The sequence below is a fragment of the Rattus norvegicus genome, chromosome 5 (genome assembly GCF_036323735.1).
Source record: "Rattus norvegicus strain BN/NHsdMcwi chromosome 5, GRCr8, whole genome shotgun sequence".
Classification (NCBI taxonomy): Eukaryota; Metazoa; Chordata; class Mammalia; order Rodentia; family Muridae; genus Rattus; species Rattus norvegicus.
Window position 1 is genome coordinate 42699584 of NC_086023.1, and position 72089 is coordinate 42771672.

Here is a 72089-nt window from a genome sequence, read left to right on the forward strand (position 1 = left end):
GTTTAGACAGCTGTTATTAAAATGTTCGTGGTGTTCAGAGCAATTTACTTCAAAATGCTAATGGTATTCTATGTTGAGTAGGGGAAAGGGATGCTTCACTATGTACAGAAACACAAAGTATCCAGAAAAGAGCAAAAAAAATATATAAAGCAAAGAAACAGCTAAAATTGTCAAACTATCTGGTGACAAAACACACTACAAAGCAATGCTAATGAGAACAGCTGGTGATTGGAATCGAGCTGTTGACTTCACCATGTGTTACATTACATCCTTTTTTTTACTGAACAAAATTCCTAGAAATTGAATTGTAAAATTTTAAACCACGATTAGTAGTGTACTTTCAAATGTGAAATCAGGGTCCTTTGTACTCTAATTGATGAAGATGTGTTCTTCCCACTCTTTCCTTTCCATCATGTGACCCATGGGCCCTCTGACTACCCACTGCTAATCTACCAAGAGATAGTTTGCCCTGTTGATGTCAAGTTCAAAGCCAAATAGAGCTAGAGTGATAAGTTTGACAAACACTAAGTAGTTGCTCTATCTGTATTAAACAAATATCAAGCTAATTACCTTTAAATAAAAGTTATGAGTTGTGGAAGTTATTGTCTGCAATTTTAGTGTAAAACAAGTCACTTTAAGAAAGTCTCTTGACATTTGATGGTTTATGGAAACTTCCCGCTAATTTTAAGGCACAAAACTTCATTTTAAAATTGATAAAGCATTTGATAGATGGAGGGATAGGAATACTCTATGCTCTTTATCCTAAAAGGACCCTGAATTAATAATGTAGAAACCAAAATTCTCTTGTAAGAATTCCAGAAAACAGTTAAGAAACCGTAGTAGCCCAGGTGAGGAGAAGGCTAGTAGGGACACATTCACATGAATGAGAAGACCCATTTCATTTTATCCTTCCTCAAAACCAGTATAGACAATTTTGTCTCAGGACCTTCAAGACTTGGAGCAATTGCGAAACTATGTCTAATTTGTAACTTTCATCTTGGTATAGAAAGGAAAACTGGATTTGGCATTGTCTTACTTGCTGTGGGCTACACACAGGACTGGTATGTCTCTCAGCTGCCTTGGAGGGTTGATAAGGAGGGATAATGCTTGGGACAGCTTCAGCCCACTGAGACAAAAGGAAGAGAGATAGGTTTCTACTATACAGGGCCTGTATACTGCAGACAGACATTACAAAGAGCAAACAAAGGAAGCTCTTGTTAATCTCTCCATCTGGACAATAATGCGCACACAACTGGAGCAGCTGCAGCCTCCAAAGCTAATTTCAAGGTGACGCAGAGTCTTTGCTTGGGCTGACTGACAGAAATCTTTCCTCTTGAAATTAGTCAGTGAAGATTGGGAGAATAGATTTTTGTTTTTAAATGCATAAATCTCCATTTAAAACAATTGAAGATAGTCAGTTGTTTGGCTTTTTTTTTTTTAAGCCATTCTCTAAAACAGGGCAACGATGAGCAGATGAAATCAGGAAGGCAGTAAATGAGCAAAGTAGTAACTGTATCGACAGACGAGAAAGTATTAAGACTAGAACCAAATTCTGGAACTGGGTACTATAAAGACCTGGATTGAAAACAAAATTGCTATAGGAATAAAATAGCCCAAGTATCACAGGGGAGAAAGATTCAGCTAAGTTGGAAGCAGGCAACTTCTTATGATCAGATCAGACCGGAACTGAAGGAAGTGAGTTCTCTGTACACACGGGCTCAACAATACCTAGCAGCTCACGTGGAGAGATACTTTTCTGAATGTAGTGCAATGAATAAGAAATCACTACTCGTAGAAAAATAAAAATTTACAAATATATGGAAATTACACTCATAAACAATCAGAAACAGTTTGGCTGGACAGCTAGCTCAGCAGTTAAGAGCACAAATTACTTTTATAAACTCATTTTAAAGATAACACTGATTCCAGATGATCTAATGGTCCCTACTTAGTTCTGTGGGCACTAGACATGATATATATCCATATATACAGGCAAAACACTCAGACACATAAAATAAATAAATCTAAAAATAAAACCAGTAAGAACAATGGTAATCTAAATTGTCTTAGAAAATGAAAACACATATGCATATGAAACTTATGAAATGCACCAAAAGCAGTACTAAAAGGATACTATTTTATTTTTGAAATCAGTGTATTTTAATTATATCAATTACATGTACATCAATTTTTATATAATTACATCAATTTTTTGATTTTTTCTGTTCCCTTCCAACTCCTCCAATGTACTTGCCCCTTGCTCTCTCTCAAATTCATATCTTTGACCTCTTTCCCTTTAATTGTTGTTACATAGACACAGACATAGACACATGCACACACACACATACACACACACACACACACACACACACACACACACACACACACACGAGTATGCCTGACATAATAACCATGATCTGATTGGTGCACATTTACTTAAGTATCACACATACTCAGTATTAATACTAAAACAGTATTAGTGAGTCAAGTACAATAAATACCTTTAAAATAAAATACAATACACTTATTTTACAATTTTTTACTTTTAATAATTTAATAATTTTAATAATGCAAAATAAAATACTTTATTATTAATTATTTAATAATAAAGTAAAATAAAATGTTAAAAGTATAACATGACAAAACAAGGAAATAGGAAAACAAAAAGTATTCTTAAAATAACATCCTTAGTCATCAGGAAAATGCAAATCAAAATTCCTTGAGATTCCACCTTATACCAATCACAATGACTAAGAACAAAATCTCAAGTGATAGCACATGCTGGCAAGGATATAGGAAAAGAGAAACACTCCACCATTGATGGTGGGATTGCAAATTGTTACAACCACTGGAAATCAGTTTGGAGATTCCTCAGAAAATTGGAAATAATTCTACATGAAGACCCAGCTATACCACTCCTGGGCACATATCCAAAAAATGCTGCACCAGACCACAAGAACATGTGCTGCACTATGTTCAATGCAGTCTTATTGGTAATAGCCAGAATCTGGAAAAAACCCAGATGTTCCTCAACCAAAGAATGGATATACAAAATGTGGTTCATTTACACAATGGAATACCACTCAGCTGTTAAAAACACGGACATTTTGAATTTTGCAGGCAAATGGATGGAACTAGAAAATATCATGCTGAATGAGGTAATTCAAACCTAAAAGGACATTCATGGTATGTATTCAGTGATAAGTGGATATTGGCCCCAAAATACAGAATACCCATGATACAACCCATAGGTCATAAGAAGTTTAACAAGAAGGAAGGTCCAAGTGTGGATGCTTCAATCACATTTAGAAAGAACAAAATAATCATGGAAGGCAGAGGGAGGGGGAAGAGGGCAGGAGAGGAGAGGAGGAGGAAAAAGAGGGACAGGATCAGGTATTGGGGAGGACAGGAGAGAAGACTAGAGAGGCAGAAGAATGAAGAAAAACATGCCGCTGAGGAAGGTGGGGGGCAGGGGAAACTCTAGAAAGTCCGAGACACCTCGGATGTGAGAGGCTCCCGGAATTTAACGGAGATGACCTTAGCAGAAATGTCCAACAGTGAGAAGATGGAGTCTGAAAAGCCCACCTCCAGTAGATAAACATGGCCCCCAGTGGAGGGATAGGGTCACCAACATATGCTCAAAATTTTTGACACAGAATTGTTCCTGTTTAAAAGAAATACAGGGACAAAAATGGAATTGAGATTGAAGGAAGTGCCATCCAGTGACTGGCTAACTCAGGATTCATCCCATGGGTGGGCCCCAAACCCTGATACTATTACTGCTGCCATGTTATACTTACAGACAGGAGCCTACCATGTCTATCCTCCGAGACGCTTTACCACCAGCTGACTGAGACCAGATGCAGATACTTACAGCCAACAACTGGACTGAGGTTGGGGACCCCTATGGAAGAGTTAGGGGAAGGATTGAATGAGGTGAAGGGGATAGAAAACCCCATAGGAAGAACAACAGTATCAACTAACTAGACCCCCACTGGGAGCTCCAAAAGACTAAGCCATCATCCAAAGAGCATACATAGGCTGATCCTAGGTCCCAGGGATGTATATAGGAGAGGATAGCTTTATGTGGACTCAGTGGGAGAGGACGCACCTAATCTTGTAGAGACTTGATGCTCCAAGGAGGGGAATGCAGAGGAGGACCTGAGTAGGGGAATGAGAGAAGATGGGGGTGTGGGGTACAGAATCAAAAGGGATGGATATGGGGTAAAGAACTCTTGGAAGGGGGACCAGAAAGGGGGCAACATTTGAAATGTAAATAAAACAATTTTTGGAGAGTAGGGAGTGTAAGGTAGGGGTGTGGTGCGCTGATCCTCTTGGAGATGGGGGAGAAGGGATAAAATGAAGAACTGTCAAAGGGTGGACCAAGAGGGGGATAATGACTGAACTGTAAAGAAAGATTAAGGATAAATTTTTAAAAAGCAAATTTCAACAAGTGAAGGAAAATTGAAATTAAAAAGATTAGATAGATAGATAGATAGATAGATAGATAGATAGATAGATAGATAGATAGATAGATAGATAGAATGATGCTTCTTAGCTTAAAACCGTGACTATGGTAAGAAAGTAATGTGTATAGAGACAAACAGTACCTTAAATTTGGATATTTTTCTAAGCACTATACTGTACTATGCTGTCTTTTCAGTACTGAGCTATAGAAACAAGCTATAGGACCCAGTCAGCAATGCCATCAGGAGGGCAAACCAACATTCTACAATATACTGTGATATTAATCTTCCTTCTGGGCCTAATTGGCTCAGTTTATAAGATGCATTTTCAACCTACAGTAATGTTATAGACAACTTTCCCTCATGAGTGGAAGAGCTTCTCTACAAATAAACTCGACAACTTAATCTCCCTTCACTTACATGTAGGCTGGACTTGAAATCTAGGTTCAAAGAGAAAGGGGGAGGAGTTCTTACAGTGGAGATATCTGGTACACAACTGAAGGATCACAATTAAGACATGAGTATACAACATTGGTATCAAACATCTTATCACACTGTGAAATGAAAAAGTCACTTAAACTACAGTAGTATTGTCTACTTTCCTGAGCACACACATGTGCCAAAGAGAAACATTAAACTGAATCAAATGCAAAGAAATTTTATATAATACTTGATATATATATATATATGCTTCGAAATTACTAATGTCATATGCAACACAGAAAAAGTAAGAAATTGTTGGCAAGAAGAGATTACAGAAAGACGTACATTGTAGCACATATCTCTAATCCTAAAACTTGGAAGTCTGAGCCAGGAGGATCTTTAGCTTGAAGCTAACCCAAGAGTTATAGGCGTCTCTCTGCAACTACTGTTTGCTGCTCTCCTCAGAACCAAAGAAGGTGGTTTTTAAAAGATATGCAAGAAGTTTAGAATTCAGAAATTTGATTTCCTACGTGACAGCCAACCTCCATGTTACCACTGGTCAAATGGGTCATCTCTATGGTATCAACGTTTAAGAGAATTTTCCTACACTGAGGAGAGGGAATTTGTAAAGTCATTCTCCAACAGAAAGACAGAGCATCTAGTGAAGGATGGTATGGCCATCCCACAGTCAAGACTCTGACCCATAATTCTTCCTGTCTGAAAGAACTGTAGGGAACTGTCTGAAAGAAATGGAGAAGAGCCTGAGAAAAAGAAGGTCCAACAATAGGCCCAAAGTGGGATTCAGCTCAAGGGGAGACCCCAAGGCCTGACACTATTACTTAGGCTATGGGAATGCTCACAGAAAGGAACCTATCATGACTGTCTTCCAAAAGACCCAACAAGCATCTGAAAGATGCAGATATGTGCACCCCACCTATGAACAGAAGCTGCTACCCTCTGTGGTTAAACTAGGGAAACACTGAAAGAAGCTGAGGAGGAGGAGGACCAGTAGTTTCAATTAACTTGGACCCCCGAGATCTTTCAGATACTGGATTACCAACCAGGCAGCATACACCAGCTAATATGAGGCCCCCAACATATATACAGCAGAGGAATGCCAGGTCTGGATTCAGCCAGAGAAGATGCACCTGACCTCCAGAGACTGGAGGCCCCAGGAAGTTTAGAGGTCTGGTGGGGTGGGTAGGGTGTGTGGAGTGGGGACATATTCGTGGAGACAGGGAATCAGAGATGACGTATGGAGGTGGAATAGTTGGAGGATGGACCAGGAGCGGGATAAAATCTGGAGTATTAAAAAAAAGGAAAAAGAAAGAACAATAATAATAAAGAGGGTTTCTTAGTTGTTTGTTTTTGGTTTGTTTCTATGTCCCTAGTACTGGAGAATCCTTCAAACATTCCCACAAGAAAGAAACAGAATTTACCTCCAACTTCCTAATGAGTAAATTACACCACAGATAGTTAATAATCCAGAGTCAGACCTCAAATGCCTTCCCAATATCTTGCCATGTGTGCTGTTCAGTTAGAATCTGAATTCATAAAATCATCCACAGGATCTCTTCTTGTCACAGTGTGATGCCTTAGCTTAGAAAGTCTGAGTTCCTTTAAATCTTCCTAGTAGATATTCTTCATAGGACATAGGCTCAATGACTTCAAAGAACACCAAAATTGTATATATAAAATGGCATAGTATCTGCATATACCTTCTTCATTAGACTCCTTCACACTCTTTAAATCTTTTGGATAACAGGCTGAATATCACCTCTCTGAAACATCTGAAACCAAAGAGTTTAACACTTCAAATTTTTTCATTTTGGAATATTTGCCCAAGTTGAACAATCCTAATACAAAACTCTACACTTTCTTAGAGCTTTTTTACTTATTATACCTAATACAATGTAAATTCTGTGTAATCAGTTGTGATGTATTGTTCAAATCATTTAACCAGAAAAACAAGCATACATATTTTCAGTATAGATGCACCACCATAACCTTATGTACCCTTTGACCCAGTGCATCTATGGATGCAGAACAGTGGATATGAAGTGGATCAAATGACCATCAAAAAAAGAGATTATCAACAGCTCAACCCAACTGGATCTGTTTTGTCCAGACTCATACAGGAAACCACAATTTCTGTGGGGAAACAGCATGGAAGAGGAGGCAGAAAAAATTATAAGAAACAGAAGTTGTAAAATGCTGTCATCTGGACAAGATATGGCTATTATATTAATGAGTTAAGTCTTGGTGAGGAAAAGAAGTGATAGGATTTATAATTTAGGGTTTAGAATTCAGTTTTTTGTTCTCCACGTTTTAATCAGTTATCCATCTCTGCATTGTGAAAAGATGTCTGACTTAGAGCTTAGCACTCAGTCTTTTATGCTCAACACTTTGACCACTTGTCTACATTGACCATCTCGGCACTAACTGCTACCCACTAGGGGAAAAAGCTCCTCTGATGAAGGCTGAGAGAAGCTCAAGTCTATGGGAAATTTGATAGCATGATCATTCACAAAATAACAATATTAGGTTCTACCCTGTATTCTATGCCCTTCATAGCCATGAGTCTTTGACCAGGATCAGACCTAAAGTAAAGCACTTACTTATCTCTAATAGCCATCCACTATTGCAGTCTGTTCCTGGCAGGTTAGTACTGTAGCATAGAATATTCATCACTGGGGAAGGCCACTTATGCATTTTATCCCCCAACAGCCTGCATGGCACTATTAAAACCTTATGAAGACAGACCAGTTAAATCAAGAACAGATATATCCCCTATCATAACCTGGTTTGCTATTGCAACTTCTAAAACTAGGCATTTGGGTACAGTAAAGGAGCCAGAGAGAATTAAATCAGATCCTCGCCATGAAAGGGAAGAAAATACAAAGCAAAGGAAATTGGAAAGTTTCTCATGCCATAGATATCACAATCATAAACTCACAACAGTTAAAAAAAACAGTATTCTGCATAAGAATAAGCCAGGCAAAACTCTGGCATAGATGTGGGAGGCACTCTGCGGACCCCACTCCTTCCTAGGAGCTGTTATCAATGCTAGGCAAGAAGCATATCTGTTTCAGGGTATCTCATACATGGGCATAACTAATTAAATAAATTGAATTATCAAAAAAAGCTCAAGTTGATAAAGGGATATGTTGTCGGAGGAATATGGGGATAGTTGGAGAAGCAAATGTGAGATATGATCAAATCTCATGACATATATGTACAAAATTCTCAGGAATATGAAATTTTTTCTTTTTATAGTTTCGAGTCTCCTCCCTACATAAAAAATAGTTTCTTTAAAGGATCCTTCTAACATTATTGATTTTTAACATCATCATTAGTTTTAACAAATAAGGTTTTTTCACATTAATAGCTTTTTTTATTCTAACCCAGAATATCTAGATAAACTACCACTTACAAGCATACCACATTCCAATAGAACAGTTCATTTATAAGCACTTATATGAAAATTGATCTGTATTAAAATATTGAACACAAAATTCCTAGTGGCCATACATAGCAGAAGCCCAGAATCACTCCCTACCATACAGCCACCACAAAGCCAACACACTTCCACAAGAATCAGAAAGAGCAACAGAAAACAAGAAACAAAATATCCACCCAACAAAGCCAAAAACAGATATCAGCATCTAGACTAACAATCATCCCCAACCCAGACACCTAGATGGCAGCATTAAAAAAAAATCAATAACAGGCAGAAAAAAAATGTTTCCACTGAAGCCCAGCAACTCTACCATAGCAGACTGGAATATTCCCACATGTCTGATAAACACTATGACTACACAACAGGGAAGAAAATGAATAAAGCAGTTCAATACCTGAAAGTAGAAATAGAATCGATAAAGAAAACCCAAATTGAGAGAATTCTGGAAAAGAAAGATTTTTCAAACTTTAATCGAAAGATTAAGAAGTTAAACAAGAACCTCAGAGGCAAGCCTCACCAACAGAATACAAGAAATAAAAGAAAGAATCTAAGTCAGAGAAGACAAGATATAATAACTTGATATAGAAACATTGGATAAAAAATGGATAAAGGAAATATTAGAATGATCTGTGTCCTGTCCAATCGTCTTCACAGCGGCAGTGCAGAGTCCCACAAACAGATATTATGCAGAAAGAGAGTTTAAATGGGAGGTCTCTACTGGGTCCCTCTACCTGGGAACACAGTGGAAAGATGGTAAGAGTCATTGATAATAGAGGTCACCAAAAGAAGATGTCCCACTGAATGAACTAAGCAGGTTTCACATGGGCTCACAGAGTGAAGCAGCAAATATGAGGCTGGCAAAAGTCTGTACCAGCTCTGCATAAATGTTATGGCTGTTAGCTTTGTATTTTTGTGAACTACTAACAATGAGAGCAGACGATTATCTAGCCACTGCTAAGCCACCCTGCATCAAGGCCACCAAAGAAGGAATATCTAGGCCTGCCACACCAAGAATATTCAGTCAAAGGCTGCCCACAGGAGGCCTGCGGCATGGGGAACATCCAGATTAGGCTCAGCTTCCTAATACCTGTTACAACAAGGATATCCAGGGACAACCAGAGGCCAGTGTAAGAACATAAGCAGCAAGACCCAGGGCAACAGTGTTCCATCAGAGCAAAACTATCCCACTACAGCAAGCCCTGGTTGGACTAAAACAATCAAAGCACAAGAAAATGGCCTTAAATCCAACCTATAAAGATAATAGATACCTTTAAAGAAGAAATTAATACTTCTCTCAAAGAAAGATAGGAAAATCCCATCAAACAGGTTGGGGCCTTTAAAGTGGAAAGTAATAAAGAAATACAGAAAATGCAATAAAACAGGAAATAAATAAAATTGTTCAAGACCTTAGAATGGAAATAGAAGTAATAAAGAAAACACAATCTAGGGGAATCCTGAAGATGGGAAACCTAAGGGAGGGCATAGCAACAAAAGAGATAAGCATCACCAATAGAAGACAAGAGATGAAAGAGAGAATCTCGGGAATAGTAAATATGACAGAAAAATGATACATCAGTCAAAGAAAATGTTCAATCTAAAAAAAATGCCTGAAACAAAACATTCAGGAATTCTGGAACTGTATGAAAAGATCTAACCTAAGAATAATAGAATTAGAAGAAGATGAAGAGTCCCAGGTTCAAGGACCAGGAAATATTTTCAACAAAATCCTGGAAGAAAACTTTCCCAACCTAAAGAAAGAGGTATAAATGTACAAGAAGCTTATAGTACACCAATTAGATTGAACCAGAAAAGAAAGTCCTCTTGCCACATAATAATCAAAAACAAAATCTATTGTGGTGGCTGCAATATGCATGACCCAGGAAGTGACACTATTAAGACATGTGGCTTTATTAGAGTAGGCATGGCCTTGTTGAAGGAAGTATGCCACTGTTGGAATGGGTTTTGAGACTCTCCTCCGAGCTGCCTGGAAGACAGTCTTCTGTTTGTCTTCAGAACAATATGTAGAACTCTCAGCTCCTCCTGTGCCATACATGCCTTGGTGGTGGCCATGCTTCCCACCATGATGATAACGGACTGGACCTCAGAACCTGTAAGCCATCCCCAATTAAAGGTTGTCCTTATAAAAGTTGCCTTGGAGCATGGCACTGCCTCACAGATCAAAGTAGAGTCAGGCAGGCCGGCCATAGAGAGAGTCTTTACCAGGGAAACAGGAAAAAAGAAAGCGCGAGACTCAGCTAATATCAAGATATGAAATCAGACACCTGTCTTTACTTGTTTTATTACCTCAGTGTATTGTTGGTTTTTTGTTTGTTTGTTGACTTGCTTGCTTGCTTTTCCCTCCCAATGGGGAGAAAGTGTGCCTGTTAGTAAGCATATAAAATAAAATCAGTTCAGAGCCATCAGAGAAAAATAAATAAATAAAAGTTGCCTTGGTCATGGTATCTCTTCATAGAAATAGAAACCCTAAGACATCTACAGAACCAAAAAAAAGGATATTAAAAGCTCCAAGGGGAAAAGGCCAAGTTACATAAAAAAGGCAAACCTGTCAGAATTACACCCAACTTCTAAACAAAACTCTACAGAGATTCTAAAAGAGGAAGGTCTTACAGCTTCTAAGAAACCATAGATGCCATCCTAGTCTACTACACCCAACATTAACAGAATATATTAATTAACAAAATATTCCAAGAAAAAATTTAAACAGTATCTAGCCACAAATCAGGTTTATAGAAAATACTTAAGGGAAAAATCAACACAAGGAAATTAACTACACAAAAGAAAACCACATCCATAAAAGAAACACTACTAAAGCTTAAATCATACATCAACACCCACACATTAATAGTAGGAGAGTTTAGCACCCTACTCTCACCAATTAACAGGACATCCAGACAAAATCTAAACAGAGAAACAATGAAACTAATCAAGGTTATGAATCAAGTAGACCTAAGAGATATTTATAAAACAGGAAATAATCAGAATCAAGGCTAAAATCCATCAATTGGAAACAGAAAACAATACAATGAATTTTTCTTTGAAAAAATCAACAGGGTAGACAAATCTTTAGCAAACTAACCAAAAAAAAAAAAAACCTCACACAGTATTCAAATAAACAAAATCAGAAATGAAAATGGAAACATAACAACAAACACTAAGAAAATTCATTAGGTCTTACTTCAAACCCTGAACTCCACAAAATTGGAAAATCTAAACAAAATGGAAGATTTTTAAGATAGATGCCACAAGATCAAGTAAACTATTTAAATAGTCTTATAAACCCTAAAGAAATAGAAGCACTCATTAAAAGTCTCCCAACCAAATAAAGTCCAGGGCCAGATAGTTTTAATGCAGAATTCTGCCAGACTTTTAAAAAAAAGAGCTAATACCAATACTTCTTGAACAATTACACAAAATAGAAATAGAAGAAACATTGGTAAACCATACCTTGAAGCCATAATCACTCTGATACTAAAACCAAACAAAGACCTAACAAAGAAAGAATTTTTCATACCAATTTCCCTTATGAATATTGATGTAAAAATACTCAATAAAATACTCAAAAACCAAATCCAAGAACACATCAAAAACATTATCAACCATGATCAAGTAGGCTTCATTTCAAGGGGGCAGGGATGGTTCAATATACAAAAATCCATCAATATAATTCTACAAGCAAATTGAAAAAAAACATATAATCATCTCATTAGATGCTGAAAAAGCCTTTGACAAGTCAACAACATGTTAAAAGTCTTAGAGAGAATGGGGATTCAGATGCACACCTAAACATAATAAAGGCAATACATAGCAAGCCAATAGCCAACATCAAATTAAATGGAAAGAACCTTAAAGTAATTCCACTAAAATCAGGGATAACACAAGGCTGTCCATTTTTTTCTATATTTCTTTAATATATTATTTGAAGTTTTAGCTACAGCAATAAGACAACTAAAAGAAACTGAGGGGATTAAAATTGGAAAGGAAGAAGGCAAAGTATCCTTATTCACAGATATTATGATAGTATACATAAGTGACCTCAAAATTTCTATGAGAGAACTCTTATTGCTAATAAACATCTTCAGCAAAGTGTCTGGATACAAAAATCAACTCAAAGAAATCAGTCACTACTGCTTATGCCAAGAAGTGTTTGCTGACAGGAGCCAGATATGAGTGTCTCCTGAGAGGCTCTGTTAGACACCTACTGATACAGATCAGTAGGGTTGCAGCTAACCATTGGACTGAACAAGGGGACTCCAGTGGAGGAGTTAGAGAAAAGACTGAAGGAATTGAAGGGGTTTGCAACATCATAGGAAGAACAAAAATATCAACTAGCCCTCCCCATCAGAGCTCCCAAGGACTAAATCACCAACCAATGAGGATGCATGGAGGGACCCATGACTCTAGCCACATATTTAGCAGAGGATGGTATTGTCCAGCATCAATAGGAGTAAAAGCCCTTGGTCCTGTAAAGACTCATTTCCCCAAAGTAGGGCAATGCCAGGGTGTTGAGGTTGGAATGGGTAGGTGGGAGTGAGAGCATCCTCATAGAAACAGGTGGAAAGGAGACAGGGAAAGGGGATAATATTTAAAATGTAAATACATAAAATATCAAAGAAAAATAAATTTTTAAAAAAAGAAATCAATACCCTTCCTTTATACAAACAATAAACAGGCTGAGAAAGAAATTAGAGAAACACCCTTCACAATAGCCCAAATAATATAAAATATCATAGATCATAATATAACTCTAACCAAGCAACTGAAAGACCTGAGTGACAAGAATTTCACGTCTCTGAAGAAAACATTAAGGAATATATCAGAAGATGGAAAGATCTTCCCTTGCACAATGATCGGCCACAGTAAAAATGGTCATCTTACCAAAAGGAATTTAGAGAGTCAATGTAATCCCCATCAAAATTCCAACACAGTTCTTTACAGACTTTGAAAGAGCAATTTTCATCTTCATATGAAAAAAAAAGGATAACTAACACAGTCCTTTATAATAAAAGAACTTTTGGAGGTATCACCATATCTGATTTCATCCTATACTACAGAGCAATAGTAATAAAAACTGTGTGGTATTGGCATAAAAGCAGGCAGGTTGATCAGTGGAATAGAATCTTAAACCCTATGAAAAGACCAAATCTACAAATTTAGGCATAGAAAATATGGGAAAGAAAGCTAGATCAAAGGCACAGAAAAATGTTTTCAACAAAATCATGTAAGAAAAGTTTCCTAACCAAAGAAAGAGGTGCCTACCAATGTATAAAAAGCATACAAAATACCAAATAGACTTGACCAGGAAAGAAAGTTGCCTTAGCACGTGTGATGGTTTTCATATGCTCAGCCCAAGGGGTGGCATTATTAGATGTGGCCCTGTTGGAGCAGATGTGGCCTTGTTGGAGTAGATGTGGCCTTGTTGGAGTTTGGTGTGACTGTGGGTGTGGACTATCAGACCTACCTCCTAGCATCCTGGAAGTCAGTCTTCTCTTAGAGGCCAGCAAATAAAGTTGTAAACCTCTCTGCTCCTCCTGCACCATGCCTGCCTAGATGATGCCATGTTCCCACCTTAATGATACTGGACTGAACCTCTGAACCTGTAAGCCAGCCCCATTTAAATGTTGTCCTTATAGGGATAGCCTTGGTCATGGTGTCTGTTCACAGCAGTAAAATCCTAAGACACACATAACAACCAAAACACTAAAGTGAACAGAACAAAGGAAGAATATTAAAAATCTAGGAAGAAAAGTAACAAGTATCATATAAGGGCAGACCTATTAGAATAATGTCTGATTTCTCAATGGAGACTTAAACCAGAAGGCCTGGACAGATGTTCTACAAACTCTAAGAGACAACAGATGCTAGCAGACTACTATGCCCAGCAAAACTTTCAATGAAAATAAAAGGATAAAAGAAGACATTTCCCTGATAAAACTAAATTTAAGCACTATCTAGCTATAAATATAGCACTACAGAAGGTACGAGAAGGAAAATTTAAAGTAGTTAACTTACAACCAAAGAAATACAGGAACAAGTAATCCAAGAGCAGAAAGTTAAAAGAAGTGGAGAAACCCACCACAAGAACAAAATAACAGGAATCAACAAATTCTGCTCTTCGATAACTTTTAACATCAATGGTATCAATTTGCCAATAAGAACACACAGAATAACAGAATGGATGCAAAATCAGAATATTTCTTTCTGGTGCAAACAAGAAGCATACTTAAACATCAAGATAAACACCAACTCAGAGTTCAAGAACAGAAAGACATTCCAAGAAAATGAGTCTAACAAGCAAACTGCTGTAGCTATCTTAATATCTGATGAAATATACCAATCCAAAACTAATCAGAAGAGACAGTGAACGGCACCATATATTCATCAAAGGGGGGAAAATTATCAAGAGGACATTGCAATTCTTAAAAGCTATGCCCCAAACACAAGGGCACACTAATAGTAAGATATAAATGAGATTTAATATAAATATTAACAGTGAATTAATCTGGCAGCACATTTATTTACCTTATGCTGGTCCCCAATAACCACACAGAGAAACCAAGATATATTTAAAACTGTACCTCAATAGCTGAGCCGTTACATGTTCTACCTCTACCTCCTATGCTAATCTGGCTACCTCCCAGCAATACATTAATACTTGCATATTATATTGATCTGACTTTTGGTCTTCAGGTGCATTTCCATGATTTCTCTGGACCCCTTCTTCATGGCTACAATTCCTCTATCCTCCCAGCTGACCTGATGCTCCTTCTCTCCTTCTTTTGACTGGTGGATGCCCCACCCTATTCTGCCCTGCCATTGGGTGATCATCATCTATTGACAAGGCAGAAAGTAAATGTGAAACAGGAGACTCTTGGTATAAGCATTCCACAATGTAGTATCAAGAAAGGAGATATGAGGGCAGAGAAATCATTTTTTTTTATTAACTTGAGTATTTTTTATATACATTTCGAGTGTTATTCCCTTTCCCGGTTTCCGGGCGAACATCCCCCTCCCCCCTCCCCTTTCTTATGGGTGTTCCCCTCCCCATCCTCCCCCCATTGCTGCCCTCCCCCCAACAATCTAGTTCACTGGGGGTTCAGTCTTAGCAGGACCCAGGGCTTCCCCTTCCACTGGTGCTCTTACTAGGATATTCATTGCTACCTATGAGATCAGAGTCCAGGGTCAGTCCATGTATAGTCTTTAGGTAGTGGCTTAGTCCCTGGAAGCTCTGGTTGCTTGGCATGGTTGTACCTATGGGGTCTCGAACCCCTTCAAGCTCTTCCAGTTCTTCCTCTGATTCCTTCAACGGGGCTCCCATTCTCAGTTCAACGGTTTGCTGCTGGCATTAGCCTCTGTATTTGCTGTATTCTGGCTGTGTCTCTCAGGAGCGATCTACATCCGGCTCCTGTCGGCCTGCACTTCTTTGCTTCATCCATCTTGTCTAATTGGATGGCTGTATATGTATGGGCCACATGTGGGGCAGGTTCTGAATGGGTGTTCCTTCTGTGTCTGTTTTAATCTTTGCCTCTCTATTCCCTGCCAAGGGTATTCTTGTTCCCCTTTTAAAGAAGGAGTGAAGCATTCACATTTTGATCATGCGTCTTGAGTTTCATTTGTTCTAGGCATCTAGGGTAATTCAAGCATTTGGGCTAATAGCCACTTATCAATGAGTGCATACCATGTATGTCTTTCTGTGATTGGGTTACCTCACTCAGGATGATATTTTCCAGTTCCAACCATTTGCCTACGAATTTCATAAAGTCATTGTTTTTGATAGCTGAGTAATATTCCATTGTGTAGATGTACCACATTTTCTGTATCCATTCCTCTGTTGAAGGGCATCTGGGTTCTTTCCAGCTTCTGGCTATTATAAATAAGGCTGTGATGAACATAGTGGAGCACGTGTCTTTTTTATATGTTGGGGCATCTTTTGGGTATATGCCCAAGAGAGGTATAGCTGGATCCTCAGGCAATTCAATGTCCAATTTTCTGAGGAACCTCCAGACTGATTTCCAGAATGGTTTTACCAGTCTGCAATCCCACCAACAATGGAGGAGTGTTCCTCTTTCTCTGCATCCTCACCAGCATTTGCTGTCACCTGAGTTTTTGATCTTAGCCATTCTCACTGGTGTGAGGTGAAATCTCAGGGTTGTTTTGATTTGCATTTCCCTTATGACTAAAGATGTTGAACATTTCTTTAGGTGTTTCTCAGCCATTCGGCATTCCTCAGCTGTGAATTCTTTGTTTAGCTCTGAACCCCATTTTTTAATAGGGTTATTTGTCTCCCTGCGGTCTAACTTCTTGAGTTCTTTGTATATTTTGGATATAAGGCCTCTATCTGTTGTAGGATTGGTAAAGATCTTTTCCCAATCTGTTGGTTGCTGTTTTGTCCTAACCACAGTGTCCTTTGCCTTACAGAAGCTTTGCAGTTTTATGAGATCCCATTTGTTGATTCTTGATCTTAGAGCATAAGCCATTGGTGTTTTGTTCAGGAAATTTTTTCCAGTGCCCATGTGTTCCAGATGCTCAGAGAAATCATTTTAATAACCCAAAAATAATTAACTTTATACAGTGTACAAAAACATCTTGTCTACATCTCCTTCTTTTGTCAATAAAAGTCTCTTTTTCTTCAACTATAACCTGAATATATATATATATATATAATTATTCACCAATATGAAAACTAAAATGTATAATATGCATTTATAATACCTAGTCCATATTATTTAACAATTATGAAAAATTTCTATTTTATATCTATTCTAGTCACAAGACAGGTCATCCAAACAAAAACTAAATGAGGAAGGTAACTAACATCATAAACCAAATGGACCTAACAGATGTTTACAGAGCGTTTCATGAAATACAAGAGCAGCTATTATCTTCTCAGCAGAATCTCTTGAGATGTTCTCTAAAATTTACCACACACTCAAACATAAAGCAAATCTCAGGAGACACAAATAACTGGAAGTAACACCCTGTATCAAACAGAAGCAATAGAAAACTTACAAACTCATGGAAACTGAAGCACTCACTACTGAATGGAAAGTGGGTCAAGACAAAAATTAAGAGCAAAATTTTTAGTTTTCCTAAAATTTAATGAAAATGAAATCACAGCATACCTAAAGTTTTGGGACACAATGAAGAAAGTTCCTAGAGGTAAATTTATAACACTAAGTCTCTACATAAAAAGACTGGAGAGATTTCATACTAGAAACTTAACAGCACACTTGAAAGTTTTAGAATGAAAAGAAGAAATAACATAACAGGAGTAGACTGCAAAAATAATCAAACTCAGGGATAAAATGAATGATGAAATAGAAACAAAACAAAGAATTGAACACAAGAGAATTGTTTTTTGAGCAAGTCACTAAGATTGATAAACCCTTATCCAGATTAACTAAAGGCAGAGAGAAAATCTATATTAACAAATTCAGATATGGAAAGAACAAAACAATAGACACTGGGAAAAGGTTTAGACAGAAGAAACCAAAGGTGAAAAGATCTCCCATGCTCATGGATCAGCAGGATTAACATAGTAAAAATGGCCATTCTACCCAAAGTAATGTACAGATTGAATGCAATCCCCTTCAAAATTAACCATAATTCTTCTAAGATCTTGAAATGACAACTTACAAATGAAAAGTGAGGGGACTAGAAGGGGAAGATCAAAGGGAAAAGGAGGTCAGAGGGAAATGAGGAAGGAAATACAGAAAGGGACAACTAAAACTAAGGGCATTTGAGGAGTAGTATCAAAATTGAATGCAATAAAAGCTTCCTAAATTATTTACATATATGATGTGAATCTAGATGAAATCTCAAAATACTAGAGGAGACAGAGACCCAACTGGACAACTCTCATTACCAAATGAAGCTTTAATACCAGAAAGAGGTTACAGCTAATTAAGTTGTTGGCCAAAGGGTTCCCAAACAACCCAGCCTGTTGGAAAAGTTGTAGGATGCTCTCCACAAACTGATGGCAAGGTCCCATGGCAGAAGACAGCACCAACACAACTCATTGACTATGGAGAACTTGAGATGGTGCCCCTATATATAGCCTTTACCCTTACATTATAGCATTACTTTTGGTATAGCAATGTACTCTACATGCTACCAAATGTGAAAAGTAACACCAACCCTTCGGTGTATAATGATGTCCTGCCTGCAAGATATGCTACTGCAGTGATAGGACAAAGCCTGTGAGAATAACCCACCAGTTTTTCATTTGATTTTAAGCTCACGCTATAAGATGGGACTCATCCCAAACTCTGTTTCGGTGATCAAGAACCTGAGACTAGACACCCTGTCAACCTAAGGATAACCAATTGCTGCTGTTCTACTAAGGGAACTTTACATCCAAACGACTCCTCATGACACTCTGATTTACTCATAGGTCAATGCCTTCTTCGACCATCATTAGAGAGGCTTCCACAAAGAACACATGGGAACAAGTTCAGAGACCCACAGCCAGACAATATGCAGAGAGTGAGTGACTTTTCAACTCTTAGTCCTAAACAGGCTATCGCCAACAAATCCCCCCCTTCCGTAAGAATATGGAAGAGGAGGTAGGAAAAATGTAAGATGAAGGAAACCAAGCAACACATCGTATAATCTAACGGAAACTGAGGTACATGCACAGAGCTAAAAACAGAAGTAGACACAAGATCCTACCTTTAACCCAGAAAACTCGGATTGATAACCACTTACAAATAAAAAATTAATTTTTTTCCAGGGGAGTGTCCCTGGGAAAAGAATTTTCTCTTAAAAATAGGTTGCATGTATAGTCTTGGGGGGAGGATGGGGAGGGGAACAGCCATAAAGAAGGGGAGGGGGATGTTGGCCCAGAAACCAGGAAGGATAATAACACTCGAAATGTAAATAAGAAATATTCAAGTTAATAAAAAAAAATAGGTTGCATGCCCATAGCAGATGGCTAACAGGAAACAAATTCAGTAGTGTCTTTAGACGTCTCTGGAGATTCCTTGTGTCACAATGTCATGTCAGGGCTTTCTTCTTTAACTTTACATTTATTCTACTTGTATACCTTTGTCCTTTCTTACCCTACATTGCTTATATACATTGGATGTGTATATTATATCTTCCGCTTTGTGGTTTTTTGGGATTCCTGAGTTGCAAATGAGTATGTCTCTATCTATACATGTTTCTTGTGGCTTTTCTTAGCCTCATTTCTTTGTCTTGTCCTATTCCAATTAGTTTGGCTTTGATATACCTTATTATATATTATATTATCATTATGCTTTTGGTGCCTGGTTGTTTTCTAATAAGATGGGTGTAGATTCAGACAGGAGGAGAGATGAGAAGGAACTAGAGAGAGTTGAGGAAGAGTGAAACAATGATCAGAATAGATTGTATGCAACAAACATTATTTTTAATAAAAGAAATAAAAATAAAGATCCCTAACACATCATAAAAATTATCTTTCATCCACTTTCCTGTGATTCTTTACTCCTGTGTCCTGATAGAGTTATATATTTGCTAATATTTTCACTATAATTCATCTCACAGAACAAGGATAAATGTGTGTTAGTTTTTTATTAATCATTTTATTCATTTACATATCAAATGACCCCTCTTCCAGATTACCCCTTCACAAACCCCCATCCCACCCCCCCTTTGCCTCTATGAGGGTGCTCTTCCACCCACTCACCCACCCCTGCCTCATTGCTCTAGCATTTCCCTACCCTGGAGCATCCAGCCTCCAGAGGACCAAGGGCCTCCCCTCCCATTGATGTCAGATAAGGCCTTCCTCCACTACATATGTATCTGCAGCCATGGGCCCCTCTGTGTATACTCTTTGGTTGATGGTTTAGTCTCTGGGAGCTCTGTTTGGTCCAGTAAGTTGATATTGATCTTCCTGTGGGGTTTCAATCTGTCATATTGAATGAAATATATAAGTTTTTCATCATCATTATCTTGGGGCTTATTAAGTCAGAAATAGTGGCTATTTAGAGTGTAAAACTGAAAGGAAGTTTTTAATCAAAAACGATATCTGACCTTCACCAGGGAATATCTAAGAAAATGGTCATTTGCAGAATATGTTTTCAGCAGATGGCCTTGTAAGTAGGAAAAAGTGGATGGTAAGGAAATTAACAAGTTGGAGTATAAATATACTTTATAATTCCCCAGATTAAGCTAATAATTGAACAAGTAATTAAACCTGGTCTAGTTCACACCCTATGCAATTAATAAATCTCCTTTAAGATATACCACAATAAATCTTTGCCACAGTGGTGCATGACTTAAACTGTTTTAGCCCAACCTGAGATACACAGTGAGATCTTACTCCATAGCCCCCAAAATTACAGAATATATGCTAACCTGGTGTGAATTCTACTAGATGGATGAGTGTTTATATTTTTCAATGATTTAATCTCTGCCCTGGCCTAAGGACGGCAAGATGGATAACACAATCAAAACCTAAAGCATCGCATATGTGAATGTCCACAGCAGAATGTGTTCTAGTGGAGATAAGGACACAGGGCAGCAGCCACTCCTTGAAAAGCCCACAGAGATAAAGCACAGTAGCAGCCCTTTGAGTCCAGTGAGCATTGTCCAGGCTTCAAAGTACAATGTCTAGATCAAGCAAAACATTTTAGGAAGTAATTTTGAGATATGTCCATCCATGTAGGCTGCACTTGAATCTATGAGTTATCCAGAGGCTTCTTTAAAATCTTCTTAAGGACCAGGAAGATAAAGCAGTCCATAAAGTGCCTTTGTACAAGTATAAATACTGGAATTCAGGTCCTGAAAAGGCAGAGACAGGAAAATATCTGGAGCCTGCTGACCAGCTAATCTCACATCATAAATGAACCCCAGATTCGCTTAAAGACCATGTCTCATAAAAATGAGATTGAGAGCAATTGGGGAAGGTATTTGACCTTGACCCCTGGACTACATATACACATGAACACACACCAAAAAAATGTGCAAACATACATAATCCTGTATAGACTTGATGCCCAAAGGAGGGGAGATGCCTGGGGGACACTCTTTCAGAGGTAAAGGGGAGAGGGATGGGGGAAGAACTCTTCTGTAGAGGGACCGGAAGGAGGCAGTATTTTGGAAGTAAATAAAAGAATTAATTAATTAAAAAGTGAAAACATGTAACACACAAAAGCAAATAAATATAACGAAATAAATCCTCTAATACCTAGTAATATCTATCATTCTTTTAATAAATTGTTGTTCTACTTTAAATTAACCAGTTAACGTGTTTTGTAAGCAATTAAAAATCTGGTGGATAAAACTATTTAACTTTTAAGTTACAAGCTTAATAAAAATGAAACTATCTAAACAAAATAAAATTTTTCTTGGAAAATATTACTAAATAATGTTGAAAACTATCAATATTAGAGTCTAATCCTCCTGCTGCCAGTTCCTCACTTTGCAGGAGGCAGACTTCTCTTTCTAGCTTTATTTTTTTTTCCTGAGCATTGTGTTTCATTGAGTAAATTTCTCCTTGGAATAGGAATCTCAAGTGAAGTCCACTGCCAGGAAGTAAGCAGTGTACTTCCTTCTAACAACCATACGGTAAGAGTAGATCATTGTAACCCTGGCTTCTCCATGACTAGAAAATGAGGACTGACAGACTATTCAAATCCTGAAGGCTGACATATCATTTGAGAAAGAAGCAAATACTTTTTAAGTACTCATGTACTTTGTAGAAATAACTAATTTCAGGTATTTACCTTTGAATAATATAGAAACTAATAATTAAACATTACAGGAAAACACAGAAGAGTTTATTGTGCAAGGGAAAAAGTATCAAATTTCCCTTCTCATTTCTGCTAGTCCAATTCATACTACAAAACATTAGTGTTTATAAAGGCAGCTTTGGCAGACTTTTTCTATTTATAGGGACAGTGAGTTATAAAATTGAATTTGGGGTTCAATGTCCAATGAAGTTATTAGTTCTCAGAATAACTACTACAAACATAGATAAAAGATTTTCATTATGACTGTTTTTAGCTATACTTTACAGTGGCCTACATTTTTTTTTCGGAGCTGGGGACCGGACCCAGGGCCTTGCGCTTGCCTCTACCGCTGAGCTAAATCCCCAACCCCAGCCTACATTTTTTTATAATGACTTTCAATTTTGAAAATGTGCATCCACTGTTACTGTTTTGGCTATTGTTACAGCAGATAGTGGGCTTGAGAGAATATTATTGCAGAATAAAAAGGAAAAAGGAAAACTCTGAATATATAGTAAGTAGTCATTTAGGCACACTTATAAGCATCTCTTTCTTTACAAGCACCTTTTAGGGAAATGATTATAATAATTATTTTACAATTATTCTTAACTACATTATTTGAATAGAATATAAACTTTGTAAAAGAACATGATTGATATTGATCCTTCTGCTAAAAGCTGGTTCTGACTATTCATTTGTGTCCTAGTACAAAAGAAAGTCATATAATCAACTCCTAGCTAACACTTGTGAGGGTAATCTGAAATAACAAACTGGCAAAAAAACAAGCCAACAGATATCAACTCTCCATTTATTTACCTTTATATTTCTTTCCTAATGTGCTTCATAACAAAGGTAGATTCACCAGTGATTCAACATAATTAGAACTTTTCATAGTTTGACTCTTGAAACCCATGCTGAAATTTTCCTCAAGGCTCATGCTGAAATTTTCCACCAGGCTCAACCATGTAGACAGTTCCTTACTCGTGACTAGTCTATAAATTAAATCTGTCTAAAGAAAATGATGTATCTAGATTACAATTCACATCCCTCCTCAGCCTTCTGTCCAAGCAGTTGCTCAGTGATATCTAGATGGGTAGCTAGACTCTTACTTTGATTTCTCCCTCTAAAACTGAAACCCATCAAAACCACATCTCTTTGGCACAAGATGTTAATATATTTCTTAGCTTTTCCTAGGCTCCTTCTCTGAGATAAGATCTGCTTATAATATTGAGTCATTTACATTTAAGATATACATATAATACTGAGTCAAAAGCCAGCCTTTGTCCTTCCTAATGCATAATGAAAAAGAAGATTTATATACAGGGATTTAAGCAAGGGAACAAAGCCAGATGAAACACAGTATTTTATCATTACCATAAAAACATCAATACTAAGCTACATTTCCCTGACTATACATCCATTTATACAATATTCATGCAATGGGTAAGGAGATATCATCTTGTGGGTGACTCATACCAGTTCTGAACCAGAGAGGCTCATATCTCTCTCTCTCTCTCTCTCTCTCTCTCTCTCTCTCTCTCTCTCTCCTCTCTTTCTCTCTCTCTCTCTCTTCTTTGAGGTGAAAACCAAACCACCACAGAAATTTATTTTCCAATATAATTTCCTAAGAAATAATATTTAGTAAAAGAACTAAGCCAGGGGTTGAGGATTTAGCTCAGTGGTAGAGCACTTGCCTAGGAAGCCCAAGGCCCTGGGTTCGGTCCCCAGCTCCGGGAGGTGGGGGTGGGGGGGACTAAGCCAGTATTTAAATCAAGGTCTATAACTCAAGGCGTTATAGTCTGTAAAGTCTTGAAATCACCTTGAGTGATGTGTCTGTATTTGCTTTGTGGAGGGTGGTCAGTTGGCTGCTGACTGGCTAGAGGGCTGGGTTGTGAAGTGGTTGGTTGGTATACTGATGGTTGGTATGCTGATGGTTGGTTAGTTTGGAGGAAATTTTCTGGGAGTGTCACTAATAGTGAGATTTCTCTTCAAATGTGCTAAAAGATTATCTGTGAACGTTACGGGACAATGCAAGTATTATATAATGAAAGGACACAGTTTCTACTTTTTTACTAAGAAACTTGACTTCAGGAGAAGTGGATCATTTGACCTAAATGACATAACTAATCAATGTCCAGTTCCATTTTCGTCTGGTAACTTATTTCTATTAAAAATGTTTTGGCAAATAGAACAGAAGTTGTACGTTCAGTTAATATACTCACATGAAAACTACAGCAAGCAGTAATATCAAAGCAGGACAAGGGTAACCTGCACTCACCCTAATTAGGATCCCTGTTCATCTGGTGGAACAAATAGTGACTATGTTTAAAGCTGGAATTCTTTTCCCCTTTTGGAACTACAAATTGCCTCAACTTTTACTTAATCTGGTAATAGTTTATTTAAGCCATTTCTTTAAAGTGTTGATTTGCTCAAATTAATGTTTAATAATGTCATACATCTTATGAAAATTATGAAAGCCACACAACATCTAAATAAATATTTCCATGCAAGACAGCAAGGTATTGGTACAGAAAATTTTTTTGATTTCTATATGTATTATTAATCCTCAAATTAGTTGCCTTGGATAAACAGTTAAAAAAATTAAACAATGCAGACGTAAAGGAATTGAAATCTAAGCTCTCTTTTAATTGATCTTAAAGTCCATGTTTTTATTCCGTGGGTATCTAACATTGTAGAAGTTGAAAACAAGAAAAGCTGCAGTTCCACCATATTTCATATAAACAATTTTACCAGAGAATTCTTAATATACTATGAAGTCGCCATACTGTATGCATTCTATCTGAAGCTATGCCTCATTGTACCTTACATTATTCTTTCCAAAACTTTATGATACTCATAAGCTATAGAGAGACAGAAAAGACCTCTGTTACTCTGAAACATCAAGAATTTTTCCAGATAAAAGGAAAAAATTAACCCTCAGATTTTTCAGGTTGTTTGAGGAGGGAAAGTGCTAAAAATCACACTGAATTGAAACTTTAAATTATTCACATTAGAGATGCTTTTATATACCAACCTCTCAAAAGGTAAGGTTTTAATAATTAATACGCGTTTGCACATATCAAAAAAGTTCATGGCTGCAGGTGAGTTACCAAAGATAACACATCAAACTCAGAAAACAGAAATCAAATGATGCTCACGCAGTCTCTAAAATCCTTTAGCACTTGGTCCTTTTAATGTGGAAATAGTTCCATTGTAGCTTTTACTTTAAAACTCTTCAAATTACACAGGCAAGTTTATTCATCATTTTATGGTAATCTTCGATAAACCTATTGAATGGTTGAAAGTTATATCAACACAGTTTTTTAATTACAAGGAACCCTACAGTCAAAAAGATTTTATGAAGTATTGTACAGAAAAAATGCATTTTCATGCACGATGTTAAAATGCATTTTAGAATGGAAATGTGATAGTCTCAGTGGTACAACCGTGTTGGACAAGGCATCTATTTCTTAAAGCCTATATGTATAAATTTAAAGATATGAGCCTACCCTAACCTACCATATGATCAAAATTATTAGGAACATTAAGCTAGACAAAATATTTTGCAATCTATTAAGCAATGTTTCTGCCTAGTTACTATACTATTTTGCATATGTGATGGTGGTCAATTAGAATAAATTATTTCCAATAAAAGTACAAATTTATTGCCTTATTCATATGACTTGGTTGGCTGTAAGTGCATCAGGCTCCATACACTGCCACTTATTCAGAATCCTGTAATCTATCAGAGATGGGAAGCACCATCTATCAGAAAATTCATCTACAAGTCGCCACTAAACAGAAAGAAGTCAGAGGTTTTTAATCAGTAAAAGTTTAGAATTTGAGCGAGATGTGCAACTGGGGGAGGAAGTGGGGACAAAGCGAGGAAAGCAGGGGTGTTTGGGTGATTTACATTACACCATAGCTGTGTGTTTGCACAGCAAGGATCTTTTCATTTTTTTTTTAAAACCAACTCTCGGGAAATTATTCACTCTTTAAAAAAATTTGACTATACGATTCAATCTGCTTTCCAACCAGGAATGCTCAATGGTCTGACAGGTTTTTTAGTATAAAAGACATTTACAACTCAACTGCACTGAATCCCTTTCCCCTACTTCCTACAGCACATCCAGCTAATTGCTCTTTAACATGCTAACAGGAGGGTAAGCTGATACATAATAACTCAGGCATGCACCGATCCCATAATGCCCGGAACTCAGAAGCAGCATGAGAAAACATCAGATTTTTGGCATGTAGGCTAGATGTTTAAATCTGCATAGATTCGAGCCAATTAGACTTGTCAGACTCCAATCCAGTTGAGAGTGACCCCTGATGGTGGAAAAGACATGTGGGACAAGCCACAGAAAAGCTTGCAAATGTCAGAAAGGCCAAAAGGTGCCCCACTGGCCTCAAAACTATTAATTAGCAACCAGCAAAAGCACCACCAAAGAATCGCTGCCCCAGCACTCCCCTCCAGAGGTTGCTACCACCAGGCCTCATTATCATCTGGATGGAAACCAACACCCTTTCCTGGGAGCTCTCACAACACTCTTATTGATTAAGTTCCCACAGTGTTAAATCATTCTGTAGCTTTCACTTCAATCTTCCCACCCTGAATAATAAAACCTTCAAAGGATTTACTAGGATAGAAAGGGAAGTGGGGTGGCAAGGAGCAAGAGCATGGCAACATATTGTGTCTGTAGTGCCCACAGCATCGGCATAAATCAGATCCCAGGAAGGCCTTGGAAGACGGCATCCAAAACGAAGTTAATATGAATTTCTGTAGCACTTACTAAGGGGTTTTGTTTTTGCAAGTAAAAAAAAAAAGCAAAAGAAGTAACGTGCCAACTTGTCTCCCACAGCAAATAAAATCAGGATGCTAAGCAATATTTCTACAAGTTCTCAGTGACCTCATTCACAGTGATGATCACAGGCATCTGATGGGCAGATGCCTGTCCCCATGTGCACAGCGAAATCTTTCAACAGCCAGACTCTCGTAAGGAAAACACGCACAAACACTCACTCCAGATACTCACGCATTTTCTTTAACCTGTGAAGGCAAGAAGGCAGTGACACAGCAACAGCAGATCCCCTTGTGTAGTGCACACCATGTAACCCAGAACAACAGAGCTCTCATCTGCAAAGTCTCTCTTGCAGTGCATAAGTGGGCCCACAAGAAATGTCATTAACAGTCAAACAATGTAAAAAAAAGATGATTCCTGCTATCATTTTCTCTGGTATTATGAAGAAAATAACCAGTAACTGGTCTGTTCTACAACACACATGGTTTTTCTCTTGGGTCTGTCTGAAGCTATATGTCTACGTTCTTAAGTCAGTCTCAGTTTCCCAAGCATAAATAATAACATAACTAGGAAGTGGATAGAAAACACCTAGGTTCATTTGTCTCTTCTCGTTGAGCATCCCTTAAAAAGCTATCTAAGCCTCAAAAAATGATATTTGGCTTTGTCCAAAATACCATGTCATAAATAAGAAAAACGGGTATCAGAGTTGAACACAGAGATCAAAGTTGGGCAATCAAGACTGCATATTCTGCATGACTTCCGCATTTTGAGATATCATTGCTTGGGTCCTCTGAAATGGGAACAAGTAAGCAAACAGCTATGATTTTAGACAAGAGAAGGAGGTTCATTTCTTGTTTCATTTTGTCTAATAGAATTCATAATGATTATTTATGGCAATCAGGATTGCAAGGTCTTGGAGCAACAATGATAACATATAGGTTTGGTTCAGACAGCTCTAGTATGTCTGCATAGGAAGGCCACATTTAGGGATCTGACTCACCTTCTCTATTTCCTTTATCATATCACCTATAAAAAGCTGTCTGGACAAGTATTTGTGCTACAAGAAGAAGCAGATCATTTAAATTTAGTGACTATTAAAAATGAGTACCAATAGAGCGTTTAAGACTTAAACAATGAAATATCAAATATAGTACACAATTCTCCAAAGATAAAACTATAACATTGAAATTACATTATTTAAATATTAATCCAGGGGATAAGAGAATGGCCTCTCTGGAAATTAATTAATCTAAAGAGGAATCCAGGTGTAATTTAGAACTATGAAAATCAAAAGGATTTTGGATAATATATGTTCTGGACACCACACCGCCTATAGATATTCTGTGTTTCCTCTGGAACTGTGGTTCCTACACATGACCACATCAAATGTGAAGTACAAAACAGTACTGAATATGACAGAGATGAAAACACTCAGTGTTGTGAATCTGTATAGATGCACTTTATACTTTCAACAGAAACAATTTACATTCCTTGTCAAATAGAGTGGAGAAAATATTTTTGAATAACATGTCTTAATATTATGTTGAATATTAAGTACCTTTAAAAGACACTCTTTCTAGAAACGTGAGCTCATGACAACATGAAACTGGTTAGAATTCAAAGCTAAAGTACAAAAAGATTTGTTGTTACTATATGTCCAAATGCCAAATGTGGGGTTTCAGTCTACATTTTGACAGATGCTTTACTCTTCATGCTTCTGCATTTCAAATGAATTCCACCTTCTTTATATATTAAAAAAAACATAATAAGGTTTTACCTGTAAGCACAGTGGGATTGATTATACAAGAAGCTGCATGCAGAAGCAAAAAATGCCAAAATATATTCCAGGCTTCATCACATACCTCTTGAACTATCAAATATCTTCTAGAACCGGGTCTCATCCACTTGCATAAAGACGGTGCAGATGATTTCCGTCAGGGAAAACAATGTTCCTTCTCCGATCATTCTAGTACCTTGTTAATGTCAACAAGTCACAGTGGGAGCAGTATGAATACGAATCGATGCGGAAAGCACTCATCACACAAATATTTATTAAAAACTAAATAACATTTACCCTGTCTGCTTGCTGTTTAAATTATATGGGCCATAAAATATTTTAAAGAAAGAAAGGAACTCAGGTACTATCCAAACCTCACTGTCGCAAAATTAGTGAACTCTACTCCAACAAGGTAAATACGGCACACACACACACACACACACACACACACACACACACACACACACACGTGATCGAGCAGAGGGTTCTTGCAGAATTTGCTAGAAGACTGTGGAAGCCCATACTCAGGAAAGCACATAAGAATTATTTTTCTAGATAAAATTCTAGTTCATTTCAGCAGGTGTGCATGTGTGCACACATAGACACACACACACACACACACACACACACAAACACATACACATACACATACACACGTCCTGAGTAACATGTAAAAGAACTTTTTTTTCTATTACTTGGGTGGCTTCCTCAACATTTTGGGCTACATCATCATACTGGAACTCTTGCTGGGAAGGATAAAGTTAATGGCAGCTCCAAGGGAGAGGCCATTCACACCACTCATAAGTATAAGAGAGGATTGCAGTAGTTAGAGAACGCGTGGTGAGGGCGACTTAGGGGTAAAAAAGAAAGCCATTCAGGCACAAAAGCCATCTCTTGCCAAAGTTGGACGGTGGATTATAACAGAAGCTCAAACACCTATACTTATCTGTAAACTCAGTTAAGAGCTGATCTGACAACTCGTTTTACTAATTTAAATGTGACTTAAAAGAGCTGATAGCAAGTAAGCAACTAAACAAGGTTTTAAGCTAATCAGTATAGTTTTCTTGGCAACGCCGTTCTCAACAATTTCTTCACAGTATGCTGGAGTGCTGTGCAATTAATAAACACAGCTTTACTTGTGCCTTAGCATGCTGAAACCAAACTATAGTCTTGCATTATTCCTTCACCAAAAACATATTTTTACCTTATCAAATAAGCCTCTTGGACTAACAGAATACAAATTAATCGCATTCTTCTAGCTTATAAAGCTAAGTCATTGTCCCCGGCCTAACAAACAGCCATCAGTTTAAAGTGGGGGTAGAACAGCCTTTTGAACACATATAACTTTGCTACCTTTAGAGTGAGGTTGTTCTTAAAATTGCAATTCTGTTTGATTCATTTTGTCTATAGGATGCTAAAATATAACGAGAATGTGACAAAATTACCCCTATTAAGCTTCATCAATTCAGTAAAAGCATCCATTCTACAAGAAAATGAGAGCATAGGGATAAAAAAAAAAACACATAGCTCTCATCTTATGTAAGCTGGTGAGACTAAACCATTGGAAAATAGGACACCAGCGGATGCTGATAGCTTTCTGTGGAAGATGATAAGTCAGGCCTCTGCCACCAAGCAAGAAAAATCAAGAAGAATGAAGGTGGCTAAAAGTCAAGGCCGTATTTTCCTATTATAAATGTGTTGAAGACTCTAGGGTTTCCCTTTTGCAACATTTTGGAGAATATGTTTTTCACTCTGTAATTCCCCTGCCCCTCTCTGTGAAAGCTTACAGACAGTAACGGGACGCTAATGCCATAGGAGGAAAAAAAATCAAGATTTTTTTTTAACTCAAGTTGATGAAAACTAAGTGTTTTCACTTTAATTTTTATTTTTTTAGTAATCTTTCAGCATCGCTAATGGTCTTATGATAATAATCACAGTGTATAATCTGACACAATTGCTCTTAGAGAAATCCTCAGTATAGGACTGCGGCCTCTGTGGGAGGTAAGTGTCTGAATTATCTTAAACCACTACCTGTCTTCAGCTACAATAGAAAAGCCCTTTAATCAAAATAATCCTTTTTCAAAAGAGCAACTTTTTTTCCTTCTGCAATTCACTCATCTTAAAAGAGCACTATAGCTTCTGTGCATAACTTAATTCATTCTTCAAGACAAGTACAAAATTTGTCACTGACATTTAGCGCCAGCCGTAGGCAATGGATAAAATGAACTAGTTAGCAATTTAACCTGTAAAAAAACAAGAGTGGGATGAACAATTTTCTGCCATCAAAGCAAATGGCTAACATTTAGCAGGATTTTATTTTTATTTTTCAGCCCATCCCATCCTCAAGAAGAAAGAAGTCAGGCTAACATTTTTTCAGGGTCCTAAATCTTCCTCTCAGTCTATTCCTTTAATGGTTTCAAGTAAATGACTATCCAGAGGATAATTAGGCACCGTGCTGTCGCATCGTGTCAGGTCACAGCTGGATTTAGTCAGCATTAACCTTTGGGGAGAATTGGAATATCAGTATCATTTAAAATTAAAGACGTGTAAGCAGGCATTTCTGGAGATGTTAGAAAAGTAATTGTCTGTAAATTGTTTGACCTTGAGATTTAATTGCATGCACAACACACATTCAAGCAAGAGCCCTATACTGTCTGCATTCTTTTACCTCCAAACCTCTCACTGCACCGGGCCTATTAGCCTACCTGTGGGGTTTTTTTTTTTTTTTTTGGTAAAATATTAAAGACTTAAGCCTTCGATTTAAAATTAAAAGTTTGAAGCATTGCTCTTAGTAGTAACATTTTAAGCAAATATTCTTACCGGTCAGAATATCAATTTCATTGTCAAACTTTAAAAGCGTACACACACCACGCTCACGTTTGAAAGCTGGGCTTAAATCTCAGCCACACCTGTTTCTTTCTAACAAGTTTGCATATTTTGCCTTATTTCCCTTTTCTCTAATGAGACAGCTTATGCTTTCAAAGTCCCTCAAGCTAGGCAAATCTCTCCACTGCTTCCACTGTTAATAATGAAACTTTGTAATTATACAAATCCAAAGTGGCCAATCAGCTTTCCAGGCTGAGCCTTCGGGTACCTCTTAAATTATTCATGTGACACTCGGGCCTGGAAACTCACTTGCTTATATTAGAAGCCTAATTAATATTTAATCATATGTGCAGAGGCCACTTAGCACTGCACTATCCCTGAGAAAAAGGGTAAATATGAATGTGCATGTGCCTCCATGTAAATCTCACAGTATACAAAGGAAACGCTAAGGGACTCTGGAATAACCCCAGAAGACACTAGGCAGTTTGACTGGTGTGTCTGCCTCACAGAGCATGCTGCATACCAGGTACTGGGTGAGAGACTTAGCAAAAAGAAATTCCTAGTTCAGGGTACCCACCAGGGTACTTGGGAATGCTTTCTTTTTTTTTTTTTTATTAACTTGAGTATTTCTTATATACATTTCAAGTGTTATTCCCTTTCCCGGTTTCCGGGCAAACATCCCCCTCCCCCCTCCCCTTCCTTATGGGTGTTCCCCTCCCAACCCTCCCCCCATTGCCGCCCTCCCCCCCATAGTCTAGTTCACTGGGGGTTCAGTCTTAGCAGGACCCAGGGCTTCCCCTTCCACTGTTGGGAATGCTTTCTTGCAAACCAGATAAATATTGCCTTTTGAAACTCCAAATAGGGGTTGAGGGTGTTTTTACCAAATTTTTAGAATGAATCTGGCTTTGGATAGCATTTATTTTTCTTCTTAAGTGGCTGCAGTACTGTAAAGCAGCCTTCAGAATGCCTCAGTAGGTTTTTCTAGGATTTCTCTGTTCACCTCCTTGAGGAAGGGCTGCAAAAGTGAGCTATGCATTACTTATCTTCGACTTCTACAGATGTCTGCTGTTTAATGGAGCTGCACTTTGATGGTCTAAGAAAAATAATGCATGTCCTTTTAAGAACTGAGAACACAGAGCGACCTGTAGCTAAACGTGATGCCCTGTAGCCTGTTAAACTGACGAAATACAAACCTAGAAAGAAGTGTGAGTAGAGCATGAGCACGGCCATGCTGTGTTGGGCTGTACTGCCATGTTGAATGGCTTTAAATGTATGATCAATGGCATTTTGAAGACGCCAATCTTCTGCCTTTAGTGGCAGCTTCATTTCACTGGAAACGGCTCTGTAACCATGCTATGATCTTTAACGTCAACAAGAACACACTCAGAGTCAGTAGGAAGACAATGTAGCTCTTTGGGTAATTATATTTCTGTAGCCCCAACACACAACCAAAAGATTATTCTGAAACCTTTCAGCAGGTAAGTCAAGTGATGTGGTGCTAAAAACATGTTTCCTGAAGGAATAATTGGCAGAGTGACAGAGCCGACATTCAGGCACATAATGACATGCTCTGTTAACCTTAGGAAACTATCTCACTGACCACGACCACACTGTTACTTTCCTTTCCACGTAAATTAGAATGTGCCCATAAGGGGTCTTGATAACTGAGTTAACATCTTTAGTTAGATTGATGCTTCGATGGATCTAATTAGTGATCCTAATATACTTGCTTCTTCCCGGCCAGTAAAAACCTGGCTCCCATTAGTAGACTAGAGGTGTATCAGGATAAAACTGTGTTGCCTTTTCCCTGAGTTCTTTCATATAAACTCATCTAATCTTGTGGACTTCTAATGTACTACTGACAAAGATTACTTTCTCCTGGTTTCCATGGGTTCTGATAAATTCTAATCCTTTACCAATATACAATATTTGGAATTGTAGAAACTGTTCATTGTCATAAACAGTAAAGACAAACCAATGGAGATTATACTTTATGCAATAAGTCAGTTGACCACACATCAAAAAGACAGTGAATTGGGAGTCCCTCAGATCTGAGTTCACATTCCATCTCTCTTTATGGTTATATGGCTTTGGCAAGATATACTTTCTTGCCAAATCCTTTTTCTGATAGGTGTGTGTGTGTGTGTGTGTGTGTGTGTGTGTGTGTGTATACAATGAATTTGTTAATACCTTAACAATAGATCAAGATAATTCATGAAAAACATTCATTGAGTACCTAGCATGCAAAAGTCACTCAAACAAGATTTTATATATATATATATATGTATACATATACATATATATATTACTTTACACTACCCATCATTCATTTAATCACTCATTAGTTCTTACCCTAAACTTCTGCTGATTAGAATATTACAAAAGATAACTAAAAACTATAATATCCATCTGTTTTTTAAGAATATAGGGATTATCTCTCAGGCTTTATATTTTAATAAGACCCTGATAAGAAGAGCTGCCTTCCAAAGACAATGCTTGAGCTATTTATTATCAATAAATAAATAGAGACTGCTTGCTGGTATTGAAAATCTGGTCCAAAGCCCATGGTTGGGGGGTCTCATAGACCCTAGTGACAATTCTACCACTACTATTCTGCTAAATTGAGATTATGTCACATTGTACTTTAAATTCATATCACTATACCTATAGATTAATGCAGCTTTCAGATCTCATTAAAAATGTTCCTTTACAGATCATATTTGGGTTAAGGCCAAAACTCACAGCTGATTAACATGCAGAGTATGAGTGAGTAAGGAATGCTCAGCCATAGATGGGACAATCTACACCATTCTACACACAGAAGGTCAGGGTCAGTCTTATAAGAGGGGATGAAAAGACTAAAAACCCAGGAATCAGAGAGGATCAGAGCAAAACAGTGTCTCTTCTGGATATGATACAAGGGATGCATTCACGAGCTCAGAACAGCTGTGGTTGGCTGCATAAGACCTGCAGAAGGTCAAGACAGTAACATTCTAGCACAGAGTAGAAAGAATGTGAGTGCTGATAGGTCAACTCCACTCTAGTGGATAGTCCCACACCTAGTAATATACTTAGAAGCACAAATTTGACATGGTGGGTTATTGGGGATGGAATAACAGTGATTTAGGGAGTGGGGTGGTAGAGTTTGATCTGGGAGGAATTGGGGGAAAGACTGTGTGTAAATGTTATTTAAATACATTGTATAAAATAACAACGAATTGCTCTCTCCTCCAGCCGAGCAAGATGCCCAAGGGAAAGAAGGCCAAGAAGGTGGTCCCAGCTCCCGTCGATGTCAAGAAACAGGAGGCCAAAATGTAGTCATTCCATTGTTTGAGAAAAGGCACAAGAATTTTGGCACTGGGCAGGACATCCAGCCCAAAAAGATCTTACCTGCCTCGTCAAATGGCCCCGCAGCAGCAAAGAGCCATCCTCTATAAGCAGCTCAAAGTACCTCCTGCCATTAACCAGTTCACCCAGGCCCTGGACAGGCAAACAGCGATTCAGCTGTTTAAGCTTGCCCACAAGTACGGGCCAGAGACAAGGCAGAAGAAGAGGTAAAGGCTGCTGGCCCATGCTGAGAGGGCTGCTGGCAAAGGGGACGTCCCAACTAAGAGACCACCTGTCTTCCGAGCAGTGGTCAATACAGTCACCACCATGGTAGAGAACAAGAAGTCTCAGCTGGTGGTGATTACCCATGATGTAGACCCCATTGAGCTGGTGGTTTTCCTGCCTTCCCTATGTCGAAAGATGGAGATGCCCTACTGTATCATCAAGGGAAAGGCCGGGCTGGGACGCCTGGTTCACAGGAAGACATGCACCGGGGTTAACTCAGAAGACTGGGTGCTCTGGCTAAGCTGGTGGAAACTATCAGGACCAACTATAATGACAGATATGACGAGATCCGCCTACACTGGAGAGGCAACATCCTGGGTCCTAAGTCTGTGGCTCACATTGCCAAGCTGGAAAAGGCAAAGACTAAAGGGCTTGCCATTAAACTGGGTTAAATGTACACTAAGTTTTCTGTACATGAATATAATTACAAAAATTTAAAAAGTAACAATGAATTAATAGAAATAATTTTAAAGAAGAGATGGTATGACTACAATGTCTATGAACTATATGATAATTGCATGACCTCCTTCAGTACCAGGTTGCATGCATATTCACAGACTGGCATTTTCTAGAACTTGTGACTGAGAAATTCAGTTCGTCAAAGATAAATCCTTGGGTATGCTCTGCTATGCTAGTCTTTCTAAGGGTTTAGGCAAAATGAGAGACTGGGAGCTTTGACAAATGTACTTTCAGATGAACTCATGACAGAATCTTGAGAAACAGCCATGGTGCCACCGCTAGAAATCCTACCTGGCTGCCTACCATCCACTCTGGCTATGGACATAACTGGAAGTTCAGTTACATGGTTGCATTCTCCAACACTCTCTGCCCAGTGAGAGCTACCTCTGAAATGGAGAGTCTATGCCTTTAGAGCTGTAGAAAAGTAGGAGGTGTGTGTAAAACAGGACTCAAATTTAAAAATGTGCAGATGGTTGAAGGAACACAGACACGGTAATTGGGACGTGAACCACCTACCCTCAAAATGTATTTCCTCAATTCAACAGTTACAAAAATTTTTTAAACAGCTCCCTCTAATTAAGATTCTTCTAGCACATTATCTTCTAAATATGGGGAGTTTGTCTAGTAAACAAGTCGTGCGGTCCACACTACCTTCGTATACTATATTGTGAATGAGTAGTAACACATCTGAGAGACACGAAGCCTAGAGTTCCTACTCAAATTAAATCACTTCCCAGCTCTATGCCTACTATTATCTGTGACTCTCTAATGACAACCCTGTGCCACCATGCTGGCATCACTGGCAGTTAATATTTCATTTCCTGTCCTGTTCCATAAAACCTGAATCCAAATTTGTCAAAGATTGGTACAAGTATAATATTCTCCAAAGTCACCTGAATCGAGTAGCTTGAAGCTATAATATGACGATGTCATATTAAGAAAAAGGAGTACAAGATTTTTAATCAAAGTTAGACACAATGAGAATATATAACTCCAGCACAAGAAACCTCAGAAAAAAAATGGTGAAGTCTTAGAAATTCAGGTCACACTGAGAAAGTTGAGGCATTACAGAGAAATGATTCTTGATGGGAACATCGATCCCTCATATATACTTCCAACTTGAAACACTTCAGACTTCCCATGACCACCAGAATTCACAAAAGCTAGCACAAATGAGAAGCCCTGGCACTTCTGCCTTGTTAGTGTCACAGTAAATCTGCATCTCCCTAGATTGTACTTCACCACAATAACTGAATTGCAGTATACACATCTACCCTGCAACATCCTTCCTCATGGTGAGGACCACGGTCCAGTCATTCTAAGCATTATCTAAGGCTCAGGATTATCTAATTCACCAAGAGCTTTCCTCTGCACCATTGAAAATCCTTAGCTTAGAGCAGGTGCTAAAAAATGCATTGAATTACAACATCATTTGTGCTTGTGTGTGTGTGTGTGTGTATGTGTTCGCGTGTGCATGTATGTATACATGTGTGTGTTTGATGGCCATAGAAGATCCTGAAGATAGGAACTGAGATATTAAATACTTGAAGTCATTTCAGCATACAAAGCTAAATCATTCATGCATTAGGGTTCTAATATACACCATATCAACTACATATTTAGTACAGAAATACAGATTTGTGTATCTGTAGGGAGTGATTTTATTCTTTTTTATAAAAAAGTTACAAATATGCATGTAGAATGGAAAGTGTCAGGCTATGTATAGGTGTGAATACGTATCACTCTCCTTTGTGCAATGGCACTACCCATAACAACAGAGATTTGTGCAAGTGAGAAGGTTGTATGAAGGGTAACACGTCAGTGTAGGTGGAGAATAGGTGTATCTAGTACACATATCTAGTGCACAGATCATGTGTGCCAAACTTCCCAGGCTAAGCAGCACTCTCTTGAATAGGCTAGAGTACACTGAGACACTCAGTTCATTTTCTCCTCCTAGTGGTAATGCATGACTAGTCTCCCAGGAAAAGCAGAATTTCAGGAAAAATTAGAAATCCAAATCATCATGAGAAATCTTTCAAGCTTTAAATCTTACTTATAGCTAACAGTAAATTAAGACACTAGTTCAATGAAAAAACAAAAACAAAAACAAAAACATGTCTCCCAGACATCAAGATAAAACCTCTAAGAGTTTGCCAATCAGAAACACGGAAGTGAAAGCAAATATCCACATGGCAGCCTCAATCATGGAACTCATCTCTCAGTGACACTTCTTACATATCCCTCTCTAAGCACAGTGATATCCAGAATACCACACCTGCTACCTGTCTCAAGTACCAAGACTTTGGCTGACACGTAGTTAAACGATGAAAAATACTTTTTGAAGAAACTATTGCAGTGGGACTTATCAATCTTATAGATGAAATCCAAAACCATATGACCAAGAGAAAAGAACACACTGACGTACACATATAGGCCAGCACACACAGATTCACAAACACAGAGAGAAAAAACGTAGGGAACTTTAGAATAATCTGTGACAAAAATAACTCTATCAAGACTGTAGAGATGCGCACGGAAGACTATGTATAGAAGTTTTCTTAAACTTGATGAAAGATAGTTGGTGCTAATTACATTTTTAATTTTGCACAATAAGTACTTCATAACAATTATGTTTTTACGTTTTGGAATAACAGACTTGTGGGAAAGCTGTAAATATCTTACCTTCACCCACGTTTCCCTTCTAACATTAGTTAATATCCTGCATTAATTTGGTTTATCAAAATAGAGAAACTGAAAATAATAAACTACTAACTAAACTCCAGGCTTTAGCTAGCTTTTCCTGTTTTCTCCATCAATGTCTCCCTCTGTTTCTTTAGCACATCTACAATCTTCCAGTGTATGCAGCTGTCTGATCTCACAGGATGCATCTTGTCTGTGACAGTTCCTTAGTCTTTCCTTGTTTGTCATAACTTCAATAGTATTGGTCGAATATCCCACAAATTCCTTTATTCTTGTGTTTTCCATATTTTCTCATGGATATATTGGAGCTATGGTCCTTTTAAAAAGAGGCAACTGAGGTAAAATGCCCTTTGATCATATTATATTAGAGACATTTGCCAACCACATGGTGACATCAGTGTGTGGCGATGTTCTTATGACTTGGTTAAGGTGATGCTCACTAGGAATCAGAACATAAATATACTGTTCTTCCTTGTTTATTCTACACTTTAAAAGTGAATTATTAACCCTGTCTTGTAACCATCCTGTCAGGAATGGAAATATTATATATAGATATTTGTACCTCTTCCTTTGGCTATCAGACCATCAAAACAATTGACCACAAGAAGTTGGAATCCTCCAGAAGTCTTAGAGTGAGTTAAGGACTGGTGACTCTGGTGTCAGGCAGAGGGTGAACTTTTCTCCCAGGAAGAGATTTCACATAGTTTTAACATTTCTGTCAGACCAAAGAGACTGCATCCTCCTGGGCAATGATGGCAGGACCTGCCTTGACCAGAACTACTGAGCTATGCATATGTGCCTCTTACCTTCTACTTACAGCTAAATTTCCATCAAGACCTTAATGTTAGAATGGGAGGAACTATACTTCTTTTGTCTATCTTCCCAATGTAATTACACTGAAAAAAAAATCACCTTTATCTGATTTTCACCATTAGCTGTGTCTTTAATTGATCTGTTAAGGGCAGTTAGCTGAGCCTGGCTTGTTCTTGTTGCCAAAACCCAGGCTTGACCCTAACGCTCTAACTCTATAACAATATCACTCACAAAAGAAAAGGATGGAGAGGTAAAACAATGGGGCAGAATTAAGCTGCACTGCCTATGGTAGGGAGCATCTATACAAATATACTCACATTTGAAAACGTTGTTTGTAACAGAAAAGAAAAAAGAAGAAATGACAAAAACAAGAAAATTGCATCCCAGAACCATTTTAGGCTTTGTTCTGACCCATTAAAGTCATGATGTTCTCCTATACTACTGATAACCACATCCTTTCACATTAAATAGATACAAATCCAAAACCATCTCTTCCTTATACCATTCAAAAAGTAATAAAACATGGATGCCAATATCTGACTTGATGGAAATGTTACAGCAGTTCTACTTAAAGCAAGACTTCTCCATAAGCATTTGACCACCTGCTATATTTAAGAGAGTGGACTGATACTGTGGGTGGGGAAAACTAATCTAAAATAAGCGTAACGTTTGGGAGCATCCCACCAAGGAAGTCACAATCTGACATAAATGCACTGGGCAGTTTGAAGAGAGGCTTCCACATAACAATAGCCCGAATTAATACTGGATATATTTTTATAAGAAATATTAATCCAGCATATGTGAATTTGGAAGAGGAAAAATTGAGTGCAATTGAGAGAAGCATGTTGTGGTTGTGCTGGCTATCTATAAACCTGAGGAATTTCTTCTTGCCTTTTTCAGAGTGGTATGGAATCTCAGGTTTGTAGTCATAATCAAACTAGGTTCTATAGAAGACAGTCATAAGAACAAAATAATCACTCTGGATATATCTGAAAACAGAACAGAGAAGGTGGAGTCTCAAATGCTTTAAAGAAATTATCATAAGATAAAGATTAAATGTTTCACTATGTCAATCTATTGCCCAAGAAACTCTGAACTAATTCATGGCTCAAAATATATCAATCTCATCCTCAGAGCTGTGTCAGCTTATATTACAATACCTTACTTCTCACCAGGCTCAACGTTGCCTAATTCATCAACTTCTACCAGAAATTTCCTTCCCCAGTATGCTAAGCCAGGATTTCCCTTATGTTATTTACACTCTAGTAAAAGGAGAAGAGGCTCTGTATCACATGAGTAAAATCACAGTTAAGTTCCGGACTAGCATTGGCTCTGGCTTTATTTGGAAATTTCGATTTTAGAAAGACTCTTTCCTTGTGATGGTTCCTGATACAGCAGGAATACAATCCTTAGCTTAGAAACTTCACTGGGAACTAGAACCCCAGGACATCTTATTGGGCTGACTGGTCAAAGGCCATATGTCAATCAATGTGGCTGTGGAAGCAATATGTTAAAACTAGAGATGAGAGTATGTTTACTTTAACTGCAGAGAGGAGAACAGCTACATTCAAAGCATCAGAGCCTTTGTCCTCCAGAGTAGGATAAATGTCCCGCTGTGATAGGAAAGCAGAATGAGTGGACAGGGACAACTATGTCTGTCTTATTCTGTGGAAGCCATATCCTAAGTGGAATCATTTTTCTGTTGATCATTGCTTTACCTCCTTTTGCAACTCACCTTTGTGTACTAGCCCAAACATTGCTTTCTCATGAAATCTGCCACGTAATATGACATTTTGAAAATATTTGCTGTCTCTTCTTTTAACACTTTCATTAATGGGAAGTCTTGGAATTGAGCTATGATCTCTTCAATCCATCTATTCACTAGTTACCCCTCTCTTTGGTATTTGTTCTCTATATTTATTTCATTCCATCATATAGTAAGCTAATTTATGCAAAAGGTATTCTTTGAGAAGATGGTAGACACTATAAAATTCTTGGCTTTATTTGACCCAAGCAAGTGTCATATGCAAAGGAATCCTTTGCAAAGGTTTTCTGAGATAGATGATCCTGTCTGGTTCAAATGTTCTTTCCTGTGAATCCTTTCCCCGCTGTTCTCAAATGACTGCTATAAATCCCTCCCCATATTTATGTATGCTCTAATGCTACTGAGGCGGTCAGGCTCCAGTCTCAGAGGATCTACTTGGTTCTCACAGTAAGCTCCATTCGCCTTTCTTTCTAGGTCTACATTGAGTTAAGACAGAAGAGTTAAAGTGATCCATCCCTGGTTTCCTACTAAGCAAGGCATGAGCAAGCAGTTCCCATATGTTCCCAATACTGTGGAGCTAATTTCCACCATGCCTTCCACCATGATGTGACAAACCACAATTAATTATAAGCCCAGATAGAATTCCTTTCTCATATGTATATACAAATTATATGTATATATAATTATTAAATTAGTCCAGTTTGTTCTCTGTATAAGTTTCTGGTGTTCTGGCCTACCTTGCTCCAGAGCTGATTCTGTGATCTAACTTGTAAAGTTTATAAGAAAAGAATGTGTGCTTTCAAGAAGTTTCTTAGCCAAAGTCTTATTTATTCATCTGTGAAAGATATATATGCTTAATTTCACTGAGTTTTCCAAGTACAAAATAAAATAACAACATAAACAGCCAAGATGATCTCTGGCACATGAAAGGTTTTCATCCTGTGCTCAAAGGTCAATGAAGTAACCTATTTGATTATCTTTTCTGCTGTAAAATTTCTCTATCAAAAAATGTGCAAATACAATTGTCCATTGACCTAAAATCACATTGGACATCTGAAAATTTAGTCTAAGAACTTTCTGGAAATTCCAGTAGAAATAGACATTTGAGTCATAAAACTCAAGACCAAGTGAAAATAGCTATCCCTCAGATACTTTCTTTATTATCCTAAAATAAAAGCTAGCCAAGTCCCTGAGTTATATATGTGACTTCAGTTAATCCCACAGCTCCATTGTCTCCTATAACTGTTTTGTCTAAGGAAAAGCCAAAGATTCATGTCAAGCTTTGCTCACTTATGTTTTGCCCACTTAACAAGTTGAACTATAGGTTATAGCAAGCACAATTTATATGACTAGGACCTCCATATTGGATTTTTTTAAAGAACCTGAGAAAATCTTAAAAGTTCTCTACATAAACATTAGTGTTCTACAGAGACTTTGGTGAAGTCATGAAATTGACATTTAATTATTGTTTTCCTTTTTGTTGCAGCAAATATGAAAATAAAAGATCTACTATTGTCCACTGTCCTCCTAAAATGATCAAGCAATACAAGACAGGAAAGAATATGATTTTTGAAAACCCTCTGACTTTCTGAAGGTCTAAATAGAGCAGAAATCTCTGAATAGCAATAATATGTGTATGAAATATTGATTGTCAGAAGAAAAGTAAAAAGAGAAATTATGAACCTAAAGTCTGTATGCCAGCTTATAAATATTGACTGATACATTTTATGACCTTTGCGAAGCTCCTGTTGTCTAGATATTTGTTTGTATGTGCATGGCAGGGGGTATAGAATCTAGGTCCCTTGCTTGGTGAGGATTAACAGAGGAGATTCGGAGAATATAATAAAACTAGGATCCTTAAGAATGATACCCAAATAGATGAACTAAATAACCCTCCACACAAAGCTTTCTCAAGAGACACATTAAAATCTAAAGTCAAAGCTGAAAGTGCAATGGACAAATATGCCAGTGTGGAAGGAATTCCAAGTACTTATTGGAAGCCATGTAGGACTCAGTATATATTATGTTCACAGATAAGCTTTTTTACAGTGAAATAAAAAAAATTAGTCATTAGAAAAAGTACAGAGGGTGATGTCACTCCTGGCCAAGTCACACGTGTTACAACTCCTTTCCACAACAAATAGTTGTGACAGCACATCGATGTCTCTGTTGGGAAAATACAGTAGAGATGCCGTGCTTGGGAACTTAACTAGGAGAGCTAGTTATGGTCCTAGTCATCAATAAATTCCATGACATTCCAATCATACTGTATACAGGTATTGACACTAAACTGAAAACATGATTATAAAATTCACACAGAATGTCCAAAGGACAGAAAAATATTTCAGAAAGAATCAAGCTGTAGGACATTGCAACTTGGAATCGAGTTAGTTTATTTTAAAAGATGAGTACTTTAATAAATGACACCAAGAGAGTTGGTTTTACATATGAAAATCTGTTGCTTTCTACCAAACAAATGGGCTTTTATGTGCATTAGGTATAGAACATTACTAAAAAGTACTTAGAATAATATAAGAATAGGGAAATGATTCTTAATACAATGTGCAGAGATATTTCATATAGCAATAAAGCAATTGTAAGTTAACATCAACTATTCATCAAAAGTACTGTAAAAATTTCGAAATATTAAGCAACAATAAAAACATTAGTGAGTGGGGAGAAATCACTTTTGAATAAATACAAATGACATTGTAGATCCCTTAAGAAAACTAGCAAAGGAATCAAAAGGAGCACAACAAAGAGAAAGATGGGTGACCCATGATTATATAACAATTATTATAGAAACATACATTTCAATAATGCAGTATTATTTAATACTCACCTTATAAGCAAAAAGAAAAATAGCCTTACAAAAGCGAGATTTTCTGATAACGTGTATTACTAGTTGGTTTCTTATACTTCTGAAGATCACAGGACTCTGGGAAATTTGGTAACACCAGGAAAATTTGAGAAATAAATGCTCGTATCCAAATGGTCAAAAAAGAAGTCACGTGCATGAGTATTCACAGCACCATTGTTCCATCCCACAGTTAAATATATGTGTGATAAATTTGATCTATTCATGTACAAAAATGCTATAAGGCAGAAGAAATGTACAAATGACTGGAGGTGTTTTGACAGTAAATGGTTTGCTCATTATAAGAATTACAACAAAACTGAAAACTCAAATCTAAGATTGAGATTTGTTTAATTGGTGGATCCATTCTAGGAAAATTAAATTGGGGTAGGGATAAATCAAGTCTAAGTGAACAAGTTATCACATATACACAGGAGCAAAATAACAAGACCCTATCACAAAAAGAAAAGTAGGTGCATGTCCAAGAAATATTAGTTGATACATTTATTAGAACAGTGGAGAGATTTGCACACAGATTTACATAGTTATGTGCATCTCAGAATAAATGTAAAGGTATTTGCCATATTGTATTAAAAATGATATTTTAAATTTTTATCACGTTTAAGTAGGAATTTCCTTTACAATGAATGTTGTATTATCAAGAAAATTGGAAGGCCTTTCCCCTTTTGTAGTATGAGAATAATAGTACATCAGATATCAACCTTATAATCAGTGGCTCAAGTGTTGTGGATTAAAGATTGCATTAAAATTACAAAATGCTGAGCTTGCACAGGAAGTATAAGTGGAGAAGGAGGAGGGCAAGGAACATAAAAGGAGGCTAGAGAACAGAATATTGTGGCATATAGAGCCTTGGAAAAGGAAAAAGCATTGGTAACGGAGAACAAACAGAGTGATCAGTAAATCAAGAACTGAGGCCAATGAGACAGAGAGGAGGCCACCGTTCTCCCTAAGGTTATTTGTCTAGGAGTTGTTAAATAAAATTTATTGAAGACTATGTTAATCTCGTGCTCCTTTATTTTAAATACTCCTGACTTTTTATACTTTGGAATGACTGAAATGGTCAATGACTGCTGAATTTGGCAGACCCTTGCCCAAAGACTCTCCTTATTAGCACTTGCCTAGAAGCAGAACAGGACAACTACCCAGGTGGGAGGGATGGAGGCCAAGTCAAAACCTCCATTCAGATCTTCAGCGACCCTAAATTCAGTCAGTTTGTGGATGCTTCTGCCATTCCTCAAGGTTCACTAGGGAAAGCAGCAGCCACACATCTCCTCCATCACATTTGTCAAAATTCCTGGAGCTGCCAGTCAAGCAACAGCTAGTTTTGAAGTTCATCCAGTTTTGATCAATGGAACTATCATCACTTTAGAAACCTCCTGGTTGCTGAAGGAAACTTTCTGCCATCCAATCCATACTAGAGATATCAAACCAGCATTATCACCCAAAAAGACATGCTACAGACACAAAAGTGACAGTCTTATGACCATCACTTTGCTTCAGGAGACTGTTATGGCCACACCATCAGAAATTCTAGGCACTTAGGCTATAAGAACTTCAGTTGCCCCTCTGGTACAACCTCTCCCCACCCCACCCCCAGCTGCTTTGACACTTCCTTAAACCTATCCTGAGTCCCGTGAAAAAGAATTCCTCCTTACCAACGACAATTACTCTGAAGGTATGACTGGAAAAATAAGCAGCCTTCCTCATGCTGTCCCTGAAACAGACCAGTAGACACAAGTCTCCACCATACCTTCACTTCATACATGTGTGAGCCCATGTAAGTATGCACACACACGCACACACACGCGCACAAAGGACATGTAACCTAGACACCTATAAAGCCTCATCTAACTGTTTCATTGCACATCTATGATCTTTATCACAAGTAGACTGGTCTGAGTTGATAACACAAGCAGCAGAAACTGTGGGGGTTGCCAGACCCAGACACACCCAATGACAACTAGAAGGCCTCTGAAGAGATCCAAGGTCATGGGACCTGAGACTGTGAATTCTAGAAAGCGGAGACTAGAAAGGTTTGTAGAAGTAAGGAGAAGGTGGGACAGCCATAGAAAGCTGAAACTAGAAAATGAGACTGTGAGGGGCCAAGACCATAAAGAACTGGGGATTATGAAACCTAGAGAAACCAGAAAGCTTCCAAGCCTTTCTTTCTCCAAGGGCCAAGCAGCTATGACATTAAACACCGAGGGTATGAGCACCCCAAGCTCAAAACTGAAACACTGAGAACTGAGGCTCCCACAGTCCAAGCTGTTGATACCAAGGGCGTAGGCCTCTGCCTATTCATGAGTTCCTTCTGTAGAATGTGAAACCCCTCAGTTATCTGGTGTGACTGTGTCCTATAAATTAATAACTTGCTTCAAAAAGGGTGTGTATGGAAGAGATCTGAGACTGGTTAGGGTGCTAAGAACAAGTGACTGTCCAGTGAGGTACTCACATACCACCTTCCCTGAGGCCAAGGGAACATCAAGGAAGAGAGACTGGGGAGAATTTAAGAGCCACATGGTAGAGAGAATGACTGAGAAGATTTGTCTCGTGACCATGCCATGGCTGCAACACTCATGAGCTCACTCATAAGAGGTTACCTTCATAAGGTCTTCACTAGACTGAGCCCCTAAACATTCACAGATAAGGGGACGGCTTAAGGGGTTCCATCTCGTGCAGGGGAGACAGGATACTGTGTTCCTGTACATAGCTCTATACTGATGCCCACGAGGATAGGCCTAAACTTAATGATACAGATGAAGATGCTTGCAGCTAACCATCAGACTCCGCCCAGGGACCCCAATAGAGGAGTAAGAGAAAGGATTTAAGGAGCTGAAGGGGTTTACAACCCCATAGGAAGAGCAACAGTATCAACCAACCAGACCCCCCCAGAGCTCCCAGGGACTGAACCACCAACCAAAAAGTACACATGGGGAAACCTATGACTCCAGCTGCATATGTAGCAGAGCATGGCATTGTCTGGCATCCACAGGAAGAGGAGCCCTTAGTCCTGCGAAGGCTCTTTTCCCCAGTGTAGGGAAATGTTAGGATGTTGAGGTGGGAGTGGTTGGGTGAGATGGGGAACATCCTCATAGAAGCAAGGGGAGGAGGAATGAGAAAGGGAGAAACCAGGGAAAGGGATAACATTTGAAATGTAAATACATAAACTATTCAATAAAAACTTAAAAAGAGGGGAAAAAAGAAAAGTAGCTAATGCAAAAAAGAAAAGAAAAGAAAAAGAAGAAAAAAAGAAATCAAAAGTAAAATAAAAAGACACAAAACTAGGATTGGGGACGTGAGAGGAGGATAAGAAGATGGGGAGGGTGAGTGTGACTAGAATGTATTATATAATTGTATGAAATTATCGTGGAATGAATTAATTTAAACAATGGGCAAGTATGATCTCTCCTGCCAAAGATTGAAAAGATAAAACACAGCAAGAAGAACCATGAATACTGAAGAAGAGAGGGAAAGACAGAAAGGAGAAAGGGAGAGAGGAGAGGAGGAAAGACAGAAAGAGTAGTCATTAGTTAGCTAGTTGGGGATGGTTAAAAAAGAAAAACCTCAAACATAGCAAGTCTAAGAAAGTCAAGTGAAGGCAAGTGATTGGATCCAATGGTAGGTTTAAGGCGGCAAGCATATCAACCCCTTGTTTTCTTATTCCTATTCCCTGTTCCCACGAATGACTCCAAAATATAGTGCCAGGCCTTCTGGACAGGTGTCTGAACTCTTATCTAAAACCTGTATCAGAGCAGAGAAACAAAGGGTAAATATGAAGAAATGGAGCAAGAGCTGAGTTTTCATGGTCCTTACAGGATGGCCCTTTAATGAGTAACATTCTAGTAGCTTCTTATTCTGCAGAACATAAACTAGCAAATCAAAGTTATTACCAGGTGGACTTGATCTTGACATGAGTTGGCAAGCAAGACAACAATCTCAAAATGAGCAAAGGACAGAAGCAATTGGTGTATTTCAACATCCCGACACAGGAAAGGCTGCTGTGCACAGTGGTTAGTGCACCCTTCCTCGTTCAGAACATTAACAACCAATAAACTTGAAACACAATGCCTCAGTTCAAGGTGGGTGTTGGTTGGAAAGTTGAACTTCAAAATGCCGCTTTTTTTTCCCTCTCCTTTTCTTACTTACTTACTTACTTACTTACTTACTTTATTTATTTATTTATTTATTTATTTATTTATTTATTTATTTAGAGATACTCTCATGGGCCTAGAGTAGTTTCCAACTATAGACTCAAAGTTGGCCTTGGACTCTTCCTCACAGCTATGAAATGCTTTTAAATTTTAAATTCAAAAAGTGTTTGTTTGTTTTTAGCCAACGCAGATTTAAAAATTCTCGCATCTAAACCAAAACGCTCTATTGAGGAATACAAGTATGTAAAACTAAAATTGGAAAGAAATATAATTTTTAAAAGTAACTTTAATGTGAAAAGTTATTTTACACACTTCAACGCCAATTTTATTAATATGCTTTATTTTACTAGCATATAACTGAGAGTTTTAATAAATGAAAGGGCAAGTTTTTATTATACCCAGGGAAATTTATGATTACATCTGCTTACAATATTTCTACGCCCTTTCTCTGAGTGCCTTACATCTAATTTGGAGAGAAATAAACCATTTTATAAAAAGTTTTACTTACACTTCCAGTAGTTCACTGTGTAAGTAGCAAAATTTAGGAGCACACTTCAATGTTGATGTCCGATTCCAGATCTGAAGCAGTCAAAATAATTTCAGAGTCTAACACTACTTCATAACTTTTACTTAAATGTCATTAAATAGAGTTAGCTTATATGATACCATTTAACCCAAATGAAACCTCTAACACTCTGGTGTGACCGTAGCAAAAGTTATCATGGTGCCCTTGGACTCTGAAACACATCTGATGGTGCACACTGTCAGCAGCCTGTTCAGAAAACCTTCTGCCTGGTTCCCCTGCAGACCAGCTACAGAGCCAGGAACCGGTTAATGAAATGCCCGCACGAATGAAAACCAAATTAGAAGAGGTAATTCAGCCACTAAACCTCCAAAGGGCTGTGGGATAATAGAAAAATAAAGCTAATCTTATTTTATCTTATTTAACATACTGAAAATGTCACCCCATAAATACTATTCTCTGTTTCCATAAAGAAACTACATTAGAACTGTTGTTTATTAAAAGTTCCACTGCTATATGGGTGACTTTAAAAATTTCCCCGACCCTGTGCTATGTGCAAATACTCAGGGATTCTGCATTCATGGCCTAATACTTGAATTTAAATTTTCTTCCTTTCCTCACAAATCAGGTTGGTGTGCGATGTAAAGGGGACATGTAAATATCAGTTCCTTGAACTTTTGTGCAAGAACTTCCCTTAAAAATAACCCTTGCAAACCACAAGCGATTCTAAAAGTGAACCCACAGAGATCGTGCTTACAGATAAGACCATTTTGTTCTCAGAATTTCTTTAATAGTTCAAACACTAGCTCGGATGTTGAGCCTCGCCGTTTAATAATGCACTGTGAAATTTTAAACTCCCATTCTAAAATTAGTCGGGACCTGCAAATGAAAGAGCCCACATTTCAGTATATGCTAAGAAGATAAAAATATATTACTTAAAATCCTAAACGGTCAAACAGCAACATGAGGACTCTTAGCTAAAAGCACGAACTCTGATAAAGAAAAGATGAATAAGAATTCTGCCGTATTTAACTCATTTTGAGGAAAAATACAAAGTATTAGAAAGTCAAGCTGAACACCAAAATGACCAATTCTGATTCCACAGAAGTATAATCCCTGCATTATTTAAAATATGTTTTCATCTGAGATAGAGCCAATGCTCTCTCTAAAAATACGTTCTTTCCCTTTTTGAGTGGATTCCTGGGAATCCGCGAAGCCTCTGCAGCAATGCCATGTCCTTTTATTTTAAGTGTTAATATAGAAGAAAGTGCACTGTGCCTGTCTTCCTTTCATCTACTTCATTACGTGGGACGTGTTTGCTGAGGCCTGGAGTGGTGAGGCACACACATCATTTCCATGCCTGTGAAAAACCTTCAAATAGCATCAACTCAAATGTAAATGTATCTCTTGAACAATATCTTGCAAATGTGTCTGCCTTCGTCTTTGCTTGGTTGAGGTAGAAGTGTTCCAATCCTCTAAAATTCTACACGTTAGATCTATCTTCACTGTGCCAGATTTCTTGACAACCTTCACACACAGTGATTCGGATTTTTATCATGGCGCTTACAGGACGTTTGAATGGCGGCAAATTTAATGCTAACGGGGCCTGAGAACTCAGTGAAAGGCAAGGGTTACAGTGGGGGTGGGGGAACCCGCCATTTGCCCTGGTTGCTCTTATTTTGTTGTTACTGGGGATTTGTGAGCAAGCTAAACAAGATCGCTACCAGCGAGCTACACTCCCAGCTCTTGTCTTTATTCTTATATTAAATAATCAAGTTGCTTGAAGGCTAAGGTGTTTATTTTTCAAGCTGGAAGCTGGAGGTGCAGATCATTGAAGACGGTGGGGCATTTTAACACAGTCCACATAAATAACCATTTGGAAATTGTCATCTTCCAACTGGACAGCTAAGCACCACAGATTAATAAGCAATTGCATATGATGCAAAACACCATCCACAGCCTCTGGCAGGGCACTGTAGCAGGCGCTGAGCTGTTATAAAGGGCTATTCAGTTTCCAGAATCTCCGAATTCTAAAGTGAAGTCGAAGATCATCTACCTGCACGTATGAACCTAACTCAAATTCTGAAAAAGGGTTCGAGGTCACTTCTACCTGTAAGCCATCATTTGAAGTGGATTTCTCAGCTTTGAAAAGGAAACGGACTTTGAAATACTGTTTTCACTTGCATCATTTCAAACCGTGGTCATGCTAGGTTTAAGGAGTGAAAAGCCACAGTAAAGAATGAAATGCCCGACTCACCTGACTTTCTTTGCCTCTAGTATTTGATCTTTGAACCTCTCAGAAATTGATTTTGAAGAAAAAAATAACAGTGCAATTCTGCAGTCTGGGTTACACACTAAACTTTTTAAATTCGAGTTTTGAATAATCAATCTGGTTATAATTTCTATCCCTAACATGATTGACATTCCTAAAGCCATCGTCACTAAATATCACATCACGAGAATAACCTCCGTTATTCAAAACTGGCACAAACTGATTTCCCACATGTAAGGCCTCCATTTTTGCAATCAAGTCATGAGCAATATACCTGCAAAAAAAATGGCTTAAGTTTTCCTGTTACAAGTGATAAAATGGTGTTGGGATGAACAACTAGTGGGAAGGGAATGGGAGGTTTTGTTTTTTTAATGCAGGTAACTGATTACATACCCACAAAGGAAGCACAAGAATTTCAAACACACCATGGAGGGAATAAAAGAAAATGTAATGTGATAACTAACCAGGACCAAGTACTGGTTAGTTAATTGAGACGCCAGTTAAGCTTTTGAAGATGTAAGTCTCAAATCTCTCCAAGTGTCCTGGGTCGCCCATCTCTCCCAGCCTCATCGGAAAGGTTCTGTGAGAAGGTATAGCTATGCAAGCAGCAATCAATCAGTAAATGGTTACCTTCTTTAACAGGTTCATATAGCTTCCTAATCAATGCATTCTTTTCCTTTTGTCATTTTAAATAGCACTTAAGAAAGATTTTCTTAGGAAAAATCATGTTAGGAAAGATTTTCTACATTATAGCCACATTACAGTTTATAAGGATCCAGCACTTAACAGTCGGAGAGGAGAGCAGCAACAGTTCTTCAGGTAGATGGACTTACGGGGATAGAGGGCCGAAGGGACTTCGAGATTCTGCTTCTGCCAGATTTGTCATGTTTTACATTCCTTTTTTTTTTAGCCTAAAGCCCTGTTAATACATTTTCTAGAACATTTTCATAGTCTTTCAACAGAGCATTCTCCTAAAATCAAACAGGAAGGCAGCAGTTCTAAGCAGCCTTCAGAACCCAGGGAAATAGTTCAGATTCAGAGTATATAACTGGGTCTTAAGCCATGACGGTTTCCTCATTATTACAACATAGTTTATAGATACATTGTTAACAACATACCTAATACTTTTGCAAGATGTATTTATAAATCTAAAAGTATTCAAGTATATATATATGTACATACATATATATATATATGTGTATGTATATATAAACATATATTTCCCTCTTTCACTCACAATACATTTATTCATTTCAAGAATATAAGAATACCAAACCTAAAATAATCCAGCTTAAAGTGCCATCAATATACGTGCACACATTCTGGTGCACAACTCGAGAGTAGTGTGTTTCTCTGAGGAATTTCCATGATCTAAAAAGATGACAGACAGCCTCTCTGCTTTAAAACTTTCCACTACACATGTTGTCATTATTGAAGAAGCCTGACAGGCACTTCATTCCAAACAAGTTACCAACAACCCCCCCTCATTCTGTTATCATACACCTTGATTAAGAACATTGTGTTTGCAGCTTTGCTCTTGTATGGTCAGATAATTTCTTTTCACTTTCTAGATTGGTCTTTGCAAATAAAATAGGAAAAACTTCTTCCATGATTAACTATTCTAATTAAAATAAACACTGTATAAAGAGAAATTTTTGACAAAACACATTTGGAATTCATATACATATAAATTAATTTATATTTCAAATATATTTCACATCATCTTTTCCATATAAATATATATATACTGAATATATATAGTAAGTAAAAAAGATGAGGGTTTGTTTTAAAATAGATAAAGCATCCTTGTTTTAATCTTAAAGGCAAATAAAAAGTAAATATTTATAATGATTTAGTTGTTCGCCATCCTTAAAACAAAAGCTAGTATCTATTCATTTTACAAAACAGCAAGTAAATGCCAAAAGAAGATAAATTGAGGTGTTTTCATTAAAAACTGTAAATAAAAATATTGAACTTCAAATTTTTTATTATAGATTGCTTTTAAATGTCTATTTTCTCTCTGAATTCAACATGATTGAGTTGGGCACAATATTAAATAAAAAATAAAACATTCCTTCTGCCTCAAAGACTCCTGAATAAAGAGAAAATTATTTTTGGATTTCTCTCTTGATCTGATATGAAATACTCTGAAACGCCACCTCTATAATTTGATAAAACTTTGATATCCCCAAATGAAAATAGGACTCAGCACTTTCATTTTCCTGTTGCTAAAGGAGCCTGGGTAAACTGATTTTTTTTTTTAATGAAAATCTCAGGCATAAAGGTGGCAGTAATGAAGCAGGCTTAAATATGCGCTGACCTTTGAAATGAACTGCACTCCTGGTTGTTTGGTCAAAGATCTGGCTTTGTTACTGTCTCCATCTATTCCTAGTGTGAAAGATGTGGGTGTCGGAGCTGTTCTGCTCTCTGGTGGATGTTGACAGCATGGCTGCAAACACAGCAGTCCCAACAGAGACAGCCACACAGCATGGATCAGAAAAACTAACCACACATCTGCCAGATTCAGAACTGCAAGCATTCATTTGTAGTTCCTAAGCCCGACAGCAAAGCAAACTGTGAACATTTCTATGTTTTGAAACGGCAGTATATTTGGGGTAATAATGAATGCTATGAGTAGGATATAAATTGGAAATATACAATAGTTTGTGATCTCAAATGTGATTAAAATCTCATGTAGCTTTCTTTAAAGTGTATGTGCAAAAAAAATTTAAAGATTCAAAAATTATGTCTTGTTGCTTGCTTTGTTTTTATTTTTGTTTTCGTGTTTTTTATTATCTATATTGTGTGCATCTGTGTCTATGTGTGTGTCTGTGTGTGTGTCTGTGTGTGTCTGTGTGTGTGTGTCTGTGTGTGTCTGTTTGTGTATCTGTGTGTGTCTGTGTGTGAGTGTGTGTGTGTGTTCGTGTGTGTGTCTGTGTGTCTGTGTGTCTGTGTGTCTGTGTGTCTGTGTGTGCTTGTACAAGTTTTGAGACAGGTTCTTACTATGAATCTTAGGCTAGCCAAACACTTAAACTCACAACCTTCTTGCCTCAGATCCCCAAGAGCTAGGATTACAGGCATGTGCCCCCACACCCAGTGTAATAGTATCATTTTTTAAATTAAAACAGAACGAACAAACAAGCAAAAACCAGTGTAATCTTAAATGACTGTCCCCAGAATGGCATTGTCTCCTCTTTTGAGATTCATTTTTCTTTTTGCTTAGGATAAACACCGCAGACATGATTAGTTTAGGTGATGTCGAAGAGTATTTTAAATGATGTCTGGAGGTTCTGAAAAACTTGAGAGTATTACCCAACCAATTTTCTTTAGCAGTGGATCACATAAGAGTCGGCTTTATCAGCTATTGGTTCAACTGCTTTTAGAAATCCCAGTTTTTCAAAGTAATGTGAAAATGTACATTCCACACAGAGAGGAGCAACGAAGCTACCACAGCTCACTGCCTCACACTGATGTCTATGCTGTTATTTGCATAATCTATAAGCACTTGTAGGTACAAGTGAAGTACCTTACTGGAGAGTTTAATATATCATTTTTGTATTAGGGTATGAATCCAACATCTATTGACTTAGACAATAGGCTTTTCAAAGTGGTAAGAGACACACGATTCCTACAGTTAAAGATTTTAATGATTTTGCAGCCTTAGAAAAGTTGTCATGTACAAAATAAAGAGAAAGAAGATGACACATATCAGTAGCCTTCAAATGTTCGAGTGTAATACAGTTGCATTGGGTATAAGGACATCAAATGATGGTCTGCGGACAGTCTTGATTAACTACTATTGCTAGTATATTATTTTTATTTAGGTTCTCCATTGCAGACCCCTAATGGAAAAACTATAGCGAACTTGAAAAGAATACATTTTATCATTAGGAATATAAAATTTAAACATGTTGTTAGGAGTAACTCCTAAACTCCTTTACTAAATGAAATACCACACACACACACACACACACACACACACACACACACACACACACACACACACCTGTTTTTCACATTCCTGATCTAGCAATTGTGTCTGTGTGCATACACGCATACCTCTGTGTACCCGTTGCAGTACCCTGTGTTTGCAAGTTTTAAAGCCAGAGGTGGACTTTTAAGTGTCTACCCCTCTTTCTGCCTTATTTTTTTAATTGTTGAGATAGGGTCTCTCTAGGAAGACTAGCTGGAGAGTGTCCCTGTCTCCACCCCCTACCCCTAGCATTGGGATTAGAGAAACATGCCACCAAACCCAGGCTTTTACATGGCTACTGGACGCCTGAATTCAGGTCACTTACTTGAACAGCAAACACTTTATCATAAACACCGAGCTTTTGTCTCAACTCTATAATCTAGCAATGTTTAACCTCAGTGAAAGACTACCTATTAGTAGCCAGAGATATTGATTATATGTCCCAGAAGGAGACATTAAGATATAAAATAAGATATAAAGTACTGAGTCTTATGATCCAGAAAAGAGCGTGCTAGGAGATTTTTAGGGTCAAGCATATTAGAAACTACTTATGATATATCTTATTTCATCCAACAAATTTTGGGTTCTAGTGTATATCTAAAAATCAGCCTCTAAATTAATAAATAATGCCGCTATAACCTTTTTCCTTTTATTGAAAATATTTTTTTCCACTTAATGTGTCCTGATTATGGGTTTCCTTCCCTGTACTCTTCCCAGTTCCTTCCCACCTTCCCACCCATCCAGGTCCACTCCCTTTCTGTCTCTCACTAGAAAAGAACAGATGTCTAATAAACGATAATAAGATATATTACAATAAGATACAGCAAAACTATCATATCGGAATTGTACAAGACAAATCAACAGTGGAAAAAAAGAGCCCAGGAAAAGGCACAAGAAACACATATAGAGGAAAAGACACAGTCATTCACACACTCAGGGATCTGAAAAAGCACTAAATTGAAAGGCATAATTTATACCCAAAGGACCTGTAGGATAAAAAGGAGAGAATTTTATATATATATATATATATATATATATATATATATATATATATATATATATATAATTTAAATTAAAAAATAATCAAAAAAAGTAAAAGCCCTGGCAGGACATTATGAGACAAGGGCTACCATTCTAAAGCAGCGCTTTCCTGTACCTGAGCGTCCAGCAGGACATATGGCTTGTTTCTTTGTGAGATGGTGTTTATCCACAGAAATGCCATCAGTGGAAGACGTATGGAAAAGCTGGTGGTCTATTAAGGGACCGTGGGACAGCTGCATACATTTGGTAATCTGTATGAAGCCAGGGAAATGACACAGCAATAGCCCATCTGTGACTTTAGTATACAGCACTCAAAATAAAAATCCAGGGTAGAAAAAAAATAAAAAAGATCAAATTCCTGTTAATGAAAAAGAATGCTCACAGCGGGCTGCTGTTTAGCGGACTCATATCTAAAGGATTGTCACCTTCGGCTCTCCTATCACAAAACGTTTTCTCAAGATTCCTGTGTCTTTTATAAAATGCTGATGTTACACACTTGCCTCCCAATGTTGTCTGAAGGGCTGCTTTGCGGGCAGCTATAATTTGTACTTTTATAATTTAGTGCATTTGTGAATAGGCTTAAAACTCACACAAGTGCTCGGAAGGGGCAGGGCAGATGCTGTTCAGATTTGCCTGTTTGTCCCTGCCAAGTCCTTCATTCTGTATCTCAAATGCCCAGTCTATTTAAAACTCAGTGTCTCTTAATAGAGATTACTAATCAAGCTGATTTATGTGGTGGTTTAGGAGGTGGGGTCATTCTTTTTTTTTTTTTTTTGTCATGTTGTTTCTAAAGAAAGTTTAAGGCTTACAAAAGCCACAGATTGACAGCTCCGCCGAATGGAAATTCACAGAACAGAAGTGTCACATGCTAGGGGGATATGGCCTCCCCTTATGCTAACCTGCCAATTCGTAGTTCCAACCTGCAAGGATCTGCCACCAAATTCAAGAGATTATTCAGTCCTTGTGCATGCTCACTCCTTTGCCAGGAAGGGGGCCAATTAGTTCCAGCTACACTGGTCATTTTACTTCTGCCTTTATTTTTTTTCCTATTAGGGGCATTTTCTCTCCATAATTTGGATGATTTTGGCCCCCAGTTCTTTGGCAGGATACTATGAAATGGCTGTCAATCACTTTAAACTGCAGCCTAATGTGAAGGGGAGCCTGAGGTGAAAAGTTCAGTCATTAGCTATTGAAACCATTCAGTTCCCCATTGTGGTGAGCCTTGTGCTCCTCAGAGAAAACAAAAAAAAAAAAAAAAGAAAAAGAAAAAAGAAAAAAGAAAAAAATAATAGTCACAATAATGGAAAGAATTTAAGATCATATCGCAAACGCTCGTTGAAAATAACATTCAACTCATTAGTCAGTCTCGTTAACCTTGACGTCTAATCTAAAAATAAATAAATAAATAAATAAATAAATAAAATTAATCAATGAATACTTCTTTTTGAATATTCATAGACTATTTCAGGAAAGTTTTACATGATTTAAAATATATCGTGTTAGTCCCAACAAATTCTATCTGTTTTATATTTTAGAAGGTAAATTCTTAGTAGTTCTAATAAAAGTGTAATGTTAAAAAAAATCAAAGATATATTTATATACGTTTACATATATATGCATGTATATATAAATATATGGATTTTTAAGCTAATTAAGATATTCCATGCAAACATCGTGCCAGCGATGCTAACACTGGAGCTCAGAAAGGGAGTGTTCAAGTGAAAATAGGTTGATGTGAATACGTTCAAACTTCCACCATGTGCAGCACGTGAGTGTTAAAGTAGAGTTTAACCATTCTCTGCCCTCCCCTCCCTTTGTTTTCTGTAAAGGAAGGAGAAACAGAGTCTTCGATGCCTTAAGGGAAGATTGTGTATTACGGAGGCGGAAGGATTTCATGCAAGGGAGGAAAGATCTGGAGAACAGACTTCTATTGATGATGAAATTTCCTTGGCCGCTATGTCTTGTGTACACACTTGGCACCAGGCTAGTGTGGCAGGCAGAGCTAAAATAAACATTAAGCCTCTCAACAACAGTCAAGCAGTATGATATGAAATTTAAGAGTGTGATACTTCGTTAAAATAATGTACATGTGAATAAACCACATTTATCTCCACCAACTACAGAAAGTTCCAAGCTGCATTTTCTATTTAGGAGTCCACAACAATGTAAGTTCCCTCTAGTCTACCTCTAGAGGGCAGTAAAACAGGAGCATTGCACTTCTAAGGCTGAGAGGCTGACAAGGTGCATGCTTAAATCCAAAGAGCAAGCTATTATCTTTTGACTAATTGAATTTGCTTTCTTAACAATTTCTCACCTGTTCATAGCATTTTTCTTATGCCAAGTAATATTGAAAACAGTATTTTCAAGGATTTATAGAGACGCTTATCTACAAATATCCTCAAAAGAGTTGATTCATAAAGCAAAGCCTTTCAACTCTTTGTAATATGTTGTATTGTAAATAAGTTAACAGCCTTTCTAGAGCAATATTCAGAAAATACGAGGAAAGTCTGTAGCCAGAGCCCACGCCATTGTACAGATACATGTTAATATAACATTTTAAACTATTCAAAACTCAATATTGCCCACATTTATACAAAATACTTTTATACTTAAATAGACTACATGTAATCATTCAGAGTATTAATGTACAAAAACGTTAAACTGAATTTATTTTGGTTATGTATTTGGATGGCATTTATAAATAAGGATTTTTTTAATTGATTGAGTAATTTTAGTCTTTTCAAAGTTGCACAGAATAATACCATTTTATGTACTTTTCCCAGGTCCATTAATGTCAACAAATATCTGACACCTGGTTCTGTGTGGTTACCAACACCAGGAACTCATACATTTGTACAATAATATCAACGAATTTGCAGATCTTTTTCAATGTCTCCAGTTCTCCCATAAGTCACTCTGCTCCACAATCCAATCCAGGTCTCACTTTATGTTTACCTGGTATTGTTCCTCTGCTCTTTCCACAGCAACCATGACTCATTGTATATGATCTAGAGAAATTTTTGATGATGTGAATCCTGACAGTAATTTCATAATATGATATTGCCTACCATATCATACCACAACACACCACATCGAGGGCTTGTGTTAGAAATACTCTGTTAACTGTCATCACTTTTTCAAGGAACTCTAGTTAGACTTTTAGAAACTGGAAATATAGTTCTTTTCTATATCAAATGCAGGGCTTCTTTTTTTTCTTTTTTCTTTTTTTCAGAGCTGGGGACTGAACCCAGGGCCTTGTGCTTGCTAGGCAAGTGCTCTACCACTGAGCTAAATCCCCAACCCAAATGCAGGGCTTCTTAAGTTTACCTAAGGCAATGGCTTCTATAATAGCAAAGTACTATAGTCCCACTAGTTGATCTTGATCTTACTAACATTAATATTAGATGTTATGTCCTAGGGTCTTATGCACACCAGGCAACCCGCCCTACCATTGAACTAGTCTCAGTCCAAGGCTTCCTTTTTTGGAAGGAGAGGAAGTGTATGACTATGGTATATACACCCATATGGCAGCCAGTAATATAGGTCAAATGTCCTTGTCTATCACTCTCTATGATAGTCCTTTAGGGCCAGGTCTGGAGTCAACAATTTTCATCTACACTTGTGACCCACATGTCCCAGTAATCATCCTGTGTCCAAGCACCTATGAGATCATAACCAGCTTATCACTGACGGTTTAATGACCTAAGAGCTTGAAAAGCCAGAAACTCTGAACAGGAGTTGACTTAAATGATGACACCTGTGGAAGGTGTCCTGATACAGAGACCCACACAGCAATCACTGCTGGGTTCAACCACTTCCAGACATTGGGGGACTGATCTGCAGGTGGGTGCTTCCAACAATACCCAAATTCCAGCCCCCCACATGTGTACAGTCTCCACTTCTGCAAGAGACGGCAGCTCTTTGGTTGTTGTGATTAACAGAACAATTCTGCTTCTGGATATGTCTGCCTGCTCTCTTTTATTACCAACCTGCTTCCCCCAACCCTGATCTACATAGTTATAAAAGTGTCAAGACCTAAAATCATGTCCTCTTGTTTCACAGCATGTTCTATTAGCCACTGATAATCTCCCCAAAGTTCGTTCATTCTTTTCTTTCTCTCTTTCTTTCTCTCTTTCTTTCTTTCTTTCTTTCTTTCTTTCTTTCTTCCTTCCTTTCTTTCTGTGAATTTTTTAAAGATAGTTTACAATAAACTTACTTTAAATTAGTGGCATTTTTCAAAATTATGAAATCCTTATTTCTAAAAGAATACTTCCACATGAACGGAAACAAATTATTGTTAAGATTTGTCATTCAAGGGATCTCCAGTTGTAGCTGAAGCTACAATCGTAGGGTGGCTCAGGTTCTGATCACAAAACAACCCCGGAGACATAAAATGAGTATAATATGCGTTGATGGTACTAGAAGACCTGAACAAGGTGTCCAATACACCTTTCCCTGGCCTCCGGAGCACGTCTTATCATACGCCATCTCCATGTTCTTTCTTTTCCAGACTTAAGTGTTGCCTGGTCAGAAGCATAATTTCCTCCTTTAAGTCTGTAAGTGAAAAAAGTCAATAGCTCTGTTTGTTTATAGTTCCTTTGTTACCTGACTCCCATTATTCTGCTCTGTGTGTGTGTGTGTGTGTGTGTGTGTGTGTGTGTGTTACATCATTTGTTCCAAACACTTTTACAAGTCTTTGGTATATTAACAAGGGTATATTTGTATTTGCTTCCCCAAAGCCACCTAACACAATGGCTGGCACCGGGGGACATTCAATAAATTCTCACCATGGCAGATCGTTATTCTTTGGTTAAAACAATGGTTCATTTATTGTGGGATACTTAAAAAGGTTCTTTTAGCACTTGTGAACAGAATGAGAGAGAAAAATCATCTGAGGCTTCTGAAAGTAAAGGTGAGTAGCTTACCACATAATTTTTTTTTCTTTTATTCTTTACACTTAAATTTTCATGTCCCGTTAAATCATAGGCTTTGCTTCAAATGAAATTAAACAAACAAAAAAATCAATAGCACAAAGGATAAAAAGTAAAAGTTATTGCTTTAGACACTAATTATAAAGGAAAAAGAAAATTGTATCTGTCTCTTCAAATTAGGTATAACAACACACTTCCTTCATTAGGTTAAGAGTCATGAGATCCATTAGTTAAGAAGCTGGCAGTCCTGGCTCTCCTCAGTCCTCAATCATAGATGCTGTGACTGCAGCAAAGTCATGGTGAGTTAAGAGCCCAACTCAGAAGAGAGGAGACTGAAGAGCGGAAACCAAAGCAAGAAGGATACACCTTGGGCCTCAGGCATTGATCCTGTATTACTTTAGAAGTTTAACTCCAGTTCATAACTTGCTTGTACTCATAGCTGCTATTACTACTACTACTACTACTACTACTACTACTACTACTATTTCAATCAGGTGTCAAGATGACTGAGAAACATAGTAGACAATAAAAATATTAATTGCAAAGTGTTGAAAATTTCACCTTTCAAAGTGTTGAAAGGTGTATGCTTTCACAGGGGCTGGGACGGAAGATGAGAATTATTGAAAGCTTGGTCATAAACTTGCATCAGTGTCTCCTAGAGTCATGGTCTTCCCTTCCCATTTTTGATCTTTCCAGTTCCCCTTCTTTCCTTCTCCATTGTGTTCTACATGCTTTACATGTATACCAATTTCCACCTTTCCTTCAGTTCAAACCATACTATCCTCAACTTTTTGCCTACATGTAAGAGACATCACACTATGAACCAGTGACCATGCAACATGCTAAGAACCCAGAACATAGTGTCTGGACTGCAGGGTGCTTACACTTCTCAGGGGGTGTCCTGCTTTGAGTATGCTTGGCCTAGAGAGTGCCACTATTTGGAGGTGTGGATTCAATTGGCTTAGGTGTGGCCTTGTTGAAGTAGGTGTGTTACTGTGGGCATTCCCTTTAAGACTCTCTTCCTAGCTGCCTGCAAGTCGGTCTTCTCCTATATGCCTTCTGTACAAGATGTAGAACTCTCAGCTCCTCCTATACCAAACCTGCCTGGATGCTGCCAAGCTCCCCACCTTCATGATAATGAACTGAACCCCTGAACCTGTAAGCCAGTCCCGTTAATGTTGCCCTTTAGAAGAGTTGCCTTGGTCATGGTGTCTGTTCCCAGCAGTAAAACGGAGGTTGGGGGAAAGGTACAAATTCCTCCTTCATAGTGATTCAGAAGTGAGTCCTGAACCAAGATGATGTGGAAACATAAGAAAGAGTAGAAAAAAAAATTCAAGGGCTAAAATCACTAATGAAGGATCAAATTATTTTACACATAATAACAAAGGGGATTAGATTTATACTGACAGAACTCTATAAATTTGTTTTTTAATAATTTAACCTATAGATTTTGCAAAGTGACTATAATCTCCAGGAATAAATAACATCAAGAGAACAAGGAAATAAAGAATCCATGTTATTTTTGTATTATAATACACACCTGTTTCTGTCCCCTATACCTAGTTTAGAATAAACACCTTTAGAAGAGTTTTGTTTTAAGTGCTTTAAAATGGCAACTTCACAATTCATGGAGCAAAGTCAGAACTAAAAAGGCTTAGATACTGTTCAGAGACCATCAGAGATATTGGACTGTGTTGGAATAAAATGTCATTTATCCTTACAGTTTACTGTGACCTCAACGACATTATCTTAAGCAGCTGTGTTGTTAAACTATATGAAACATTTTCTTCTTACTCATTTGGACAAAAATACACCATAGTGTCTTCTCTAGAAGAGAAAACAACAGGTTTGGAGTTTCCACCAAGTTCAAAGTGAAAACTATGGTTTTGAGAAAAAACAGGTTTTTGGTTACTGGTACCCTAAGACATTCATTGAACTGGCTCTTGCCTTTCTAACTCTAACAACTAATTTATTCTCTAGTAAATTAGTTTTCAGAAACTTTACTCAATACAGGCCACAGTTGTCTCTAAATTTCGATAATCTGACATGCTTTATTTTTACATTTCTCCTCCACCTTTAAAGTCTAAACAAGAGTAATAGATAATTCAACCTCGAAATCCTCCAGTAAAGTATTCCCTATACTGTGTAAAATCATTTAAACAATGAGAAAACATTCAGTTCTATATTGTAAAAATTAAATATTAGGTATGAGTATTGAGAACATTTGTGGAATCACCAACAGTCTCATTATGTCATTTCCAATAGCCAATTATGGCACCATACTGTTAGCTCAGAAGACTGTATATTTGTATAGTCATTGTTAGGTAAAAACATACAAAATTCTCAACTCTTATAGCTTATATCTGGAATGCCCTCCAAAGACCCATATGATAATGTTTGGTCCTTAGTGTGACAACATTGGAAAGTGGTAAAAATATCTTAAGGGTTGGAGCCTAGTAGGTTTTAATCCAAGGGAGCATGTTCTTGAAGGAAATGTTGGTCTCTTTCTCCCCCTCTTCACTTCCATGAGAAGATAAACTTGCCCTGTCATACATTTCCACCCCAATGCACTGCCTCCTCACAGCTTAATCAGTGCCAAACCACCATGGACTAAAACAGGACCAAGGCAAACCTTCCTTCCTTTTTAGTTTATTGCTTGTGTTTTGTTAAAGCAATAGAAAGGTAACACACAAAGAAAGAAGAAAAATGAATCTTTGCATAAGGAAATATTAAGTCACAACTTAATGAAGAATCAAAGAATGTCACGTAAAATGAATTAAAATTTTGCATTATTCCATCCTCCCCCTTAAGAATGTCTTAGGAGAAAACAAAATTTCAAAAGATATTATTGAAGCAAACACTTTACTAGGTTGTGTCGTTTTCATTTGCACATAATGAATGCACCAACTAGGTAAACAGGGCTTACATTTCTTGTAATAATAAAACAGCGGATATGCTTTTGCTTATACTTCCTGTTGTACACAATTTAAAACACTGATTTCTCTATAAATATATATTGCATATGAAAATTAAAGAGAAAGCAACAACACAGAAAAGACACCAATTATCCTTATCAGTGATTCTGTGAAGATGATCACTACAGACTGAAGGCATCAAAGGTTAAGCGAGTACTACATGCAGTAATATAAATGCATTTGGCAACTTAAGACAAATGAAATGAGCACAAACTATCACAAGGCACCCAATTTAAAATACACTATACACAAAGCAGTACATGCATTATGAAAGAAACTAAATTCACATAATATAAAAATCTCTCAGACCAGATAATTTCACCAAAAGTTCTACCAAATTCTTAAGTAGAAGTTACTCTAATGGTACATGATCTTTTCCAGAAAACAGACGTAACATTTAGCAATCCATTTTATGATACCATACCTTATAGTAAACCAGAAAAAGATCTTACCAAAAAAAGCCATAGACTAACATTCTTCATAAATATAGATGCAAATATTATTAAAACACTAGTGAATAGAGCTGTGCAATAGACAAAAGCAATCATAATGGCTAATTAAACTTTCTTGGACAAACTGCAACATATTTCTCAAAATTTGTTGGTGGTCCTAATTGTATTAAAAAAATCCACACAGTTTCTATCAATTAATGAAAAAAAAGCCCTTGACAAAAATTCTCACCCATTCTTGGGGGAAAAATTAAAAAAAGAAATAAATCATCTACTTGATAATTTGGAACAAAATTAAATTTCCTCAGTCACAATGAACATCTATGAAAGAGAGAACAAACAGAAAAACACATACAACATAGTTAGCACTGGTGAAAAATTTAATATTTTCCTCCCGATACCACAAACAAGAGATGTCTATTGCCACCACTCCTATATGACATCTGCTATAAGACATCAGTAAGGGAACTAAGAGACAGAGTCATTCGAATAAGCAAAGAAGAAATAAGACATTTTATAATCACACATGGTATAATTATCCATAAAAGAATTTCACAGAAACAAAATATCCCTGTAGGAGATTAGTTCCTCAAAGTTATAGAATACACAAGATAGATTCATAAAAATAACATATTAATATATACTTGTGATAATTACACATGCAATGAACTATTTAAAATAATGCTATACATATCCGTGCAACCATAAAGCATGCAGCTGAAAAGCGTACAAGCTGCACAAATTCTACACTTGCTTGTGACAACATCAGTGTGATGATTACTGACAGTAACTGTGTACTGCTACAGCTTTATAGTATGCCGGCTTGGAGGAAACTGAGGCATGCATGGGATCTCCATATTATTTCTTCTAATTCCATGCAAATTTACCATTATCTCAAGATAAAGAATTAAATGTTTTTATTGTAAATCTAAATATTAGACTTTAACCTCCTGCCTTATTTCTAGAGGAATGTAAACTCTAGAATCACCCTTATAGAAGAAGGGGAGGGGGATGGGATTGGGAGCTTATGTACAGGAAACCAGAAAAGGGAATAGCATTTGAAATGTAAATAGAAAATATCTTTTAAAAAAAGATACATGAACAAGACACTAAGAGAACTAAATGAGAATTAAACCCATATCCTATTGAACACTTTAATAGTTGGTGAATAAAATAAATACACAAATTACCAAAAAGAAAGAAAGAAGAAAGAAAGAAAGAAAGAAAGAAAGAAAGAAAGAAAGAAAGAAAGAAAGAAAAAGGAAATTCCAGCCTTTTTAGTCTCAGTTCCTCCATGTGTTTTTTTTTCTAGTTGTTGCCATTGTATTGTTTTGTTTTTTAAACATTCTGTGGGCCAGAAAGGATGCTATTGTCAGGGCTGATAAGATCTACCCGAGAGAACAGTGAAGCAGAAATTCTTGGTTTCTTTGGTGACTCAGTTCGGTCAAAATGATGTTTTGCTAAAGCAAACACATGAAAGAATGTTTTGTTGAAGCAGACACAGGTGAGATGATATTTGCTGAACCACACACGTGAAAGGATGTGTGGTGTTTAGAAAGAATATAAGTGTGACCACGGACAGTGGGACAAGGCTGTGGTATTGGTTCACCTTGCCACTCTTTACTGGCCTTCGTTGGGCTTTGCTGACTACCTATGGCTTTGGTTTGCCTTGCCTTCTTCGCTGATCATCATTTGTCACGACTTCATAAAGAGAAAAGCACCAAAGAACTTCTAGTGATATTCCAGGGGTTTCTTGCACCTTTGTCGGGTTCAGGCCTATTGGCAGAGCCTGGCTGCTTCTTCTGGATTGAACTGCTGTTGCTAATGGGTGAATGGTGTTCGAGAGTGGATCTACCTACTGCTGCTGATATATGGGGCTGAACTGCTGATATCCTGACAAAAGGACTGGAATTTCCCTTGCAAGAACTATTTCTAAAATAAGGGATAGCCCCTTTTGCCCTATTAACCTTTTCTTTCCACTACCTTTGGTGGGTGGTGGGCTCTAAAGGAGGTAAAGTGTTTAGAAATACATTTTGAAAAATCTAAGCCTACAAAACAGCATGACATAAACAAAGAACTGGCTCCTGAGAGTTATCCTCAGACATTTCACACGCAAGCCATGGCTCCCACGTGAGCACTTGAGGTAGTTACACATTTGCTCACTCTCGGTAAATAAATGTAATGACAGTTTTTGATAAATCCTTATCTGTAAAATTGTCATAATAATTGTAATAAAGCCTGCCTCGGAGAGTTGATTTTAGAAAATAAGATAAAGCATACTTAGCCCTGAAGTCAGAAGTGAGGTGCTTAGCACAGACTAAGCTGTCACTATCTGTAACAGCAATGATGCCAACGTTAGTTATGATTATTCTATTACTTACAAGTTCCCCCCTTTCCATGTCATCATTGTATACTTTGGGACATTTTTTGACTTATACTTTTTGACAAAATATGTTTGTAAACATTCTAAACTACTCATAAAGAACAAAACTTCAAAGATGAACCCCTACGTGGTCAGACCTAATCAAATATACATATACACAACATTATAAGGACTCATGTTATATACATATGTGTGTGTTTTATATATGTGTGTGCAGGTGTGCAACAATAATAATTAAAAGAGAAGTCCTGAAAAGAAACCTATAAAACAATAGCCAAACCCTAACATTTTCTTGACTACATGCCAGTCAGATTTTGTCTCTTTTTCCTCTTTATATACATCATACACTTTATACACATTAGTGGTGCTTTTGGATACCAAACCCAAAGTCACTACAAAGACCATAAATGGGCATCAACAGGCTTCATCCATTTGGAACATTTTTTTGACAGATGTTGTTTACTGTTTTTAATTTAAATTGTTTAAAAATTCAATAAATTTGAGCATCATAATCAGCACTGGAGCAGAACACCTGTAGCCGTCTTCCACACACTCCCTCTTTACCATCTCCTGTGGATCCCACAGATCTTTCCCTTCTAACCACCCACTGCAAATCAAATGCTTTGTCCCAGACCCAAACCCCCTGCTAACCCACAAGCAGCTCCTACCAGGGAAGCAGGTAAGCTTACTGAATATCTTCCCCTCATGATTTCCAGATCTTATTGTCCCACTCGCATTCCTAGTTCTCTAGCAGGAAAGCTACTATGGTCTTCCTTTCCTATCTGACCTCATCCCCAACAAATCACAAAAGTCTTAAACCTTTCCTTACTCACACAGTGTTTCAGCTTCTAATACCCTCAGGCATTGCCTGTGAGCAAACCAGTTTATCAAGCCAGGAAAACAGGTAAACTAACTGAGGACCTCACTACCACCTCACTGCATCAAACGCTATCTCTGCAGCAAAACATTTGTTGAGCCTTCCTTTTCCCTCCGCCTATATCCCCTGTGGATCTCAAAGTGCTTCCCCTTCTAAGCTTCCTCCCTTTTCTTGTTGATTTATCCCAGCCCCTAACTCCAGCAGGCATTCCTGTGAACCCACAGGCCACTCCTATCAGAGAAGCAGGTAGACTGACTACACATCCTCACATCCCATAGCCCCATCTCATGTCCGACGCTTTAGCATACTTTCTGAGGTGACCTCTCTTCACTCTCTGGCCTTGCTCCAAGGACAACTAAATAGGCAGATCCTGGTGGAATGGCTTGCTTTATTCCCTCCTATAAATATCTTCAGTCCCCTAGCATATCCCCATTTGTGTCGGCCCCCAATACCCATAATCACATTGTACCTGACATTTGCTGTGGCCACAACTACCAGGTCTGCAGAAAGTTTCCTACCAGGCAACACACAAAACCACAAAAACCAAAGTGGAAAAAGGTATCAAGGAACAAAACTTACACTAGAACTGTAATCTTCCCAATCCCAGATGCTTAGATGCCAACATAAAAACATAAACACTAACAGTCAGGACAGTATGTCTCCATTATAGCCCAGCAACTTTACTACAGCAGGCCCTGAATATTCCAGCACAGCTTAAACACAAGAAAATGAATATGATAATAGTTCTTAAAGAGAAAAATCAATAAATCTCCCCCTTTTAAATGCAGGAAAATACAAACAGTGGAAGGAAATGAATAAAACAGTTCACAACATGAAAATGAAAATAGAATCAATAAATAAAACACAAAAAATGGGAATGCTAGAAGTTAAAGTTTAGGAATTCTAACAGGAACTGCAGAGGCAAGTGTCACTGACAGAATACAAGAAATGGAAGACAGAATCTCAGGCACTGGGGAATTGATAGGAGAGAGAGATACATCTTTCAAACAAAATTTTAAATGTAAAAATCTCCTAACACAAAACATCAAGAACATCTGGGACACTATGAAAACACAAAACCTAACAATACTAAAATAAAGAAGAATCCTCTCTCAAAGTCCCAGAAAATATTCTCAACAAAATCATAGAAGACAATTATCCTAACCTAAAAAAGGGGGATGTCCATCAAAGTACAACAAACATACAAAGCATGAAATAGATAGTCTAGAAAAGAAAGTTCCCTCAGCACACAATGATCAAAACACTAAACACACAGATTAAAAAAAGAATATTAAAAGCAAGGGAAAAGTACCAAGCAAAATATAAAGGCACATAAATACATATAAAGTCATGTAATAAAATATATCTGCATTCTCTTTGGAGACTCTAAAAGCCAGAGGGGCCTAAACAGATGCACTGCAGACTCAGAGAGCACAGATGTCAGCTCAGACTACTATACTTAGCTGAACTTCAACCACCATAGATGGGGGAATATTTTTGAGAAAACCAAATTTAAAAAATATCTTTTGACAAATCCAGTCCTGTAGGTGATATTAGATGGAAAATTCCAACCTAAGAAGGTAAACTATACTCATAAAAATACAAGGAATAAATAATCTCAGACCAGCAAAATCAAGAGAAGGGAAATTCACACATAACAACAACAACAACAAAATAATAAGAATCAACAATCATTGGTTATTGAAATCTCTCAACTTTAATGGTCTCAATTTGCCAATAAAAAGACACAGCCTAACAGAGAAAATATTCACACTTCTATTGCATTTAAAAACATACCTCAGCATCAATGATAGACATTACCTCAGGGCAAGGGATTGGAAAAAGGTATTCCAAGCAAATGTACCTAAGAAGCAAGCTGGTATACCCATTAATATCTAACAAAATAGATTTCAAATAAAAACTAATAGAGATAGGAAAGGACAATATATGTTCACTAAAGGAAAAATCCACCATAAGGTCATTGTAATTCTTAATATCTATGGCCCAAACACGAGGCCACCAAAGTTTGGAAAAAAAAAAAAAGAACTGTATTACACCTTACGTCACATTGATACTGGGAGACTTTAATACTGGACTAGAAATCCAGATTAAAAAATAAACAGAAAAATACTGCCATTAACCAAGTGGACTTAATGGACATTTGGAGAACATTTCAACAAAACACAAAATAATATACATACTTCTCTGTACCTCATGGAACTTTCTCTCAAATTGAACACATATTCAGATACAAAGTAAGTCTCAACAGATACAGAATATTGGAAAAATCCCTGTATCTTATCAGACCACCAATGGATTACACAACATAGATATCAACAACAACCTAAACAACAGAAAGCCTAGAAACTCATGGAAACCAGACTATGTCCTGAATGACTACTGGGATAGGACTGAAAAAAAAAAAGAAATTAAACATTTTTTGCAATTCAATGAACATGAACACACAGTATACCCAAAATTGCATGACACAATAAAAATTGTACTAAGAGGCAAGTATATACACTAAATGCTAACATTTAAAAATAAAACGGGTGGTCCAGACTTCTCCTGGATCTCAGCGAACCCGGTCAGACAGCTCCCTGCACCCAAATCCAGTGGGAGAGAGCTAGACCTTTAGAGGGTCAGACACACCTGGGAAACCAGAAAAAACTACTCTCTGCCCACATTTCTGACTCTAAAGGAAAATGCCTAGCGCCATCTGGACAACCTGCGCACAGAGACCTGGGAAAAGTAGGGAAAGGCCCACTGGTTCCCGCCCACAGGGACAGCTGTAAGTCAGTGGAGAGGAGCGACTACATGCCTAAGAGCAGAACACTCTGTTCCCATAACTGGCTGAAAGAAAACAGGAAAACAGGTCTACAGCACTCCTGACACAGAGGAGGCCAAGCCACTGTCAGAAATTGCTAAACAAAGTAACCCGAGAGACAACCTGATGGCAAGAGGCAAGCACAGGAACCCAAGCAACAGAAACCAAGACTGCATGGCATCATCAGAGCCCAATTCTCCCACCAAAGCTAACACTATATCCAAACACACCAGAAAAGCAAGATCTAGATTTTAAAATTACATTTGATCATGATGATGGAGGACTTTAAGAAAGACATAAAGGACAGGAAGATAGGGGCATTCAAACTGCAGGTCCCCTGCAGTCCAGACACTGCCTGGATCTGAAGGGACCCTGTCAAAAAGCTCCCTGAACCCAAATCCCGTTGGAGGGAGAGGTAAACCTTCAGAGGGGTAGACATGCCTGGGAAGACAGAGGAGACTGAACTCTGCCCACATTTCTGACTCTAGAGGAAAACGTCTAGTGCCATCTGGGTCCCCTGTGCACAGGGACCCAAGAACAGGCTGGCCAGGCCCTTCTGGTTGCTGCCCTCATGGAGAGCTGAAACGCAGCCAATGAGGAGTGACTTCAGGCCAGAGACCAGAGGTAAGACCAACTTTTCTGTTCCAAGTGACCTGCCTGGTGGACTCAGGACACACAAAGGCAAAATTCCTCTGGACCGGACACTTCTAGTTTCTAGCTGGAACTCAAACATCACTGATCATGGCCGACAACTCCCTACTCACAAACCCCGTGGGAGAGAGAGCACATCGCCCAGGCAGGTGGGCACTCCTGAGACTGTAGGGAAGGAGAGACTGCCAGTACTGCCCATCCTTGCCCACATTCATGGCCCAAGGGGAAACTGTATAGGGTGTCTGGTAACAGGAAGATAGGGGCACTCAAGCTGCAGGTCCCCTGCGATCCAGACACCACGCAGATCTGAAGGGACCTGGTCAAACAGCTCCCTGCACCCAAATCCCGGGGGAGGGAGATGTAAACCTTCAGAGGGGCAGACAAGCATGGGAAGCCAGAAGAGACTACACTCTGGCCACATTTCAGACTCTAGAAGAAAACGCCTAGTACCATCTGGACCCCATGTGCACAGGGACACGAGAAAAGGCTGGGCAGGCCCTTCTGGTTGCTGCCCTGATGGAGAGCTGAAACGCAGCCCCAGAAGAGCTACTTCAGACCTGAGACCAGAGGTAAGACCAACTTTTCTGCTCTGAGTGACCTGCCTGGTGGACTCAGGACACAGGCCCACAAGAATAACTGAAGATCTGTAGACAGGAAAAACTACACACCTGAAAGCAGAATACTATGTTCCCATAACTGGCAGAAAGAAAACAGGAAAACAGCTCTACAGCACTCCTGACACACAGGCCTATAGGATGGTCTAGCCACTGTCAGAAATAGCAGAACAAGGTAACACCAGAGACAACCTGATGGTTAGAGGCAAGTGCAGGAACCCAAGCAACAGAAACCAAGACTACATGGCATCATCAGAGCCCAATTCTCCCACCAAAGCAAACACTGAATATCCAAATACACCAAAAAAGCAAGATCTAGATTTTAAATCACATTTGATCATGATGATGGAGGACTTCAAGAAAGACATAAAGAACTCCCTTATAGAAATACAGGAAAACACAAACAAACAAGTAGAAGCCTATAGAGAGGAATCACAAAAATCCCTGAAAGAATTACAAGAAAAAACAATCAAACAGGTGAAGGAATTAAAAATGGAAATAGAAGCAATAAAGAAAGCACAAAGGGAGACAACCCTGGATATAGAAAACCAAAGGAAGAGACGAGGAGCCGTAGATACAAGCATCACAAACAGAATACAAGAGATAGAAGAGAGAATCTCAGGGGCAGAAGATACCACAGAAATTATCAACACAACTGTTAAAGATAATGGAAAATGGAAAAGGCTACTGGCCCAAAACATAAAGGAAACA

The 72089-nt window shown here is 37.8% G+C and overlaps 1 long non-coding RNA gene across 1 annotated transcript; it reads right to left on the bottom strand.

Moving 5' to 3' along the window:
- Nucleotides 1-23606: 23606 nt before the first annotated feature.
- LOC134478950 (uncharacterized) lies at nucleotides 23607-32149 on the bottom strand. Its single transcript, XR_010051728.1, has 2 exons — nucleotides 28744-32149; nucleotides 23607-27938 (listed from the first exon to the last, which is right to left on the bottom strand). It is a non-coding gene; the product is annotated as an uncharacterized LOC134478950 (long non-coding RNA).
- Between the last annotated feature and the right edge of the window lie 39940 nt (nucleotides 32150-72089).